General features: G+C 50.4%; 2 protein-coding genes across 2 annotated transcripts in view; both read right to left on the bottom strand.

Annotated features, from left to right (window-relative positions):
• Nucleotides 1–22,624, bottom strand: part of MX2 (MX dynamin like GTPase 2) — a 29,012-nt gene extending 6,388 nt beyond the window's left edge. Inside the window, exons 1-8 of the mRNA XM_045813543.2 lie at nucleotides 22,491–22,624; nucleotides 15,535–15,849; nucleotides 14,797–14,989; nucleotides 13,035–13,172; nucleotides 10,738–10,892; nucleotides 8,642–8,780; nucleotides 4,733–4,931; nucleotides 1,776–1,854 (exon numbers count right to left, since the gene is read on the bottom strand). Coding sequence (XP_045669499.1) covers nucleotides 1,776–1,854; nucleotides 4,733–4,931; nucleotides 8,642–8,780; nucleotides 10,738–10,892; nucleotides 13,035–13,172; nucleotides 14,797–14,989; nucleotides 15,535–15,783 — 1,152 coding nt within the window. The 5' untranslated portion in view covers nucleotides 15,784–15,849; nucleotides 22,491–22,624. The remainder of the gene's footprint in view (nucleotides 1–1,775; nucleotides 1,855–4,732; nucleotides 4,932–8,641; nucleotides 8,781–10,737; nucleotides 10,893–13,034; nucleotides 13,173–14,796; nucleotides 14,990–15,534; nucleotides 15,850–22,490) is intronic.
• A 2,658-nt stretch (nucleotides 22,625–25,282) lies between these two features.
• Nucleotides 25,283–62,211, bottom strand: FAM3B (FAM3 metabolism regulating signaling molecule B). Its single transcript, XM_045813536.2, has 8 exons — nucleotides 62,107–62,211; nucleotides 55,588–55,731; nucleotides 46,999–47,122; nucleotides 37,582–37,640; nucleotides 36,583–36,633; nucleotides 35,482–35,569; nucleotides 34,213–34,345; nucleotides 25,283–28,003 (listed from the first exon to the last, which is right to left on the bottom strand). The coding sequence occupies exons 1-8, from the start codon at nucleotides 62,123–62,125 to the stop codon at nucleotides 27,914–27,916; spliced, it is 708 nt and encodes a 235-aa protein (XP_045669492.1). The 5' UTR covers nucleotides 62,126–62,211; the 3' UTR covers nucleotides 25,283–27,913.
• Between the last annotated feature and the right edge of the window lie 8,494 nt (nucleotides 62,212–70,705).

The raw sequence follows: 70,705 nt of genomic DNA, 5'->3' as shown, positions 1-70,705 counted from the left end.
GCCTGAATGATCCAGTGTAGAAATTTGCCGTTTTGTTATGTCATTGGAGGGGGGAGGAATCCAGAGGTGGCCAGGTTTGGGTTTGGCTAGGTGCTCTGTATTTAGAGAACAAGTAATGGCACCTGGGTGGCCAACTCTTGGTTTTGGCTCGAGTTGTGATCTCAGGGTTGTGAGATCGAGCCCCAGGTCCGGCTCTGCGCTCGGAGGGGAATCTACTTGGAATTCTCTCTCTCCGTCTCCCTCTGCCCCTCCCCCCTGCATGCTCTCTCTCTAGCTCTCTCTAAAATAAATAAAAATCTTTTAAAAAATTTTTAGAGAACAAGTACACTTGCATATAATGGAAGCTTTCTTTAGTAAAATGTTGTGTTGGTGATCATTTGGGTGTTAGAAACTGATAAACGGTGCTGAATATCCGTGTCAGGCTGGGTATAGTCCTGACCGATCAACAGTGCCGATGCTAAGGGAGAGGGGAAGGAAGGACATAGAGAGGCACCACGAGGGCTGTCTTTGGGCCAAGCACCGTTCTGCACCCTCCACATCTCAGCTAAGCCCCCACTGCAGTACAAAGCATGTGGCTTTATTGCCTCTTTGATTTACAAGAGAGGGACCTAAGGCTCAGAGAGGCAAACTGCCTGATACTGTCACCAAGCGAGGAAGTGGCGGCATCCCAGCGCACATCCCGCTCCCTGCCTCCCCAGCGTGCACAGGCGACAGAGAAGCCTGAGGGGCCAGCGGCCCCAGTGTCTACTTGGTGAATGAGGTCACTGCAGCCAGCTGGGGGGCAGGAGGAGTACCTGGGGCGTTAGAGGCACTTTGTGGAACAGCATTCCAAAGCCGGTGAGATGCCGTTGAAGGTGATGGCACCGGAAGTAATAGAGTCTTACAGGTGCTTTTTTTGTTTTGTTTTGTTTCAGGCGGTTTGACTCTATAGTCAGAAATGTATTCAATTTTTTCCTGATGTTTCAAATTATCATGATCATAATTGTTACGAATTTTAAAAATTAACTTAAAATGTTACAAATGTAAAATGAAAGTTTTAATGTAAAATATTTAAATGTTGAGAAATATATCATCAAAAATAGTTATCAAAATGCAATGTCTTTTCACAAAAACAAAGTTTTTGTCAATGAGACGGGGGTACGTCTTTTGAAACCCTCTTTGGCAAATGAAGGGGTTTCCCCTGGAATCAGGGCTCCTCGAAGTATGTTCCCTGGATCACCTGGGAAATTAGAAGTGCAAATTCATTGCCTCTAGATTTACCGACTGAGAAACTTGGATTGGGACTCAGGAATCTGAATTTAAACAAGCTTTCCAGGTGACTCTTGTGAGCAGTTTGAGAACCGCTGGTCCCTTTCAACCAAATGTTCTTGGAGTATGTTTCCTGGCTCAGAAGAATTCATTGCTTTTGTCTGACAGCCTTTTAAAATAATTGACTGTTTCATTTTCAAGGTCGACAAAGTGTTAACCTCTCGCAAATGATGCATTTGCTAAGTCTGTGTCCCTTCCTTTCACCCTTCTAAACGGGCTTCTAGTGCTCCTCCTTCCCTTGTTGCTTCCCCCGAATTGACGGACGCGGCAATTTGCTTCAGCATTGCGCAGTTGTTGCTTAGTTTTGGAAGCTCTGCTGCGAACCTCTGACCAGGGTGATTTGGTTTTCAGAATGTGCTTGTCTGTTGGCTGGTGTGGGCAGCTCGGTGGGTGTCTCAGCCTCTCACGATGGAGGGACTTGGGTAGGCTGTAATTTTTACAACTCACAACCCAACCCGTTGACTCACATTAATGTGCAAGATGAGCTCGTTGGTCAGTCTTTCTGCCAGACAGGGCACCGTGGCCTTTCCTTCCTCCAGGAGAGCTCTGAGACGAGACAGAACACACGGGCATTCAGGAAGGACCCTGGTATTAATTCGGTCAAGGAAACCTGGCTGAAATGGAGGCGGGAGGCCAGAAGAGGGAGCTCCCACGCCATACCACGGTCCAGGAAGTGTCTGTTCCGGACCCAGCAGAGGACTCCTCACCAGGAGAGAATCATCAACTACCGGCCCCTGCAGGAAAGGATGTGCACTGTCTCTCCCACAAGTAATCGACCACCCCTGCAACTCAGCTGAGGAAAAAACGTCAGCACCCTGAACGCTTGCCTTTCTCCAAAGGACTGGGTTCAAAACAACCCAATTTCCTCCTTCTTCTCCATAAAATAAAAAAGAACTCAGTGTTTTATTTCTAAGGTCAATAACCTATATGATCATTTTTCCTATTCTGGGCTTTATAAGTGTCAGCTCCCTAGGGTGACACAGGCCATCAGAAAGCCAAGTAGCACATTAGAAAGACAACTGTTAATTATGGAGTGAGCCCAAACCCAAGTAAGTGGGGTGCTAGAAAGGTTACATATATTTTCTCTTTTTATCATCTCAATAACCTCATGAGGTAAGTCATCTTTTTACCTACAGGAAAACGAAACAAACTTAACTTCATAGAGGATAAGTGACTTGCCCAAACTAGTATTTTATTTCTTGTAACAAATAATTATTTTCAAATAGCCAAATCAGTCTTGATAAAGAAGAAAAACCTGGAGGCATTATAGTTCCTGATTTCAAGTATATATTACAAAGCTACCGTAATTAAAACAATATAGGCTCGCATAAACACAGACATATAGACCAATGGAACAGAACAGTGAGCCCAGAAATAAACCCACTCATGTGCAGTTAACTGGTCTTTGATGGAGGGTCAAGAATATACGATGGGGAAAGAATAGTCTGTCACCAAATCATGATGGGAAAACCGGACAACCACGTGCAAAATAACACAACTGGACCCTCTTACACTATTATACGGAAGTCTGATTAAAGGCTTGAATGTAAGAGGCGCCTGGGGGGCTCAGTCAGTTGAGCATCAGACTCTTGATTTTGGCTCAGGTCATGATCTCAGGGTCGTGGGATCGAGCCCTGTGCTCAGCGGGGACAGTGCTTATCCCTTTCCCTCTGCTTCCCCCCCTTCTCGTGCTCTCTCTCAATTAATTAATTAATTAATTAAATCTTGGTGGGGGGGAACTCCTAGAAGAAAACATTAGGAAAAATTTCATGATATTGGTCTTGGAAAGGATTTCACGGATATGACACCAAAAGCACAGGCAACCAAAGCAAAAACAGATAAATAGGATTCCATCAACTAGAAAGCTTCTCCAGAGCAATGGAGACAACCAGCAAAGGGAAAAGCAACCTACGGAGCGGGAAAAGATATGTGTGAACTGAATTGCTGATAACGGGCCAATTTCAAAACATACAAAGAACTCCTTAATTCAACAATGACTTTTCATTGTAGAAACCCCCAGTGAAACCCAATTCAAACAACAATGAAACCCCCAAAACCCAATTCAAAATGGGCCCAATATTTGAATAGAGATTTCTTCCGAGAAGACACACAAAGGGCCTGCAGGTACATGAGAAAATGCTCAACGCCACCAGTCATCAGGGGACTGCACGTCAGAAGTACGATGAGACACCACCTCACATCCGTCAGGATGAATGGTATCCAAAACCCCCACAAGTGTCGGCAGAGAGGCGGGAAAACATGAGCCCTCGTGCGCTGTTGGTGGGAATGCAGAATGGCGCAACCTCTATGGAAAGCAGCGTAGAAGTTCCTGAAAAAATTAAAATACGGAGCTGCCATATGATCCAGCAATCCCACTCCTGGGCATTTATCCCGAAGAACTGAAGGCAAGGTCACAAAGAGATATTAGCCCTCCCATGTGTATTGTGGCGCCATTCACAGACGTGGAAACAACCTAAGTGTCCATGGTGGATGAATGGGTAAAGAAAAGTCACACAAAGGAACAGGACTCGGCTTTAAAAAAGGCCATTCTGACACCAGCTACACTATGGAAGAATCTTGAGGACATTACGCGGAGTGAAAGAAGCCAGTCCCAGAAGGACAAACACTGTCCGATGACACTTACATGATCTGTCTACACTGGCCAAACTCATAGAACCAGAGAGTGGAGTGGTGGTTGTCAGGGGTCGGGGGACGGGAAACAGGGACTTGCTGATCAACAGGGGCAATGTTTCAGTTATACAAGATGAGTAAATTCTAGAGGTGGCTGGTCCACACTGTGCCTGTAGTTAACAGGATCGTATTGTGCGTTAAAAATCCGTTGAGAGGGTTGATCTCGTGTGGTGTTCTTACCCCAATAAAATTAAAATTAAACAACAAACTGCATGGTACTTACTAAGTGGCAGGCACGGTTCTAAGGGCTTTACAAAGACTAACGTATGAATCCGTGAACAACCGATTTTAAAGGCACAGAGAGGCTCAGTAGTTGGCCCAGGGCCACACACCGGGCTGCAGAGTGTTTGTTATTTACACGGATTCAGGAAGGAGCCCACAAGACCATTTTTCCAGCGCTGCTCTGAGTGTTTCTCATGCAACGGGTGAGTCCCTGCACATGGGCACTCAAGGATTTCCATGCGGAAGCAGGACGACAAAGCACGTCAATGCACTTTCTTGTCCAAGACTTCGCTTCCCCAAGGACCTTGAGTGGTGGTGTTCACAGCATGGTCCCTGTGCCGGTAACACTGGCCTCTACCAGGAACGTGATAGAAACACAAACACCTGGGCCCCGCCCCAGACCGGGGGTGAACACAGACATGGTCTACGTGGATGGCTATCACCTGGCCACCATCTTGGCCAGTTTCGGAAGGCAGGGGAGTAGTCCTGGGACGGTCCTCAAGCATCTCACCTGAAATGCGGATGTGTCTGGAAGAACGTCGTTTCTTTCATGGTCGCCTCGGCCAGGGTCATCTTGTTGGTGACCTCCTCCTGGCCCCGGCACCTCACGATCATGAAGCCCTTCTGGAGACGGTACGTGAGGTTCTGCGCCACTCTCACGACCACGGGTTCGGTGCCCTTGTCCACGAGATCTGGTTTGGTCAGGACTCCTGGGAGAGGAGTAGCCAAAGACAGCGGAGAAAGTCAGTTCTCCTCCCCACATACACTTGAATGCTGTTAGGCTCTGGGATCCGTCCTTGGATCTCAGGACGACCCGTGAGGCCTTCCGGAGCTCGGGTGGTGCAGGGCCCGAACCCCATTCATGCATTGCATCGCCACCCCTCTTATCTACATCTTTATTTGCTCTCCCACTTGCTCAATTCAGTCATTTCCTTGTGTAATTTACTGAACAAACGTGTCCGGGCCCTGCTGGGTTCCAGACACCAGGGCCGCGTGCATCGTCAGAACGGACAGGCTCCACTGTGCTCCCCGCAATGGCCCGTTCCCTGCTGGACGGAGGGTCTGGGTCCCCCTCTAGTGTTTCCTGTCACAGACTCACTCTGCCTTCTTCTTGTGGGTGGGAGCCTCCTTGGACAGCATCCTCCCTGCCTCCCTCTCTCCCTGCTGCCCCCACCACCCCCACTGAGATTGGCTGGAACACTTTGAATTCTGAGTATTGATTTCTACTCGTGTTCTTAGGGTGTCAAATAGCCACTGCATTTTTTTTTTGTCTGTTTAGGGCGGAAACCTAATGTCTACTTCTCTCTTTGTCCTTGGTTTTAATTTGTGGTTAAGTCTGGCCATCTGGCTTATCATTTCCTGAAACTTTCCTGGTACCTAAGCAGTTGAATTTCTCTCTGTTTTTACCTTCCTATTATCAAAGGCGGTCATCGAGAGCGTACCTTTATACTCACTAAAAGGCTTGTGTGCGCACAGACCTTCGTGTCACTAAGGGAGCTGACAGGTCTCTGAACCCACGCCCAGCACCTTCCACCAGTAAAGGACAGAACCCTCCCTGGGGAGGGGCCGCAGCAGCCATGAAGGCCCCTCCCTGGAGCCAGTGGTCATTCAGGAAAGCCTAGATCACTGTAGTCCGAGAGAAAGTAGGAAGATAAGAAGGAGTGAGGTTTGCCATGAGAACTCCCCCTCGCTGGGCAGAGAGGGCCTTCTCGCCCAGGGCCTCAGTGTGAAGCCAGGAGCTCGAGTAGGAAATTCTCATGACTCCAGCGACAGCCCCAGCGCACGAGCAACTACTGGGCCACTGAGAAGGGCACAGTCAACAGTGTTTCTTCTTCTTAAATTAACTCCTTCCTGAGTACATTACATATTCATATTGAATTTAAACCTGCTTATTAAGTCCACTGCTTTAGGTGTTGAGAAAGTGGCCGTGAACAAGACTGCCAAGTCCCTGATTTCGTGACTAGCCCCTCACCTTCTAGTGGGTGGAAGCCAGATAAATTAGTCTAGTATTATACGAGCAATAAAGAAAAAGTATCTGATATTGAGACGTGCGAGGCAGAGAGTGAAAATCCAGTCATGTGCAGGCAGGGGTGGATGGTCTGCTGTTGGCTTGGGGGGACAAAGAAGGCCTCTGGGAGGGTAGCGTTTGGCCAAGATCCAAATGAGAGGAAGGAGCCAGGCCTGCGAGGATGGAGGAAGAGCATTCCAGGCCCTGGGGTGACAGCTACGCTGGAGAGTAGTGGGCAAGGCAGAAACGATGGGAGCCAGGCTCAGACAGGCATAGGGAACCAGGTCACAGAAGGCTTTGTTGTCCAGGAAAGGGGTCTAGGATTTGTGTCTTGAGGTAGGAACGTTAGGTTAGAAGCAGAGGAGGGGCCTGACTTTATTTACCCGCTTAAAGCCAGTGGGGAGTGTGCTGCAGTGGGCAAGGTCAGTGCCTGGAGACCCAGTCTCCAGAATGATGTTGGAATCATCCAGGCAAGAGACGGTGGTGGTCTGGTCTAGCGGTGAGCGTGGAGATGGAGGGTAGTGGGCAGACTTGGTAGAGGTCTGGAGACAGAGTCGCTGGGACTCCAGATGAGTTAGACAGGGAAGCAGGGGAAGGAGGAGTCACGTGTGACTCTTAGATTTGGCTCTGGAACTGGACAGGCAGGTGCGGTGCTGTGAGGGAGGTGGAGAAGCCATGGGAAAAGGAAGAGTGGAGGTGCAGCAGGGTATCCGGAGCTGTGTTTGGGTCACATTACACTGGAGACGTTCATTAGACATCCGAGTGGAGGTGTCGAGTCTAGGGAAAGGCTAGGGTTACAAACTGAGATCCGGGAGTTGCCAGCACGTAGAGACTCAAAGCCACGGACGGCTAAGCTCACCTAAAGAACACACGTGGATAGAAGGGAGATCTCAGAACCAAGTTTTGGGTTTCCAACATTTAGAGGTCAGAGAATGGAAGAAAGACCCAGACAAGACTAAGCATGTGACCTCCAGTGGCCAGTGAAGGAGACGGAGTGTGAATGGCGACCCTGAAGCCAGCAGGCTGTGTTACCACAAAGGAAGGAGAGATTTCCAGAAGGAGGGAGTGGTCCGCCGTCGGACCGTGTCTGAGGTGGAGACAGATGGGGACAGAGAAGTGACTGGATGTGTGTCAGCACAGAGGGCATTGGCGACCTTAACAGATGCCATCTCTGTGCCATGGTGGCGACAGGAGTCCCTCTGGGGCTGGCTGAGTAGACACCGTGTGTCTAGCAGTGGGCGGATGAGGGGACCGGCCTCGAGGACAGCCTGCAAATACAGTGGCCCCCAGGTCTTTCTGAAACTTGGTACTACGGAAACCACTACTCTATTAGTCATTAACCTTGTTCTAGTCTCCCCTTTGCAAGTACTCTATAGAAAGGCATTCAGTTCTCTTTTTTAAAAATTGTGGCAAAGTGCACATAACTCATGTGTGCAAGAGAACAACTCAGCCAGTGACAACAGGGTGCTTCCTCCACCACTCTGTCTTCGGTTATCCTGTTTTTAAAAATCGCGTATCTTTAAAAATTGTGGCAAAATCTACATCGCATAGAAGTCACCGTCTTGGCCGTTTTAAAGTGGACAGCTCAGCAGTGTCCGGTCCTCATGGTTGTGAAACCCCAGGATTCGCTTCATCTTACAGAACTGAAGCTCTGTTCTCATCCACTAGCTCCCGGTCACCCCCGTTCTATAAACATATTAGTATCCAGAGAGCTGACCCTATGGACAGAGGATGTTACCTATGGCGGCTATCTGTGAGACATCCTTCCTGACCTAGGATCGAGAGGGGACAAAGGGCACGGAGCTACAATGACCCAGGACCCAAAGCCGGAGTGTTCTCTCTGGCTCGGTGTGTTTGCGATGCCTGCAGAAGTCGAAAGCTAACAGGGCACAAGCATGATCTAACACAGAGTGAAACGTTATGCTGGAGGTCTATGGCCCTCATATCCATTTCTATCCTTCCTGGAAAACCAGGCATTTATTTGGGAAGAAACGGGAGCCTGGGAGAATGTTCCCTGAGGCCTTATCGAAGGTCCTCTCCATGTGCCAGCAGGTCCCAAGAACTTTACCTGTGGAATGGCACAGCGGAAGCACCGGTCGCTTTCTCCCTTCCAGACCGTTGTGGGAGAGCAGATAAGGCAGTTCTTGTCCCCCCCGCGCCCAGAATGGTTTGGGAATGCAAATGAGGGCCAAGAGGAAGGAGGACGAAGAACCTCCAGATTCTGGCCACACCCCTCACCCTGACCATGAACGGAGATGGCCACGCGCAGCGTGGGACTGCGCCCTGAGCCCACCGAGCTTCTGTGGGGAATAGCTCGGGTCTCTAAGAGCGCTGCCTTCCGGGACCATCTAAACGTAGAAGAAGTCTCCCCCTTCCTCCCAGTCCTCTGGAAGCTTGGTTCTGTCTTCTCACCTATGGTTCTGTCTCCTTCGGGGTCCACTTCCTGAGCCATGCTCAGTGCCTCCGTGGTGGCGATGTCCACGTTGCAGGGGACCACCACCAAGTTAATGGTCTGCTGCCTCTGAATGTACTTCTTGATGAGTGCCTTGATCTGACGCAAAAAAAATCTCATGAAGGAAGAGCACGTCTCTGGTCAACCAACAGCACAGCTAGACAGGTGTGATTGCCAAAAGCCAGTTTCCAAGAGCGTGACCCAGTTCTCACTCTTCCGGGCGTTGACGTGGCCAATCCCCTTTCACGGGCATGCCTGCCCCATCTACCCTGACTAGGTTCTCTGCTGCTTTCCTCCTTCCCTTCAAACCCCACCACTGGGATTTCTTCTTTCCCGCAGACTCTCTGATTCCTGTAGCCAGACTAGGCCTCTCCTTCTTCTCCAAATCTCTCCTGAGATGCCTCCGAGAGTCCGCCTTTTCTTACAGTGTTTGCGTATGTGTCCTACTTGCCCTGGAAGCCCAGGGGTACCTTTGTGACCCCTCGTGCCAGCTCAGCATCCCCATGCCCCATGGGGCCCCAAGTGGCAGGTGCTCAGTGCCTGCTACGAGAGTATCTGATGTCAATAATATCTCTACACGTGTTCATGCCTACTATTAATGTCTTTTTCTGAAGTTTGTTCTTGGAAGGGGTCTAGCTCATTCAAATTAGAGAAAGCCAATAAAATTTCTTAGAATCTGTAAGCAGAAGAGAGATGTGGGCAGCATAAGCCTTATATATCAAATGTCAAAAATATGTTTCCTCATGGACAATACAAACCAACGTGGAAAAGCCTGACACCTAGGGACATTTTTTTTTTTTTAACATTTTGGTATAATTCACATGTAGTTTTGTGCTCATGATGCCCCATAAAATTATTTTAAGTTGCACACAGAAGATAATACTGCATAGCCACAAATAGGAAATTTGCATTACGTAAGCACAAGCTGGCACCATATAAACAGTTAAGTGCTGGGGTCAAATAAAAATGACAAATACAAACAGGCCCAGTTAGATCCTAGCCGTGGGAACTTTTCACTGAGTAAAGTTATAATCAACTTCTGCAACCGAGTTTATAGAATAAACTCATGTTCTAGAATAACATTAAAGAATAAATTCACGTTAAATGTGAATTGTCCTGAAGTTAAAAGTCGTCCTCTTGTCGGCCTTCATCCCTTCTGCTGCCCACGCCTAACACCTGTTCTGCTGACGTCTCTACGTGAACAGACCATCCAGGGTTCTCTACCTCAGCACCACGGACAGTTCGGGATGGATAGTTCTTTGCTGCGGGCACCAGCCGGCTCATTACAGAAAATTTAGCTGCCTCTCTGGTCTCTACCCACCGCATGCCGGTAGCAACCCCTCTTTCCCAAGTTGTGAGAACCATAAATGTCTCAGACATTGCGGATGTCCCTGGGGGGAAAATAGGCTTGGGGTAGGAACCACTATGGGAAACACGCTCTTTACCTTCTGTTCATGGAACAAACATTACGGGCACCCCCAGGTGCTAGGTCCATTCCAGGATCTAGGGATTCAGCCCTGAACACACAGGCGATGTCCCTCGGGGGTTTTCGTCCCAGGAAGGAACACAGACGCTCAACAAGGACGGTAAATAGAAGTGGAAGGACCAGGTGCAGGGTACTGGGCATCAGGGAGGGAATCCCGGACAAGGTGGCATTTGGGAGAACTCGGGAGGAAGTAAGGGAGTGTGGAAATCTGGGCAGAGAGAGGGATGGGAGAGAAGATGCAAGGCTGGTGTGCTCGGGGACTGTTGAGGACTCGAGTGTGGCTGGAACAGGTGAGGAATGGAGCCCAGGGAGAGATGTGGCCCATGAGCTCGTGGGGCCAGAGCACATTAGACATTGAAAGCTTTCATGCTGACGGACATGGAGCCACTGGAGAGTGCTGGGGAGTGACAGCCTCTGCCCTGTGCCCTAGGCACTGCTCCCCCAGTCCCCTCCCCAACCGCTCAGAGGGAGGGCGGGGGAGGCACTCCAGAGCCCCTGGGGCTACCCGTAGAGACCTAGAAGTCCCCCTATCTTCAGCGTGGTCCATTCCCAAGTTCCAGGAAAGCTCACCTGCAATCCGATGTCCTGGGGCTGGTTTCCCACAGGCACCCTGGTGATGCCGGGGAGGTCAATGAGGGTCAGATCCGGGACCTCAGGGGAGGTGATCTCCAGACTGATGAGCTCATGGCTGATGCTAAGTCCGTTCCCAGCTATGGTGTTCTGGGCTGTAGAGGGCGAGAGAGGGGAAACCCAGAGTCCAGATTAATGACCCATCCAAGGAAAAGCAGTTGTAAGAGCCTCTGAGAGCCCCTGTGTTTAGGAAACACATCACAGAGGCCTGATGAGTGGTCTCTGGGGCCACTCAGGGTTCTGTTGAACACACAGACCTTCCGAAAGCCTGGAGGGAAACACCACATGCTCACAATGGGGTTACGATGGGTTCTGTTCTTTTTATGCTTTTTTAACATTTTCTAGTGAGTGTTGTAGTGTCTTCAAATACCTCCCCAAATTCTTCCACACTCTTCCCTCCAAAAGGTGAACCCCTGCGCCGGGGCTGGACATAGGGACTTCTGTCTAAAGACAGACATGGTGGAAGTGACACTGTGTGACCAGCAATAATGACACAGTGACCGCCACATGCTCTCTTTCGCGTGACTCACTCTGGGGGACACGCCGGCCTGTCCCAAGAACACCAAGTACCCCCACCCAAGTGACAGGTTCAAAGACAGAAGAAATGTTTCTTTTTGAGCTGGACTCGAGCTCTGCTGGTGCGGCAGGACGGTTTCCGTCCTCCTGGAGGGTGGCCAAAGGACTGACAGGCTCTGGGTCAGAAGTCGGAAGGTGCACACAGTTGTCACGAAAACCAAGTGTCAATAAAGACAGCCCCTCCGTGCCACAGACGGGAGCTCCCATCACATCCGCAAGCTAAGACTGGCGTGGGGAGGGAGGACAGGCATGGGGATGTGGGCACGAGAGCTCCACAGAGCAAATCTCCCGGCCAGACGGAGGTCGTGCGGCAGAGCTGAGAGAGTACCCCCCCACACCCCCACTTCCACCATCATGCCCAGCTCCCTGCTGCACGTGCTCCTGGCTTGCCTGTCACCCACAGTGATGTCCAGATGCCCTCGGGCAGGCAGGGGCCACCACACATGCCAAGGGGATCTCGCCCCTTCCTGGGAGCACCCCTGTAGGCAAGCTGGAAAAAAACAGTCCTCCCACAGGCTGTTCATGTCACAACCAGAACACGGACCAACTAAGATGTCTCATGCCTATGTGCACGTGGGGCCCGAGCTGTCACAGGGAGCCCCATGTTCGGAGGCCCCCCCTACTCCGGTTTACTAATCTGCTTTCACAGTCTTGAAATTCTGAGTCATTCTGAATGGGGGGTGGAGTCTGGGAGCCTGACTTTGCGCTGAGCCCCCGAGTCACGTAGCTGGCCCTGCTCGGCACGTGGTGTCTTGCACTCTGAGCGCAGAGGACCCATCGTGGAGCCTGGTTCAAGCCCGAATGCCGACTGCGCAGGTCTGGGGTGTCTCCCTGAGACTCTGCAGGGCCAACGAGCCCCCAGACAGAGTCGCTGCTGCAGACCAGGTGCCACCCTGAGGGGCCAGGGGCCGGATGGCCTAGGGAACCCGAAAAGGAGAGGAAGCTTGGATGGTCTGGGGGAGGGGGAGGGGGAGGGGGAGGGGGAGGGGAGGTACCGACGGCAAACATCGTGGGACACACATGCCAAGGACAAGGACACAGAGGCCGCTGGTCACCGGCTCAAGGGGAAGCATGGAGACATAAGGACGATGCTCCCCTATCACCTGGCCTTGTCCCCAAGGGTGGCCTCTCCCCTCAACACCTCCCTTCCTCCTCCTCCTCCTTCTCTTGGAATTAGCCACGGAGCCACCATGGAACAGAAAGCGAGTCCTGGAGCATCAGGGCTGGAGGACCCTTCTCTCTCCAGCAGCCTGCTGGGGTGGTCATCAGGGGTGAGCACAAGAACTGGGGGCGAGACTTCTCCATTCTGGAAGAGACCCCTCTGCTGATCCATTTGAGGCCTGCAGACACGGGGTTCTCAGGGAGCTGCACCCGGGAAGTCACAGAGAGAGGCTGTGTTTGTTATCAGTCACATGGAGCCCCCCACGTCCCAAATCTGCTTTAATAATCTGCAGAGCAGGGGCTCAGGACAGCGGTGACCGGGACGGCAGGGGGTCCTGCGAGGGGCACTTCCCGGAGGAGGGGACAGTGTGCGAGCAGGAGGACAGGCACACGAAGAGCCTGGGAGGAAGAGGCCCGACGAGCAGGAGGCAGAGAAGGAGCCAGGATGGGGAGGGGAGCGGCCCCCCGAGCCGCACCGGCAGGAACCCGGGGCCTCTTACCTTTGAGGATCTCCTTCTCCACCTGGGAGGGGTCCTGGAGCGGGAGGTCCGTCTTGCGGTAGCTGAGCCGCCCCCTCCACGCGCACTCGTGCCGCTGCCTCTTCAGCTTCAACACCAGCGGGCACCTGGTCACGATTCCTGAGACAGCGCCCCAAACATCCTAAGTTCCCTTGAAAAGGAGGGTTCGCAGGTGCCTTTCCCCTCGCCCCTCTATGGAGCTGCCCCAGAGTCCCCAGAGTCCTTGTCTGAAATTTCGGTCCCTCTCCAGGACCGGGTAGCGATGAAGGCCTGGACTGGGCGGGCACAAACGGGCACAGGTCCGAGGACAGAGGCTTTGGCAGCTTCCCCCGCCCAGGGCCCTGTGCTTTGTGGTCACTGAGCCTCCAGGCCGACCATGGCCACTGTCCCCTCCGTGCTGCTCTGGAAGCCACACCAGCCCGAACTGAGGCTCTGCGTGTCTGAGGGCTCCCCGGGACACCTGGGCTGGAGTCCCACCTCCGGCTTTGGCCGTGGGACTGGCCTTTGTCCAGGTGGCCGCAGACGGCAGAGGTCAGATGGACGTGTGGAGCGGTGAGATCTGTCCCACCCCCTCCCAGCCCCTCACACTTGGGGGTGGAGGGTGTGGGGAGAAGGCAGCTAGAGGCAGGGCAAGAGTCGGGACATCCTAGGGAGGGGGTTCAAGGGCATTCTTTCGGTGCGGTTTGCGTAGCCAGAGCTCAGAAAGCCTGGAACTGCCCTGAGCTTCTTGGGGCTGGGCGCTCCTGTTTCGAAGCCCCGAGCACTACAAGTGTCCTCTCTATTGCTGGCCCTATGAGGGCAGCATCATCTCCTTGCCCAGCCTGGGGACAGGCCCAGAGTCACAAGTACGCCACTGGCACCCAGACCCTCCACCATGCTGCACCTCTCCCCAGAACGCAGGGCCCAGGGCAGAGCAGACAAGCGACTGCTCCAGACCCTTCCTCCCTCCTGCGCCAGGTGCCCGGCAGGGCTGACCGGGACTTCACAGGACACCCTGGAGTCTAGGACTGGGCTGCCAGGGGCCGGGATAGGGTGCAGGCCGAGGTGCCTGGTGTGGCAGCTGCTGGCGGGGGCTGTGCAGGACCTGGGCAGCCCTCTGGGGTCCCCATAACCTCCTCTGTGCCTGGGGGCAGCCCAGCTGAGCCGGTATGGGTAGCCCCCAACCCCTGGGGTGCAGTCGGGTCTGGGCTACGGAAGCACTGGCAGGACAAGGAGCAGGGGGAGGGACCCAGACGCAGCCTCCCCCAACCTGGCCTGGAGGGCGCCCCGTCTCTTCCCTTCCCCCTTTCCTTTATTTTATTCAATCACAAACGTATAGCAGCCTCTTAACTCTACACACATTTAATATATATTTTTTAAAGGAAAACAGTGTGTCTTATCACACTATGATCCTGGCTAATCACTTTTCCAAACATTGAGAAAATTTTCCACACGTCCCCTGAGACTTAGAAATTCAATGTGATTAAAGAAAGGTTTCTGCGCTCTTAACAGAGACTGCTAGAAAAACATGCAAGGTCCTCTGGCCTCAACTGACCCAGGCCCAACGAGAGCTACTGATGTGAAAGGGGGTCAGAAACCTGAGGGCCGTGGGGGACCCTCCCCCCCGCCACCTGCCAGCCCAGGCCACACACGGCAGACTTAAGCCTTCTAGGGCCTGCCTCTGAAGCCCTGGCCCCCCAGGGATGCTTTGCGGCCCACGGGCAGCCCAGCTGGTTGTGCAGCGAAGCTGGGCCAGGGTCCTTACCGCTGCCTCTGGGGAGGGCGACGCCTGACAGAGCCTCCAGCACCGAGCTCTTGCCCGAGCTCTGGTCCCCAATGACGGCGATGGCGGGCAGGGCCAGGTCCTGCTCCACGCCCAGTGCCCGCAGGGAGTCGATGAGGTCGAGGCAGGGGCGCACCTTCTCCTCGTACTGGCTAGCCAGGCTGAGCTCGAGGCCCTGGAAGAGGCAGGATTCCCATCATCATCGGGAATTTGGGGCAGAACGTGTGACGCCACTGATGTTGGGGCGCAGACAGGAGGTGGGAGGGCCTCAGGGAGGTCCTCACGCTCTCTTCCTTCAGAGGCTTTGCTTCTGCTGATGTGGGGCTAGGTGGCTGGGGAGGCGCCTCACTGAGCAGGGAGAAAGCACGCAGGGGTAGGAGTTCCCGGCCAGAGGGAGGAAAGGAGCCAGGCCCTGAGCACCGAGGAGGGGTGGTATGGGGAGTGGGGTGGGTTACCAATGGCGGCAGTGACCATAGCAGCTGCAGGAAATCTCCCCCGGGAGGGAGGGAGACCCCAGCACGTGGAAGAGAAGTCCCAGGCTTGCTGCCCCCAAGATCGGGTGCGTCCCAGGGGCTTGCTGGAGGTGCCTGGGAAACCATAGGGCACCGGCTTTGCTGGTGGGATTGGACCAGACTTGTGGGTTTATGGCCGTGATTGGGGAGCTCACCTCTGGCCAGCAGCTGGAACGCACCCTTCCTGAAATCCCTCTGCATGACTTACCTTTGCCCTCTGTTGGCCCCTGCTTCCTTCTGGCTGCTGAGGGTTCAGTGCCAGTGAGAAGAACTCCTTGGTGAGGGAAACGGTATCCAGCCCTCTGACCTGATGGTTTGGGGGATACATCATGTGTCCTGCTCCCTCACCAGATGGCGGTGGCTGTTGCTGGAAGAAATTCAGTTCTTTTTTTGGTTGCTGTTGAGGAAGAAACATTTTCCGCTTCTGGTATGGCCAAGACCCTTGTGGCTTCGACATTAGTCACTGAGTCAGAACTGGTGGCAGTGCTCTCCGATGCTCAGCACGTCGTCTTCTTAACAAGCTCTGCAAAGACACAGGATGGCAGAGTGGCCCACTGTCCCTGGGCAGTCCCCTCCCAGGCCGGACCTTTGCCAGCCCCTCCTTGCCCAACCCCACACCATTCACCCCTGCATGCAGACCTGGGGGAGACCTCGAGAACAAATCTGCTGGCTTATTTAATCTCCTTAAATAAGGAAATTGTGTTAGTTACATTAACCTCCATGATAGAAACACACAATAAATTACTTCTCAGAGCGCCGAGCTGGAGGAGTTTGCTCTCCCGGTGAGTCAAGGGCTCCCTTTTGTCAAAGAGCAAAGGGCACAATCAGTCTGTGCACCCTTCCTCCTTGGCGGCAAGGAGGCTTGCAAGAGAATCATGGGGAGTCGTAGGGTCATGGGCCTTGCCATGCTCCTTGGCTCCCATCCCCAGAGTCTTATCAGGCCTTATTCTTGTTTTAAGATTTTGCAAGCAAAGGGGGTGCCTGGGTGGCTCAGTCGTTAAGCGTCTGCCTTTGGCCCGGGGCCTGATCCCAGGGTCCTGGGATCGAGCCCTGCTTTGGGCTCCCTACTCTGCTGGGAGCCTGCTTCTTCCTCTCCCACTCCTCCTGCTTGTGTTCCCTCTCTCATTGGCTGTGTTTCTTTCTGTCAAATAAATAAATAAAATCTTCAAAAAAAAAAGATTTTGCAAGCAGAATTAGGGGTCCCCAGGAAAAGAACGATGAGATACAGCTTTCTTGACATAAGAAGGGTCATTGTGGGACCTGGCCATCCGGGGATCTGTGCCTGACCAGCACTACTTGCCCAAAGCACATTTCTTGCAGAACCTCCTGGGATATGTCAAAATTGCAGAAGAACAGAGCCCCGTAGTTAAGGACTTTAGGGGAAGAAAAGAATGTAAGAACGAACAGCCACCATCGGGCCAGGAGATAGCCTGATGGTATCAGGGACAATCAATCAGTGATGAAACTCCCAGGGCTGGTTCAAAAGTAAAGATTGGCCTAACACTTTTTTTTTAATATTTTATTTTTAAGTAATCTCTACACCCAGCGTGGGGCTCGAACTCACAACACTGAGACCAGGAGTCTCATGCTCCAACTACAGAGCCCCCCAGGCACCCCGGGCCAACACGCTCTTGAGTTATCATTGCAAGATCTAAACCCTGTGAGCTCGCAGATTCCAGACCAACTGGACCCAGAGAACTGATGGTGTCGCCCTGGCCAGCCCTGTGGCTTCCATCACCGGGGACCTGGACTCTGTCACTTAAGATGGCTTTTGCCCCAAGCCCACGCTGTGATTGCCACTGCACAAGCCCCGTCATGAATGTGCACGCGCCCTTAGCATAAACCTTTCCCGGTTCTGTGGTTTGAGGAGGCCCAACTTTGGGAAATACCCCCGGTGTTCTTCTTTGGTTGTTCCAAGTACCACCTTCCCTGTCCTATTCCTGGGCTTGGTTGGTTATGCCCTTTGGCTCGCGACCGCCAACAAGAGGCGAACCCAATTTCGGGTAACTGTTTTACAAGCAATTTACAGCAGTGCATGAGAGGGATGGTCTTTAGGGGTCCACACATTCTCTGCCTTTCCTGATGGGAGCTCACGGACCCTGGGAGGAGGGGTTGCAGCCGCAGACATGGAGGTGCCACAGAGGCGCCCCGGGAAGTGAGCGTAGAGAAACACCTGCTCTTGGGATTCGCACACGGCAGGATGGGGCAGCAGGATCCAATCAAGTCAGGAGCACAGAACTGTCTTTGAAAAGATGGGGACCATAAAGGGTGGCGCACAGGACAGGAGCAGACAGGAGGGACAGGAGGAGCGTGTCGGGGGAGAAGCACGGGCAGGGGAAAGATGGCTGGTCCTGCGCCGGGATCACCGGGGCTGCCCCCAGAAAAGGTTTCCTTCCTTCCTTCCTTCCCTCTCATCGGGACTGAAAGCACCAGAGAGGGACCCTGCCGGGCCCCACTCCCAACTAGACCCTGCAGGGGCAACAGGCTGGAATCCGCTTACAGGGGCTGAGCCAGCAACCAGAGGAAGAAGGAGCCCCAAGGGTACGTAAAGGGCGGGACGCAGGGAAGACCGCGGCCGCGCACAGAAGGAGGCAGACCAGAGGTGAGGGCCCCCTGCCCCGAAGGAGGTGTCTTCTGGACTGAGGGACAGTGGATGGGGAAGGGAGGGAGTTGTTTTGCATCGTCCCTGGGCCTCTGCCTGCATCCTTGATCACTTCCAGGGAATCCTCATTGGATGGACGATTTTGCTTGTCTCCTTCTCAGCACAGGACAGAGCAGGGGTGTGGCTGGACCCGAGGACGAGTCAGAAAGCCCAGGCCACAGACAGCACAAGCTCAGAAGGGTAGCCTGAGCTCAGTCCCCAAACCGCCCCCCACAGCCTCTGTCCACCGTCCACCCAGTCCTAGAGCAGCCGGGGGAGAGGGACCCGAGAAACTGACCTCATCCCATCAGGACTGCCTTGCTGCTGGGTTCACGGAGACAGTGCCCCCCCTGTTGAAGGCACCCTGAAGTTGCGACGAGGCTACCTACATCACAGGTAAGCCTCTGAGTGACATGCAGGTGAAGAAAAGGCATTACCCAGAATCGTCAGGCGATGGTTCCCAAACTGTGTGTCAGGGCACCCTGAGGAACCTCAGCAAACTTGCAGGGGGATTTGTGGTGTATTTAAAATTTCTCAGGGGTTCACAGAGACACCTGTTGGACACCACACAACCTCCTGTTGCTGAGTTTTTGGACCTCACAGCAACAATTGATGGATAGGCTATTGGTCAGGGGTGAAGGGGTTAGACTCCCCCTTCCCCCCAAGAATGCACCACTTTGGCTCGCGGATTATCTTGGGCTGAAGGCAACTGAGACCCTGCGGCTCAGAAGAAACTGTGCCCCTCCCTGCACTCCATAGAAGAATCCAAACTGGGGTCTTTCCAGAATAAGGGTGCTCAGCAGAGATACGTTTTATCTATATGTTGGGGCAACCATCTAATCAGCAAACAGCTGCTCTTGTCGCCCCGTGAAGTGCGTCCCTTCCCTCCGAAGTCCCCGACCCCCCGCCCTTCTCCTTTGTTCAGGATGCCATGTGTGCCCGCTGTCGCCTGACCTTCTGGAACGTCCATGCCTGTGGATTCCTTGTACACACGCTGTTAAATTAGATTTTCTCCTATTGATCTGTCTCACGGAGACATGATTCTTAGTCCAGCTACAAGGACATTAAAGGGGCAGGAGTTCTTGCTCCCCCAAAAGGGGGCACCACCAATGAATCACGGAGACACTCAGGGCACCCCAGACATAGAAAGTTTGGGAATCTCCACTATGAGATTGAACCCAGACCGGGGGATACCGAAGCAGGGTGAGGCTACGTGTGCCCAGAGAGGCGAGGAAGGAGTAGGGAGGGGGTGGTGGGAGAGATGGACAGACAGATGGGCTGGGCGGGAAAGGGTCCCTGATGCTGTTCGTGTGCCCTGCGGTCCCGGGAGCCATATGATCTCATTTACAGCATCCTGTGTTTATCGGACATGGGAAGCAAAATTCAGACAGGCTGAACAGCTGGGGTACCATCCCTGCCTCGAAAGCAACAGACTCGGGATTCCAACAGTGGATTATTTTGAGGGGATTATTATTTGAGTGGATTATTATTTGAGGGAACAGTGAAGTTATTCACATTTTGAAAACATGTCACAGGGGCACCTGGGGGGCTCGATTAAGCGTCTGCCTTCGGCTCAGGTCATAATCCGGGGGTCCTGGGATTGAGCGCTGTGGCAGGCTTCCTGCTGGGTGAGGAGCCTACTTCTCCCTCTGCCCCTTTCCTCCCCCTACTGCCTCTCCACCCCCCATTCCCCCCACAACCCCCCCAATGGCCCCTGCCCCCTCCCCATCTCCCCCTCCCCGCCCCCCGTGTCCCCCTCTGCCCCCTGCTCCCCGCCCTCTGCCCCTTACTCATGCTCTCTCTCTGAAATAAATAAAATAAAATAAATCTTAAAAAAAAAAGAAAAGAAAGCACTTCACAGAGGGCTGATGGATTTGGGATCTCAATCTTGAACACCAGCCCCTTGCTCCCCCAGGATCTGTTCCTCCTGCTTTTGATTCTACTGTGTTTGGACTTTCCTCCCTCTCTCTCTCTCTCTCTCTCTCTCTGCCATGCCCCAGGGGAGGCTCAGTAGGTGGGAGGGCCTGGCCCCCAGCGCCCTGCGCCCATCGCCCCTCCCCCCCCCCCCCCCGCTCCCCCCACCTCGCCTCCTGCCCCTGCCCAGGGCCGGTTCTGCGAGGAGCTCCACAGCCACACAGGCTCCGCCTGCAGAGGGGAGAACGCTTCAGTCCCTTTATAATTTGTCCTCCTTGGACCTGGCATCTTGCTGTGCCTTCAAGGTTATTCTAAAATTGCAGCGATCGGGCCAAGTCTGCACGACCACGCAGACAGACCTGTGGGGATAGTTTGCTTCTTTTCATGCTAATCAAGACATTGTGTTCTCCTGAAAGCAGACTCCAATGACAAAAATCCAGTTCACTGAGATTTCATCACAGTTTCCAGGAAAGAGAAAAGAAGGTGTTATTACTCACAGATGCACATCTAAACTTCCCCTCCGTCCTTGGCCGAACCCCAGGGCTCTGTGTGAGCAGGGAGGAGCCCAACCTCCACCCTGGAAAACCTGCTGGAATTTCTTCTGTGTCGTGGGTGACCCTGTGGCCGGGATTCCTTCTTCCTACTGCTGGCACGACCCAGGGAACCACCACAGCTCCCTGAGATGTTCCCCAAATAATGCCAGGTTTGCTGGCAACGACCAGAAGCTGGAAAAGGCGAGGAAGCACCCCCCCTCCACAGTCGGGGAAGGACCCAGCGCTGCTGACACCTGGATCTCAGACCTCCCGCCTCCAGCGCTCCGAGAAGACGAGCTTCCACTGTTTAAGGCGCTGAGCGCGTGGTACTTTGTGTCGGTGGCCGTGAGACACAAACACTCCGTGGTTCATACTAATCTGTTCCCTGAAAAAGCCGCTCTGCTGGGAGGACCTGGCCTCAGTGTCTCTCTCCAAGTAACACTTCGAAGGCGCCATACTACCCTGTGGGCTACAGCAGGGAGTGGCAAATCCTGGCAGGTGCCCTATCCTTCGAGCGCGCTGCTGAGGTGGCCCTGTGCCACCAAAGCCACAAACAGGAAGGCGCCTGAAGCCCAGAGACCAGGCTTTGGGGCTCGACGTCTGACAGCAGTTCCAATGTGTGGGTTTTCTTCCACACCACCCGGCAATTAACAGTTCTTTCACAATCTACCCCAACATAGCGTCCGATGCCGCAGGCTAAGGGCTGGGTCCTGGCAGACCGCTCCGTGCGCACCGCCACCTGCTTCTGACCTGCTGGCTACAGATCGGAGGTCCCAACCACCGGCTGGGGTTCGAATAATTTGCTTGAGCGGCTCCTGGATCTCAGAGAACTCATTAGATTACTGGTTCATTATAAAACAATCTAACTCAGGGGGGCGCCTGGGTGGCACAGCGGTTAAGCCTCTGCCTTCGGCTCAGGGCATGATCCCAGCATTCTGGGATCGAGCCCCACATCAGGCTCCTCCGCTATGAGCCTGCTTCTTCCTCTCCCACTCCCCCTGCTGGTGTTCCCTCTCTCGCTGGCTGTTTTTCTGTCAAATAAATAAATAAAATCTTAAAAAGAAAAAAAAAAAAAGAATCTAACTCAGGAACAGCCAGACGGAAGAGATGCCCAGGGCGAGGTCTGGGGAAGGGGGTGGAGTGCCCGTGCCCTCCAGGGTCCACTCTCCCCACAGTCCCCTGTGCTCACCAGCCTGGAAGCCCTCCAGACCCTCTCCTTCTGGGTTTTTATGGTGGTTTCATCGCACAGACACAATGGATGAAGTAAAGGCCAGTGGAGATTGCTTCAACCTCCAGCTGCTTTCCCTCCCTGGACGTCAGGGGGGCAGGAAAGTTCCAACACTAATCATTGGCCAGCCCTACCCCAGGATGCTTTCCAAAGTCACCTTATTAACATAACAAAAGACAATGCTCTCTCCGTTTGGGAAATCCCAACGGTTTTAGGAGCTTGGAGCCAGGAACAGGATGAAGATCAAATTTTAGATATATATATTTTTTCCTGCTGTTTGTATGGATTGCAAAATGATCAGTGCAATAAATCTAGTCAACATCTGTCTTGATACATGGTTACATTTTTCTTCTGATAAGGGCTTTTAAAATCTACTTTCTAAACAAATTTTAAACATGCAATACAGCGTTATTAACTACATTACTAACCATGGCCATGATGTAATATACAGCAGGTGACGACAGTTGATGTATCCTGTTATAATTCACAAGATCACGGGGGCGCAAAGCTCCCACCCCACCCCCAGACATGTGTGCACCACGGATGCTGAGCGAGGCGTCCCAGAAGCCACCCCTTTTTGGGCACAGGGCTTTTGGTCAGCTTCAGAATGGGGGGGCTGCCCTGTGCTCCAGACCAGCCACCCCCTCTAGAATGCACCCTGGGCGTGCAGGGGACCGGTGCCAACCCAGGGCTTCCCAACTCTAACAGGGAGTAGCTTCAGAAACTTGTCTGTCTCCTGCCTTCTGGCACAAGCCAGTTTCCAAGGAAATCCTTTGAAAAGGCACGTCTGCTGCAGAGAGAAGCGGTGACGCATCCCCTCCCCCACGGCTGCCTGGGGCCACTCTTACCTCTGTGCCTTGGCAGTGCGCACCAGGAGACTCATCCCATCCTTCTTCGCGTCCCTCTTATATGCTGTGGGACTCACTTCCCCTGAGCGGCACTGACAGAAATGAAACCAAATAACCGGCCACGGAAATGAAAGTGAAGCAGCAGCACTCTCCTCCCTCCTCCCGTGACTGACACAGGGGTCCTCAGCCTCCAGCTGCAGCCAGATTGTCCTGGAGGGCTGGGGCACACACGGGGGCTGCTGCCCGAGGCCCGGGTGGGGCCCGAGAATCTGCATTGCAGAGGATGACTTCTCAGGGGGGGCTGGTGGCCACACTTGGAGATCCAGTGACTTAGAGCAGCACGGTCCTAGAGGAAACTCCTCGATGATGGGAATGTTCTGTTCTTTTCTGTCCAATACAGAGGGGCGCCAACGTGGCTCCGGAGCCTCTGGAATGAGGCTAGTGAGCCTGAGGACGTGACCGTCTTACTCGGTTTCATTCTGATTAACTTAGCCCCTCACGGGTGGCTCCCACACCGCCATGCCCGCAGGTCTGTGATTCGAACGCTCTGAGATGTCCCGCTGCAGCATGCCTGAACCACACCTGACCATTGTCATGCTCTCCCCATGTCAAGCACTGCAGACCCAAAGGAGGGAAGTCCGCAGCTTCCCTCAATAACCCATTTGTTGAGTGCACACCCTCGCGCTCCTGGTGGGTCCCGGCCCTGGGAGAGCTCTCCTCCAGGATAGGAAGGGGGCAGAGGCCAGACTGCAGGGCCTCCCAGCTGGGAGCTCAGCCCGGAACCGGCTGACCTTCTGGTCCTCGGTTATGTCCCCTGTAAAGGTGCAGCCATGTGCCCAGAAGTCCTGCAGGTCCCCTGTTCTGTGACTCAGTGGAAGAGTCAGCTATGCCTATCACCAGAGCACAGCTATCGGGGAACCCCAGGAGCCCCCAGGCTGCCAGGGCTGCACAAGAAAAAGGAAGCAGGCCTCAGGCTGATCCTCCCCAAAATCGAAACTAACATTGTATATGACTCATGGAAAAAAAAAATCCCAAGCACTTCTTTGCTCATTCATTTTACTTACTGCCCCTGTGGGCAGGTTTTCCTTTAAAGAAAGAATTTAAAGGCTTAAAAAATGTTTTTAGAACCCTGGCCTTGGCAGGTCTTGGGGAGATAGTCTTCAAGATGTGTGCGCTGAGCCCTTTCCTCCAGAGCGGCAGGCAGGGAGCTGGGCAGCTCATTCGCAGTACGATGCTTTTCTGCTTCACCACCCATGTCTTTTCGAATAGTCCCGGGCCGTGTCTACAGCTGCAGGAAAGGCTCAGTGAAGGCCCTGGAAAAGCCGGACAGAGTGGCTCTATCTTACGTGGGGGCAGCAAGAGCAGCTGGGGGCCTCCATCTGCCATCCAGAGAGCATCCCCTCCAACATGACCCTCATCCCAGTGGCCTCTCCAGGAGGGAGCTGCCGGGATGGGGTCACCACCCACCAGCGGGCCGGGGGGGGGGGCATGCTCATCAAAGTGCAGGGCCAGCTGTCATGTTGCTCTCTGCTCAGCTCCAGGGGGGTGAAGGGATAAGGCTGCACCCCTACCTGGCCTGCCAAGCCTCTGTGGAATGGCAGCCAGTGTGTTCAAAGGGTCGCAGCCCCTGGAGCCAACGTGCACCCACCCTCCAATGGCCCTGTCCTTCCAAGGTGGCATTCTCAACTGTGCCAGTGAGACCATGCAAACTACTCAGATAAATGAGACGGAGGGATCCGTGGAGTCCCGAGGACCGGCAGGGGTTCGAGGGATGTGTGTCTCAGTGGGGCACATAGTAGGACGCACTGTGAGGTCAGAGCCCACTACCTCTTCACTCTCGGGGCCCCATCTCTCCAGCAGGGGTAACAATGGTGCCCTCATCCCAGGATGGGCGCAAGGAGTAGCAGAGGGCCCACAGCAGGTGGGCTGGGCACATGGGACGTCCTGTCAGCCCTCAAGCATGGTGCTGTCCCCAGGGCACCGGCCCCAGGCTGGCCAGTGCCAGTGTGTGAGCTGGGTGGGACAGAGTCTTCTAAGGCGCTGGAGCATCCCAGCTGGCGACACCTGTTCTCCGTCAGGAACAAGCTCCGTTCTCAGTTTTGTGGTGTTCCAAGTCCGAGGGATCTTGGTAATGGAAGGTGGGAGTGGGGGGTGGGAGGGAAGCTCCCCCCTTCAGGGAGGCAGAGGCTTGAGGCCCTGGTGTCCTCCCTGGAAGGGGCAGCTACTTCTAGACTCCGCTGCTGCTGTTGAACCTGCCACAGGGAGGGGCAGGGTCTGCCCTCCTCCGGGGAGGGCCCACCCCTGCTCTGCCCTGGGGATGGGGGCTGGGCCACTAGGATGCTCAGGGCTAGTTGCCCACCTCTGTGTCATTGGCAGCCTTTCCTTTTTTTTTTTTTTTTTTACTAAACTATTTTTTACAGCAGTTGTAGGTTCAAAGCAAAATGGAGAGGAAGTTACAGACATTTCCCATTTCCTGCAGCCCCCGCACGCGCACAGCCTCCCCCACGATGGCCATCCCCACCGGAGTGGTACCTTTGTCCCAGTCCACAAACCTACACTGACGCGTCATCACCCAGAGTCCCCAGTTCGCGTCAAGCACACTCCCGGTGACGTGCGTTCAGAGGGTCTGGACAGGTGCGGGAGGACATGCACCTGCCTTACAGCATGTACGGGTCCTCTGAGCTCCAGCCATCCCCCCTCCTGCCGCCCCCGGTCTGCCCACCACCCCACTGACCACCCTTACACTCTCCAGCTGCCTCGTCCCCATGTCTCCTGGTCAGTCCAGAACCCAGGACCCCTGAACCCCCGCCCCCCCGCACAGGAGGCCAGAGGGGCCTCCCAGTAAGGGAGGACACAGCGAGGCGGCTGGTGGGGGACCCGGGGCTCTGCGGGGTGGCAGCACAGCTGTCCCACTGCTGGTATTGCTCCCGGCCGGGAACTCGCCCTTGCAGGCTGCGGAGCGGATGCCTTCAGGACCCTTCAGCAAGAGCTGCCGAACGAAAATGCGGCAGTGGGGCCTAACCCACAGCAGTGACCCGGGCCTGATTCTCTAATGCGCTAATGTTCTGGAAGCCATTCCGGTGACAGCCACACTATTTAATGGAATAAAATGAGAGTTTGGGGAGAAGACATAAGCCTGATGAAGGGAATATGGCCAAAGTCGCGGCTGAGAAGGGCGTTCTCAGGAAGCTCTGTGTTTGGCGGGCGATCAGCCTGGCAGCTGAGCGTCGGCAGGTGGCACCGTGAGAACAGACATGGGGCTGTCCCCAGAGCTGGCGCCTGGGAGCCTGGGACACGTCCACGCTCAGTGGCCCCTGGAGGCAGCAAACACGACACGGATGATCCAGGGGTCTGTGCCTCAGGTGGGGACGTACCTGTGAGGGCCGCCGCAGGCGCCAGCAGAGGCCGAGGGGTCCCAGCGCTGTGGCGGTGGCGGGGGCAGGGGCAGGAGCCTCCCATCCCGGGACAGGATTCTGGGACGTGCTTGGCCAGGAGGCCCTGAGGCTTCATCCCTGACAGTGAACTAAGATCCACGGGGCTCTGAAAATGGAGTCACTCCAGCCAGAGCACAAACACGCTCCCTTCCCCTTCCTTCAGTACAGAAATGTCTGTGGGTGCCAGAGTTCAGAACCCAAAGGGAACTGTACCCATATCCCTGGGGCGGCCATACAGACCCCGCAGACCGGGCGGCTTACACAGCAGACACTGACTCCCCTCACTCCAGAGGCCAGAAGTCCAAGGCGCTGGCCGGCCTGCGCTTCCTTCACGGGCGCAAGGGGGCTCTGTTCTAGCCTCTTCCCAGGCTTCTAGGGGTTTGCTGGTGTCTTTGGGGCCTCCTGGCTTGTGGAAGCATCCCCCGGACCTCTGCCTCTATGCTCTGTGTCCATGTCCCCCTTTGCATAAGGACACGGTGACCCTGGCTCACAGTCCACCCTACTCCTCCTAACATGCTACACCCATAGTGACCCTATTTTCAAATACGGTCACATTCCGAGGTCCCAGGGGTTAGGATCTAATTTTGCGGGGACATAATTTAGTCCATAACGGGGCGTGAACCACAGTCCTACCCAGGGGTTTGCAGACTCCTCTGCAGAGAGGGGCCCTGGCTCCCCGAGGGGCTACTGCGCGAGGCAGCGGGCCGGCAGGTGCCAGCTCTTCCCAGGGCCAGAGCCCTGCCTGGCCTGCAGGGTCGGTGTATGCCCGCTCACAACTACTCACCCCTGCCTGTCCCTGCACGGCTGATACCCCGATACCTCCGGGCAACAGGATGCAAGGACGTGGGGCTCACATGTGTCCTGCCAGGTGCTCTGGGGGCATCTGGGATTTCTGCTCCTTCTGGCTTCCATGCCTACGGGGACCCTCCTCTGGCCTGGCTCCCAGCACCCGGCGGCCAAGCCCTGGCCAACCTGCGACTCACATGTGATACGAGGAGAAATTGGTACCATTGTCAGCCACGAAGACTGGGGTGGTTTGACACTTTGAGGGTGCTGAAACTCAAGGGGCCAGGGGCTGCTGGGTGTTTGATAGGAGTCCTACTGATACAGATACTTGAATGCGTTCACCCATCCCAACTCCTCCACCTTCCACATGAAACGCTAGACGCTCTGGGAGGCAAGACTCCAACCTGACTTCGGAGCCAGGCTCGGGAAGGGTGTCAGAATGGGCGCTTGGCCATGGCGTGACTTCCTGAACCCCAAATCAGATGCGTGGTCAGACATCCTTCACCAAGCGTGGGTATCGTGGACACTTGGATCTAACGATGTGTCTCCTGGCAAGTGGGGTAACTAGCTGTCCTCCCAAGAGCAGAGCCTACTGGACCTGCCGGGGCTCCTCCAGCCTGCCCCATGGTGTGACACCCCCACGTCTGCCTGGGCCTCCTCCACTACCGTGATGCCAGTGCCAGAAGGCAGGTGCGCCCAGATTTGTGGGGTGAATGAGTAAGTTCACGGACCCCCAGGGCTCAGTGGGAGTGGACCGAGGCAGCGTTGCCAAGCCCTCCTACCGTGCTCAGTGTCCTAGGAGAGGACGGCCTGAAAGGAGGGTGTGCTTGGTGCTAACACAAGAGAGGCTGTGTCTCTGCAGAGCTGCCTGGGCCACACAGGGCTCATGCGTAGGTACCATCCTACGGCAGCTCCGCGCCCCGACAAGCAGAGTTTGCTTCCCCCAGCCTCTCCGTTCCAGGCCGCATCCCTTCCTTCCCTCACCATTCCCATCCATTCCAGTCTTCCAGCTCACGAATGCCTTCACTTAGAGAAATTCCGGCATAAACGGTCTGTGTACCAAGATTGGATACAACCAGCAAATGCTGCTCACTTGAAGACAAACCTCAAATAGTCATCAAATAGTAACTGTTGGCTAAGAGTCTTGGGCCAGTCCACACCGCAACGGTCTACACATCACACGTTTATTAAGGCCGTGCGACGTTAGCTTGGTTGCTTCGGTATGCAGCCTTCTATCTGCACCTCGGCAGGCCAGCCGGAGTACCTGTTCCTTGCACTCTCAGAGTGGTTGATCTGTGTGAAGAAAAGAAAAGAATTTTATTTATCCACTAATCTACTCAACAAGTAACTAATGTGTCAGTTACGAGCAAAGTCATAGAAAGAGAATCGCTTCCTAGAACGGGATTTGCTCTAACTTACTCTGGGCACCTGATTTTTTTTCTCAGCGCGTTTCTTAATAATATTTGAACCAGGTGTTAATGAAGCTCTAGCACTTTCTGCAATGACGCCGATGTTCTGTCATCTATGCCGTCCAGTAGCCACTAGCCACGTCGGATTCGTGCGTACTTAAAATGTGGCTACTGTGACGGATGAACTGAATTTTAAAATCTACTTTATTAAATAAATGTCAATGTCAATGTCAATGCAGATTTGGCTAGCAGCCGCCATACTGGATGGCAGAGCTCACATGTTTAATTTTCAATTTTCTGGGCGCAGGGCTGTATTGTTTTTCAGGGAAACTGTAGAGTCTCTTCCTCAGCAAACGTGTGTTCATACTGGTTGGGCTTTAGTCCCTCGTACCTTTGATTCTTTCACAGATAACAGAGCATCTTAACCTGGCACAGAAGAAGGATGACTTACTTGCTATGGACTGCGGAATTCTAGTTTTCATTCCTTTTTCTATAACAGCTTTATGAAGATGTAATCCACATACTAGAACATTTACCCATTTAAAGCACACAACTCAATGGTTTTTAGTGTTTTCACAAAGATATGCCACCATCACCACAGTTTTAGAACATTCTCACCACCTGAACAAGCAGCACACACGTCAGCAGTCACTCCCCACTGTCCACAGCCCTAGGCAGCCACTCATCTACTTTCTGTCTCCAGGGGTTTTGCCTGTTCTGGAAATTTCATATAAACGGAATCATACAATATGTGTTTTCTGTGTGTTTGGTTTTCTTCACTTAGCCCATTTTGAAGGTTCACGGTGCTGTAGCGTGGGTCGGCATGTCATCTCTTCACGTAGCTGCATAATATCCAGCCAATGGCGATACCATATTTGATTATACATTTTTAATCCATTAATCAGACATTTGGGTTGTTTTCTATTTTTTGGCTCTTATGGATAATATTGCTATGCACATTCAGGTACAAGTGTTTGGGTGAACATACGTTTTCATTCTCTCAGGTAGACATTTATGAGTAGGACTGCTGGGTTATCTGGTAACTGTATGTCTAACTTTTTGAGGAATTGCCAGAGTGCTTCCCAAAGCAGCTGTATATCACATCTCCTCCAGCAGTGTATGAGGGTTCTAATTTCTCCATTTCCTCGTCCACACTTCTAACTATGTCTTGTGTATTACAGCCGCCCTAGTTAGTGTGAGGTGGTATCTCGCTGGGGTTTTTATTTGCATTTTCCTAATGGCTAATGATAAGCATATTTTCATGTGCTTATTGGCCATCTGTATATCTTTGAAAAACTGCCTAGTCAGATCCTTTGCCCATGTTAAAATTGGGTTATCTTTTTATTATTGAGTTGTAAGAGTTCTTTATATATTCTGGATACAAGTCCTTCATTTGCATACATTTTCTCCCATTCTGTGGGTTACCTTTTCACTTTCTGGATGGTATTTGTGCTTTCTTCTGTTGTTTGTGCTTTTGGTGTCATATCAAAGAAACCACTGTCTAACCCAAGGTCACAAAGACATGCCTCTGTTTTCTTCTGCGAGTTTAGTAGTTCTAGCTCTTATATCTAGTTATTTGACCCCAATTTGACTGAATTTTTGTATATGGTGTGAGGTAGGGGTCCATATTTATTCTTCAGCATGTGGATATCCAGTTGTCTCAGTGACACTTGTTGAAAACATGACTCATTCCCCAAAGGCCCCGCATGGGAAAGCTCTGTGATGTGTGGAGGAGAGCAGAGTGCAGTGGGAGTGGCTTCGCCACCATGTGGAGCCTATGCAGCTTGGAAATAAGAGTAGGAGGGACTGGCTCGGCTGCAAAGACAAGGGTCTTAGGTCTGGTTCCAGATCACCAGGGACCAAGACGGAGACCATGCTGGAGGTGATACTAATGATGACCCTGTGCTGAGTACACCAAGCACGGCAGGCTGACCACCCACAGTTCAGCGTGAAGACAAGGAGGCTCAGGCACTTGACATCAGAGTCCTCGGGTCGCAAACTCAGGGTGACAGTGTCCAAGTCCAAACCTAGGTTACGCTGTGTCTGACTTCTATCCTTAATTTCTTCGTTTGTGGATCTCAGATTCCTCCTCCTTTATAAAACTGGAATCAGTCTTAAAGTCTCTTACATTTTATTTTTACTTATTATTTTTTTTAGAAACTGTTTATTTTCCATCAACCTTATCTCCATTCTGTTTGCCTTTGTGGAAGAGCAGCTTAAGACCACTCAGTGGTTGCTCCTACCCATTCAGTGGCCCAAGCAGTGGGAGCTGCAGACCAGTCTTCCGTGGCCGGCCGCGTCTTCAGGAGGGAGGCACAGAGCGCACCTGCTTGCCTTCAATGAGTCTGTGGCTTCAGGCTGAGCAGCAGTGAACTCAGTCAGGAGCTGGAGCAGTCCACTGTGAAATTCCTCCCTGGTCACGGCCTCTTCCGCAGTGGCCTGCTCGTCCTCTGCAATCTCGTCACAATCTCTGTGGAAGCAGAGACCAGGCACGACCTCCCGTGGGTGCTCCCAGGAAATGGTGCCATGCACGCACAGAACATCCCGGGCCAGCAGCCCTCACATCAGACCCCCTGAGTGAGCTCTGTTGTTGTTGCAAGGGATGGCGATGTCCACGCAGTGCAGGGGAGAGTCTGTGCTGCCCAGAGGGAGGGTGGGCAGGTGAACGTAAGACGTCTCTGTGACAGGCTGGTGGTCAGCCCTGGGATCGGTAACCACCAGAGTCTGGGCTCCCGGAAGGCTGCCTGGACCTGGTTAGTGAGGGCTCCGGGAGGGAGGCGGCCAGGAATAGCACACTCGGCCCCGCGCGCTAGCCGGGATTCCTGGATGACAGGGCGCTGACATCAGCCGGGTTTTCAAAGACAGCAATGACACGAGCTGCCAACCGAAGCTTCTCCCAGGTTCTCTTCAGATTCATGATGTAGACACCATCACTTTTCCTTCTGTAGATGTATTGCTCCGTTTGGAAGCCCAGGCTGGTGCCACCCAAGTGGGTTCCTGCTGCAAGGACTCGAGGACACCCCCCCTTCACTTGCAGGCATCAGGGGCTCCGGACATGGTGACCGTCTCCCTTTAAGTTAGGAGGGGAACACGGAGCAACGCCGTATGGACCCCTCCCTGGGGAGTGTGGAAAAAAGCAAGTCTCTTACATCTTACAATTCAGTTTGGTGGGTGAGTGGGGCTGGTGAAGGCTTCTGAACGTGGGAATGACCTGTGGGCTGTGCCTGGGAAGCCAGCTCTGGGAACAGCAGTGGGATGAAGGTGATAGTGGCTAGGGACCAGCCGGGGCCCAGGAGGCCCGCCCCACGTGGCCGCACACCACCCCTGGGGAAGTCCACACAGCAAGTCTGCATACCCAGAATGGGAAGGCATAATGATTCCTCCCATAGTACTTGACTCGAGCTCTGGGTGAGACCGTCCTGAGGCGCTGGCCCCCTCCAGATCAGGCCTCACCAGCATCTGAGCAAACCCCCTTTCGTGCCCCCAAGCCACTGAAAGCTTCCACTGAAACCGCTCCCTGCATTCAGGTCTTGTCCTTGTGCTCTTGTAGCAACTGGGATGACAGCCTTCAACCCACAGGTGTAGGCGAGACAGGCATTTTCCTGAAATGCCCTCAGAGCCCCTGCTCCAAAACACACTGGTTCTCTAAACTCAGGGCAGTGTTCAGACACCCACTCTGTCCTTGATTCCTCTCCTCCCAGAAACTCTCTCTTATAAAGAAGATAGGGAAGCAAGGGCCACGGCTACTTTGCAATTCAACCGAGGTTTTATTTTAAATGTCTTAGCTGAACATTAATAGGGAACCTGTTTGTTGAGATGTTAACACTGAGTAAAAAGGGATTCAAGCCTCACTCCAGGCTTTTTTGATACCGTGGACACACTAGGGCACCAGAGGGCACGGTGGGATGAGGGCAGCACTTGTACAGGGCCCGGCCTGCACTCTGGCTGGGTCCCTGACCTGGGGCAGATGGGGGGACGCTGAGGGAGCTGGGGGAGGGGACGGGGGATGAGGGCACAGGGTAACACAGCTGGAGAAGGGGCAGGCCGGAAGGTGATCCTGGGGGAAGCTGAGATGTGCACAAGGCATTGGGACCTCCCTCAGGGCACTGGGTCCAACCCTTCCTGTGCGGCAGAATCACCAGCCAGGCCCCACCCTGCGATGTTGGCTCAGGTGGCCTGTGTACGGCCAGCATCAGTGTGTTTTAAGGAGACTCTCGGGCTGGGAATGGCAAGCTGGGTGTGGACTGTTGGGAAGGGGTAGGCGAAGCTTCAGGAAGTTGCTCTGGATTCCAGAACCCTGCTCAGTTCCCTGCTGGGCCCTGCGTGCTACTCTCATTTCATCTTCAGGGACCCTCTGTGATAGGTATGGTCTTTATTCCTTCCTTGCGAGAGAGGATTCTGAGGCACAGAGAGGTTGAGTAACTTTCCGAGACCACAGCGCTGAATGGATAAAGCCTGGAGATCCTTCAGAGGCCAGACTGCTACTGATCGTACAAGGGTGGAGGAGAGGTGATGCCGCATTACTACGCGGAGTCAGCCTGATGAAGGCCCTGGGTGGGGGGGGTGCACCTCTACATCAGAGCGCTGGGCCCTGGAGCTATCTAGCTTTCATGTCATTGCCCAGAGCAGCAGACTGAGGCCCACAGGGGTCAAGTGGTTTGCATGGGATCACACGTGGCCCCTGGCAAATCTGACACTGGACGTCCAGCCCCCTCCCCCAGCTGTGCCTGGCTTACCACACTACACCGTGCGGCCCGGACAGTGCCACCACGCAGAGCCCGGGGAATGCCTCTCGTTAGGACAAGTCCCTGAGACCTCAACTGTACACTGGGTGTCCAGACTGAATCATTAGTACTGAGAAGTCTATGCTAGGGCACTGGGTAAATGCTCCGAACATGTTCCGCATGACTGGCTTCCTATCCGCAAAAGCACATGAGAGTTACAAGGGGAAATGGGTTTTTTCAGATGCATGCTAAAATAACCCTCATTTCTGAGCCTCCAGGGTGCTGCAGTGGGGGGGGGGCATCAGAGAAGCCATGAGGCCTCCCCTGGGAGCTGGTTGCGGGTTACCTGCTTGTGTGGCCACACTGACGTCCCACCTCCCCCAGCTCCCTTCCCCAGCAAGGGTGGTCCTGCCAATAAGGCCCAGCTGTTGTCTGTTTCTGTCTGTCTCCCTTCCCAGACCCATAACCACACCACACGGCACCAGGAGGGGACCTGGACCAGGTGTCCCAGCCTGAAGTCCGAAGCAGCCTCTTGCATGGACTGGAGACATCCAGTCTCTGCGTCCTTTGAGTTTCTGGCTCCTGGAGAGGAAGCCCTTCTCCTGGGAAGAGTGGGTGACTTCTCTCCATGGCTGTGCTGCTGATCTTTCCTCTCTGGGAGCTGTCCTGTCCCCTAAAGAGCCGTGTCTCCGCCCCAGAGGGGCCAGCCTGTGACTCCGATATTTGCCAATGCTCAGCTGGAATTTCACAGGCGACCAAGTTAATTCGTCTCTTGCTCTTTCCCATTCTTCCATGAAGAGGACAGGACGGGGGGACTTGTAATGGATCATGCACCAAGCTGCGGCAACAGCGCGGGCTGTGTTAATCTGGTGTGTGTCTGGCGGCTGCACGCACAGGCCGGGTGAGCCCCGTTACCCAGCACTGTTACCAGTCTCAGAACAGAGGCAAGGTACCGAGAGGCTTGCCACAGCCTGTGTTGGTTGCCCCACGATGGAAAGGCAGCACCAAGAGCCCATTAAGAATCTTCTACTTTTAGAGATTTGGGAAATGTGAACTTCAGTCGAGTGACTTTTCCTGATGTAATGGGCAAGGTCTACAAGCCCCTTGTGATGGACTAGTTTCCTTATAATGACGTAACAGGCACCTACTGTGATCCGCCCGGGACTCAGGAATGCAGAATCCCAGGCACATTACCATGAGAGAAGTGAGGGCTCAAACCCGAGCAGCTGGCTCCGCGGGGCCCTGGGTGGTGCGCACTTCACGCAGGAATGTCTTGGAGGCAGGGAGCCATCACCGACACACAACCTTTCAAATCACAGGGCGTCCTACACTAACCCCTTGTGGGAAGCCACGTTTAAAAAGCACTCACATTTTCTCTCTGAATTTCTGCCGGAAGTTCGAAGCCTTTTGCTGTAAGAAATACCCAGCTGGATCTGAACCGAATGTTCCTGATTTGTTTACTTCCAAGTGCTTCTATGACCTTCTTGGCGTCCTCCTTCAGCCTGGGGGGAGAGGGGGAGGGCGTGTGAATGTCGCAGGTAGGCAGGGGCTCCGGTGTGTCACACCCACGGCGGTCCTAGGAAAGAGGCTTCTAAAGCAACCACATCCTCCTGGGGTGACAGCGGGAGGCTGTCAAATTCCTAGTTAAACACCTGATGACATCAGGGACTCTAAGCCTCAGGTCTGGGCACAGTTCTAATTCTCAATTCTCAAAAGCCCTGTGTCTTGGGATCCAATGACATCCTCACATTCAGCCAACATAATTTTTGGGCTTTACTGCCCCTCCTGTTCACTGACCACAAAGAAGACAGACAGAAGTTGCTTGAAGATGACACGCTGAAATGGTCCCCTTCATTTTCAGAAAGGTCAGTATCAAAAGAGAAAACAAAAATCTAGAACAATGCTACCATTGTAAAAGCGGGCAATATAGAGTAAGGAAAGGAAGGAGGGCAGAAAGGAAAAGAAAAAACAAGGAGCTCAGATTTTCCTGAGTTAAATCAGAATTTTTCCAAGTGTGTATCAAATAACTTCGTCTGGTAAGATGTGCTATTAAAAATAGGATCTGAGGCCAAATAAATTTGGGGAATGCCATGGTCAGGAGCCACCTTAAAACGTAAGGGCACAGAAGCACTCTGAGGTTCTTGGAAGTTTGGCCACGAACACACACGTGTTTACTCAGAAGGGCAAACTTTCAAGCAGCACAGGAGTGAGATCAACTTCTCCCTACAGGAAGTTGTGTGTGTGTGTGTGTGTGTGTGTGTGTGTGTGTGTGTGTGTGTGTGTATCCTTTTCATTCGATTGCTATTCATACAGAGAATTTTTCTCAGTTTCCTCTCCTATTTCTTTAAGTCCCACGCTGGGTTTAGCTTCTCTGTCCTGATTATGGTCAGTGGCGGCTGTCTTGCTACCTGAGAAAGTTCTTAGCTGCTAGGACCTATGCACTCCGCTGGCTACTCGGGTTTTTAGAAACACAGTCTGCTTTGTCCTGGGCTCCTGTTTCTTCTCCTTAAGAGAGCATCTTGCTCCTTGGATTTGCATTCTTCCCTAGAGGATGGTCCTTAAGGCCCTGACAGGCCTGGCGCTCCCCCCAGCTGGCTTCCCCCTGTCCCCCCGCGGTGACAAATCCGTCCACGCTCACCTGCTCGCGCCGTCATCTTGGGTCACCATGAAGAGCAGGGACTTTGGAGGTGCGCTCTGAATAAACTTCGTCATCGGTCCAGAGTTATCTGTGGGTCAAGGCAAATCGGTGTTAGGGTCTTCTTGTTCACTTGCCCTGGATGCTGCCTCCTCTGCGCTTAGCTGCTGTGTCCGCTCTCAATCCTCTGATTTCTGGAGTTCATCTCCAGTAGCGAACGGCCGCTGGGCTCCGCGGTGGGGCCAGCAGAGGTGAGGGACACGAGCAGATCATGACGATTCTGTGAACCTAACTCAAGGCCAGCGACAATGTGGCCAGCACAGGCGGGGCATTCTCTGCAATGACCACAGCAGAGTGGTCCCAGGACACTAACGTGTGGAATGGGGGCGAGAAATCAGACACGCAGAGCGGACTGAGCACGCCAAGTCTTTGCTAAGAGACGTGCCTGTGGCTCACGGCAACAAAAGGGAGGCTAACCTCAACCCCCGTTATTTCCCACTGGGGCATTTATAGCGATGCTTACCTTTATTACAGACTAAAAATGCACAGTTCCCGTCAAGCACGTCCAGACATGTATTATTCTGTTATCTTTATAAAGCCCTGTTTTTAATAATTCTCACTGTTCCATAAAAATAAAAGGAGCTGCTATATCCTGACTGACCTGTGCGTGCAAGCCCAGCGCCCAGACTGGAGAGACCACGGAAGGAGGACATGCTCCGTGCGTCCAGGGACGTGTGCGCTGAGCACAGGGGGCACCATGAACGGGACGGGAACAATGATGATGTTCAGGGCTGGATGTTGATCACATTATTTTACGTATATTTGATTTAAAAAATGTTTTCTCTTTCTCATTATCTGATGAAGGAACAAAGAGAAAAGGTCCAGGACAAGTGTGACCAGAGAAGACATTCTCTAGATAACGCCTTCAAACTTGATCACATGAACTCAATTAGAGATAAGGAGGGCTTGTGTAAGACTGTTCTAGAATACTCCTATGAGCTTCTGGCAACTTTTTTAGTAGACAAAATAATATTTGACACTTTTTTATGTGTCTTTTTATCTTCATGCTTCTAATTTATTTTCATAGGAGAAGAGTTTTCTTACCACCTTCGAACATATCAAAATGCCGTGTTGCTATCACTTTCCCAGTCATATCTGAAAATAAAAGAAATGGATTTTGAAGGAAGGTTCACTGGACCCAGGGTACATCTGTGGCACCCTGGTGCTCAAAAGAGCGTGCTCCTCTGTCGGGGAAGCCCGCTGGTCAGCTGCTCAGAACTTCCCTCCCGCCGGCTTCCAGCTAGTTGGACCCTCTGCTCTTTCCTGCTGCCCCTGCGTCTCCCACAGGAATACCGGCGTGCCCACCTCGGCCCCTTCTGCTTCATACTTTAGGTTTTCCAGCGGGATTCTCGGAGTGGGTGCGTCCTGTCTCTGGTTCCCACAGCCCCGCGGTCAGGGGACAGCGCGCTACGCGTGCTCTGAGGCGTGGCGCACAGAACCCTTTCCCCAAACCTCTGACAGGTCTCATGGTCATGGGTCCCCAGTGGCAACTGTGACAGGATGTCTTCGCCAGGTCTAAGAGGAGGCCAAGCTTTGCTCTCCCTGAGGCATAGTGGCCTTTTCTCACAGAGGTGGGACCTGGCTGCTGGTGTCGCCCTCTGCAGGGTCACCAGGAATCCGAGAGCGACCCCAGGATGGTCTGTGCCCCCACAGCCTGCTCATCTGATTTGAACCCTGCCTTTTGCTGGTACTTTTTTGTTTTTTTTAAAAGCCTATTTATATTTGACTTTTTTTGTTTTTAACGTTTATTTGTTTTTAGTAATCTGTACACCCAATGTAGGGCTCGAACTCACAACCCTAAGATCAAGAGTTGCATGTGCCTCTGAGACAGCCAGGAGTCCCCTGACCTTTTTTTTTTTTTTTCAGGGACCACAAATAATCTGTAAAGTGAGATATTATAAAATAATCAAATAATTTTAAAATACATTAAAATATAAGCCTAGACTAGATCATTTGCAAAAATCATCAAACGCCCAAGATATCTTTGAAAATCCAATCGTGGAACTTTTAGAGAAGTTTGAAAGAAAACATTCAATAACTCACAATTGACAATGGCAATATTTATTCCTCTTCCAACATTTCTAGTCTTTTCTCCCATGAGCCTGAAATGTAAATAAGAGTCAGTCAAAGAACCCCTTTCTTACTAAGCAATGAGTAGGGCTCCCTGTTCCATAAGCTCTTCTCTTCGCAGAACCACTGCCCCAACCACTGGCGCTTACCATTTCCTCGAAGATACGCACGGAACTTAGCTCAGCTCCCTTGAAAGTCACCCCGATCCCCGCTCCACACACACCCACCCCCAAGGTTCTATACGATCAGTCCCTCAGGGAACCTGGAAATTACCCTTAATCCTACAATCCAGACAAATGGCCAGGGAGAGGAAAATTAGGATTTGCTGAGCACAGGCTTTTTACACACACTTTCTCACTGAACCCTCAACCACCTCCTGAGCACTCATTTTTCCATCTTACAGACAGGAAGTCGTAAGAGGTGGATCAGCTGGTGACCCGAGTCCGCTAACCACGTATACACCCTCTTTCCTTGTACTGACGGAGGCTTTGCTAGACTCTTGGCCACCCTTTTATGCAGCCACAAAATGTAACCCAGCTTACCTCCTCAAATAAATACTTTCTACTACTTCACTTAATTTTCACTTTAAAATTGAAGAATGGGAAATGCCAACTTCAAATGAATTGTGCCCTAAAACCAGTAAGGAGACTGACTTTCCTGGAGATGGTATTTATTACTGAAGATCCTAGAATTGTGTGTGTGTGTGTGTGTGTGTGTGTGCACCCTCTTCCAAGTTTTTTTTTTTTTAAGATTTTATTTACTTATTTGAGAGAGAGAGAAGAAGAGAGAGAGATCACGAGTAGGGGGGAAGGGCAGAGGGAAAAACAGACTCCCCACTGAACAGGGAGCCTGATGTGGGGCTCAATCCCAGGATGCCAGGATCATGACCTGAGTCAAAGGCAGACGCTTAAGCTACTGAGCCACCCAGGTGTCCCCGTTCTGTCAAGTTTCAGAGTCAGCGATATGCTAGCATCACAAAAAGAATTTGAAAGTTTTCCTCCTTTTCCCATGCTTGGGAATAGTGAATACAGCACTGTAATATTCTGCTCCTGACAAGTTTATCTAAACTCCCCTGGGGGCTTTCTAGTCTAAGTCCTTTTTGGAAGAGTAGCTTTTTGACAATTTTAGAGAATATTCTATAATATCTCGAAAGAAAATAAGAAACTTCCATTTATAATAATGGAAATTTGGGGAAATCTGAACCTAACCTCTCATAGAGAAAAATCTAAAAATGGGATTTAAAGAGTATCTACTTCACTATACTGGAGAAGGAAATAAAGAGCTCTGAAGCCAGGATGTGGGGGAACACTAAGTTTCAAGTGGGTGAGCCCAGCAAGTAAAGCGACTTTGCCTCAGGAGCATTTGCTAATTCCAGAAAAAGTGTCAAAGAAGATGAGTAGCACTTTTAACAAGCACAAGAGGTGAGGCGAGGGAGCAAAAGTTGGAAGCCAATACCCACCAAAGGGAAGGCCATGTTAAATCCTCCAATCTTATTTGCGTTGGGGTCAAAAATGGTTGAATCTTAAAAATAAGAATGAACCAGAAATAGATCATATCTTGAAAAACCGCAGCCAAATTTTAAGTCAACTGGGTGGGTCCCCCAAAATCTCAGTTCTTAACATTTATTCAGATCATTCTATTCTGTTAATGATTCCAAGTCCATGGTATAAGCAAGCAAAAATCCTCAGAAAAAGAAGATACCATCTAATACTTCAATTTAAAAAAATGCACCTGGGTGGCTCGTTGGTTAAGCATCTGCCTTTGGCTCAGGTCAGGATTCCAGGGTCCTGGGATGGAGCCCCGCGTCAGGCTCCCTGCTCGGTGGGGAGTCTGCTTCTCCCTCTGCCGCTACCCCTGCTCGTGCTCTATGTCTCCCGCAAGTAAATAAAATCTTTTACAAAACCCCACAATTTCTCAAATGCATGGTCTATCACACTATCAAATGTCACCTGGCACCTAAGGAGAGATGCCAACACAAACAAGTGTCAGTGAAACCAGCAGAAAATAATAGATAAGAGTGACAGACTCATAAGGGCTCCAAATAGATTATCCAAAAGATTTCAAAATAACTATACTTACTATGCTAATGAAAGCAATAAATAAAAACTAAACATTTCAAACTAGAAACTACCCAAAAAATGAAGACTAGGAGAAGTAGAAAATGAAGCTGTAAATCTAAATTAATGTAACCACCACAGTCGGTAGGTAATGGAGGGGTTTTGCAGCAGATCTGGCACAGATCTGGTGAACTGAGCGACAGCTCAGAGGAAAACAGCTGTCTACAATGAAAGACAGAAAGATACAAAGATGGAAAATGCAAAACAGACTGAAAGCTATAGAGAATATAATGATAAGATCTGACATTTATTTGTTAGGGGTCTCAGATGATCAGGAGACGGTAAATGGGGCAGAAGATGCAATGGCAGAGAATCTGTTCAATGTAATGAAGGACTTTGATTTGTACGTATTTAAGAAGCACAATGAACCCCAAAGAAGATAAAGCAATAAACAGACACAGCAGGGTACAAGTGCTGAAAACCAAAGACAAGGGAAAAATCTTAAAGAGAATTGGAAAGGGGGAAAAAGGCAGTTATACTTTCATCCTACCAGCAATTCAGTGGTTGGCTGACTCTCAAGAGAAACAATGGACGCCAGAGACAATGGAACAGTATCTGAATGGGCTGAAACACAACCTGGAAAAATATCTTTCAGCAATGACGATGAAATAAAGGTATTTCAGAGAAACGTAAACGGAGACAATTCACCACCAGCAGACCATACAGAAGCTCTTGTACTGTATCTTTTGCTGTAATAAACTTTATCTGTAAATATTAGCATTACTGAGTCTTATAAGTCCCTCTAGGAGATAACGGAAGTTGAGGGTAGTTGTGTAATCCCCAAAACAATACCTAACTGAAATATATGCACATGCACGTCAACGATCATGGGATTAAATTACACGTTTGATGTATGGGTGGACTTCTTTCAGCTTGTTGTCAATTCTAGAGTTCCTTTGTTTTTCTTTGCATTTTATTTCATTTTTGAATATGCAATACATTCACATGATTCAAAAATTACCATTATGTGTACAGAATAAAGTCATACCCAAAGAAATCTTCTGTATACATTCCACTTTGTTCTTCTCATCCCCTGTTCCCATCTCCATTAATTTATTTTAGTTTCTGATTTATCCTTCCAGTGTTCGTTTTTACATCAAAAATAAGCAAATTGTGTATGTATAATTAATATATTCATGGTATGTGTTATATATATATATATGAGTACACTTACATGTGAGTATAGTTATGTATATATCTGTATCCCTTACCATATTCTTTTGATAACAAACTGGTAAATGTGTTGCTCTGAGTTCTGTGAGCCATTCTAGCAAAAAACCAAACCCAAGGAGGGGGGCATGGGAACTCTGATTTATAAGCAGTCCATCAGAAGTATAGTGACAATCTGGGACTTGTGATTGGCATCTGAAGTTGGGGTGGTGGGGGGAATGTCTTGTGAGACTAAGCCCTTAACCAGTGGGGTCTGAGGCCATCTTCAAGTAGATATATCAGAATTGAATTAAAATGTAGATTTACCGCCCCCCCCCCACAGCTGGTGTTGCAGATAATTGCTTGATGTGGGGAAAAACTACCACACATTTGATGACCAGAGTACAAATGCACTCAGAGTACTGTGTGTAGCATAAAGGAAAATTGCCTTTATGCACCCCAAAATAATGTGGCTCACTCAAGAAGAAACAGATAACTTGAGTAGCTCTGTATTTATAAAAGAAAGTGGAATTCGTAGTTAAAAATCTTCTAACAAAGAAAAATTTAGGCCAGAAGACTTCACTGGGGAATTGCACCAAAGCCTTAAATAAATAATACCAATTCTTTACAAACTCTCCCAGAGTACTGAAGAGAATACTCACCAACACATTCCACCCTGATACTGAAACCAGAGAAAAAAATAACAAGAAAACCACAGACCAATATCCCTCATGAACATGGATACAAAAATTCTTGACAAAATTTTAGCAAATTGGATTCAATAATACATAAAAAGGATAATATATCACAAGCAAATGGAATCTATCTCAAAAATGCAAGGTTGGTTTAACATTCAAAAATGTAATTCACCATATTAGCAGACTAAAAAAGACAAACCATATAATCACCTCAAGAGATGCAGAAAAAAATCTGACAAAATCCAATATCCATCATTGATTAAAAACTCTCAGAAACCTTGAAATAGAAGGAATTTCTTCAACCTGATAAAGGGCTTCTATGGAAAATCCCTAGTTAACATATTTAGTGATGAATGATGGAATGCTTTCTCTCCAAGACAAGGAAAAAGGCAATGATGTCTACTCTCATCACTCCATTCAGCATTGTAACGGAGGTTCCATCCAGTGCAATCAGGCAAGAAAAAGAAATCAAAAGCATGCAGATTAGAAAGTGGTAAAACTGCCTTTTATTGGGGATGGGGGGCAGTTAGCTGACATTATCATCTATGTAGAAAATAAAACTACTAGAACAAATAAGTGAGTTTAGCAAGGCTGTGGGATATAAGGTCATTATAAAAAATCAATTCTATTTCTATATACTAGCAATGAACAGGTGGAAATTAAAATTAAAATTAATTAATTTAAAATTAAAATTTTAAAAAATACACTACAGCATCAAAAATTAAATACTTAGAGATAAATACAGAAAAAGAGATGTAAGATGTGTACACTGAATACCATAAAAACATCTCTGAATCAAGTTAGAGAAAATTTAAGTAAATGGAGAGCTAACTGTGTTTGTTGAGTAAAAGATTCCATATCGCTAAGATGTCAATTTTCCCCAAATTGATCTACAGTTCCAGTGCAATCCCAATCAAAAGCCAACAGGTTTTTGTGTTGAAATTTATAAGCTGACTCTAAAATTCATATGGAGCTACATTTATCAAGACATTGTAGATAGTGAAAAGACAGATAAATGGAAGAAAACAGAGAATCCAGAATTAGATACACACATGTATGGTCACTGGATTTTTGCCAATGGTGCAAAGAAAATTCACTAGAGTAAGACAGTATTTTGAATAAATGGTGCTAGAACAATTGGATATCCATATTAAAAAATGACTTCAATCCATATTTCACACCATATACAAAAATTAACCCCAAATGGGTATCTCACAGTATATGAAATGAAAAATCTAAAACTATTTCAAATTTCTGGAAGAAAACATAGAAGAAAATTTCTGTGACCTTGGGCTGGACAAAAAAGATCTAGATATGACACAAAAAATATGATCCTAAAACAAAAAACTGGTAAACTGGACTGTGTTAAAACTAGGAATTTCTGCTCTTTGATAAACACAGTTAAGGGAAGAAAAAGACAAGCCACAAACTGGTAGAAAATATTTGCAAATCATGTATTTGATGAAGGATGTTATGCAGCATATATAAAGAAATCGCAAAGTCAGTAGTAAGAAAACAACCAAATGAAAAGTGGACCACAGATTTAAATAGGTACTTTATCAAGTAGGAGATACAGATAGCAAATAAACACATAAAAAGAGGTGTACCATCATTAGTTATTAGAAAAATGCAAATTAAAACCTCAGTCAGATACCACTGCACCCCTATTAGGATGCCCAAGATTATAAAGACTGACCATACAAGTGTTGGTGAGTATGATGGTGGATCAATTCTCATACACTGATGGGAATGTAACAGGTACAACCCTTTGCTTTCAATACTGTAAATATTTCATCCCATTTTCTTCTTGTTTGTATGGTTTCCGGAGAAAAGCCCATTGCAATTCTTATCCTTCCTCCTTTAGAGGTAAGGTGGGGTTTTTTTGTTTGTTTGTTTGTTTTGTTTTTTGGTTTGTTTGCCTCTGGCTTCTTAAAGATTTTCTCCTTGCCTTTGATCCTCTGATCATAACATACTTAGGTGTAGATTTTGGGGTATTTATCTTACTTAGTAGCATTAAGCTCCCTGGATCTGTGGTTTGGTGTCTGTCAATAATTTTGGAAAAATTTCAGCAACACTACTTCAAATATTGTCTCACTTTTCTTGGATATTCTGTTCTGTTTTTTTGTTTTGTTTTTTGTCTTTTTTCCCCTTTTCTTCCTCTTCTGGTTTGGGAATTTCTATTGACATATCCTCAAGCTCACTGATCCTTTCCTTGGTTGTATCTGGTCTACTGATGAGCCCATGAAAGGTGTTCTCCATTTCTGTTAGTCTTTTCAATTTCCACTATTTCCTTTTGATTCTTTCTGAGGGTTTTCATCTCTCTGCTTGCATTACTCATCTGTTCTTGTATTCTGCCCACCTTTTCTAGGCATATTAATCATTATTGTTTCAAATTCCTGGTCTGCTAATTGCAAAATCTCTGCCATATTTGAGTTAAGTTCTAATGTTTGCCCTATCTCTTCAAACTATGCTGTTTGCCTTTAATATGCCTTGTTATTTTTGTTGAAAGCCAAACATGGTATGCCAGTTAAAAGGAACAGAGGTAAATAAAACTTCACATTGAATCTTTATGTTTACCTGGCTAGGAGTGAGCTGTGTTTGTTATTTGCTGTGGTTGTAGGTGTCAAAGACTACAATTTCTCCCTTGTGCCTTGAGTATCCTAGAGACTCTTTTTAAAATTGCGTTTAGCCTTGTGGTTCTTTTGAGCTGTAACCCCCTGTTATTTTTAAGGAGCTTTATGTATTGTGGTGGTTAGTTGTGGGGGAAGGCATAGTTAGTACGATAACTGAATCAGGACCATGGTGAGGAAGAAGACAGGAGTGTCAATGGTGGAAGACTGCTCACCTACCAAGTGACCAGTCCACAGGTAATGCCTAACACGGGAAAACCAAGAAGTGTGAGCATAAGCCTGGTACATGGAGATGGGGAAGGAAGGAAAGAGAGTCAGAGATGGCTGTCCCCAGGGTGGGCTGGTTGTACAAAGGAAACAAGTGGCCGAAAACTTCTTGTCTTACTACATAAACATATCTTTTTTTTTATAAGATGATGAGGTCACCACAACCCATCATTTCTTGTTCCGTGAGTTGATTACAACAAAACACAATGCTAAGCCAAGCGAGTGACTCTCCTTGGGTCTCTGCTCATGTTCACTCCTCTGTTCCTTTTAACCTGCTTTTACTTGAGTCTATCCTGCTTTATACCACACTGTACTCTGAAAACCATCCTGCAATACTGTTTGAAAGCAGGCAAGCTACACTTGGGTCCCACATATTCCTACAGTTAGCTGTTCCATTGGACAACCCGATTCAAGTCGGTCTACCCAGCACATACATGGATGCCAGGGCGGAATCCTGGCTCTGCCACTAACTAGCTGTGTGAAGAGGGGCGAGTTCCTGAATCTGTCTGTGAATCCATTTGCTTGTCTGTATTGCGGGGATGACAAATGGTATACCTCGCAGGAAGTCACACAAAGCTGACGTATATGTGTGTTAGTCTGCACTAGGTAAGCATGAAGCTGTTGCTCTGACATGGTCAGGGGAAGGCTTTGGGCACTGTGGAGCAGTGGAAACCCTGGGCTCTGGGGTCTGACTTAGAGCAACTCCCTTTCTGGTCACGTAATTCTCAATGAGCACCCCCATCCCACTGTCCCCACCTGCTCCCAGGTCTCCCCGCTTTTTTACCTTGGGATCCTACTCAGTTTTCAAGCCAAATCCCCACCTCATCTCATCCACGGACCTCACTGACAATCCCATTCAATGGTACACTCACCTCTGAAACTCCATGGCCCCACACAAAATTACCTATAGCATTCACCACAGATGTCTGGAAAATCTGTTTGTTTTCTCCAAGTGTTACAGTTCTTGGTGGCGAAGGGAGTGATTTGGCTACCCAGGAGATACGTGGCAGTGTCCAGAGACATGTGTGGTTGTCACAGCTGGACGGGGTGGCCCATGGTATCCAGCGGGAGGACGCCCGGGACACGGCTACACCCACATTGTCCAGCATGCCCCCACGACACAGAGTCGCCAGTGCACAACATCAGTGGGGCTGAGGTGGAGAACCCCGAACTGTGATGTAAGCTCCTGCAGCACCAGAGCCATGCTTCTTGTCATTCCTGGCCCACTGAGTGCCCCACCCAGGGGTTCGTGTGGAGGAAAGTCTATCGATAAACTCCCTGGCTGAGTGAAGTAGGCCTTTGGTAAGCAATGGACCTGCAGAGAGGAGTGTGGTTTCCATTCAGCCCCCAATACGGACTGGGGTTGTGTTGGGACCATGCAAGGAGGGGAAGCTGAGCCCAACGCGGCTCGTGCCCCCATGTGCCTGCCGCACGCTCCTTGGGAGGACAAGGTAAGCACAGGGACAAACGAACTAACAGTGGCAGAGAGGGACAGGCAGCAAGGGCCGAGGGCTACCGCAGTGACCCAGCCGACAACAAGAAAGGAAGGTGCACCCAGTTTGGGGAAAGACTTCCTCCCAGTGTCCAGTGTTGGGAACAGCCCACACTCTCTCTCCTTTGTAGTAATTACTATATGGCCTAAGCATCCTCAGGCCAGGTGGTACGGATTGAACTATGGTCTCTCAAAATCCGTATGTGAAGTCCTAACCCCTAGTTCCCCAGAACGTGGCCTTATTTGGAGGCAGGGCCTTTAAAGAGGTGACTAAGTGAAAATGAGGTCCTTAGGGTCGGCTCTAATCCTTATGACTGGTGTCCTTTTTAAAGGGGGAATTAGAACACAGACACGCACAGAGGGAAGACCATGTGAGCACACAGGGAGAAGACAGCCCTTTACAAGCGCAGGAGAGGGCCTGGGACAGACTCTCCCTCACGGCCCTCAGAGGGAACCAACCCCACCCAATCTTGACCTTGGGCAGCCAGCCTCCAGACTGAGAGAATAAACGTCTGTTGTTTGAGTATCCGGTCTGCGGCGCTTTGGCACGGCCGCCCAAGCAGACGCAAACACTAGGCCAGGGCAGTTCCAGGAGCCGGGATTTATTTAGGCTATCGTGGGTCAGGCAGTCACACAGACCTGGAACAAGGAGGTGTGGGCTGCCAAGAGGAACAGCACCTGCTCTAATCCCTGACGGTGAGGCTCATAAAATAAAATGGAAGCAAAACTGCGTCTGCTGAATTTTGGTGTTTCCGTGACTTGGAAGGGCCATGCCACATGTTCAAAGAAAAGCACAAAATACTTGTTCCACCTGCAGTCAAAGGAAAGTTCCACACAGGGACACACCCAGTCACGGGAGGCAGCTTGTCCTCCCCCAGGGAAGGTGGAGGGGCACGCTCAGTCCTACCTGAGGCTCCCAGCCTGTGCCTGGAGGCAGGGCCCTGCCTTTCCCTCCTGAGGGCAGACTGGTGCCTGGCCAACCCCAGAGAAGGGAAAGAACCGAGCGGGACAGCTATGCTTTTATTATGGGTACTTACAGCTCATCTTCAAAGCAGATTTTGGCATACTTGTCCTTGCCACCCCCGCTGAGCAAGCGGTAGGCATAGGTGTTCAAGGGGCACGGGGTCCAGTGGTCACATTTCTGCCTTTTAGGGGCTGGGGCTGCAGCAAACAAGAGGATAAGAGTTATCATCATGCGAGGATTTATCAGATGAGCCGTGGCCTGACCGTGAACGACAGGCCTTCTATCCCGGGACTTCACACTGGCAAGTCCCTCATGGAGCAGAGAAGGGGTCACCAACTTCTCGGCAGCAAGGTCAGAAATTCCCCTACAGATACAGTTGATTTCATCTGCGTTTGTCTTACAATAACAAATATGCAAAAGAGAGGGGATGTGGAGTGGCCATCACCACTTCAGAAGGGGTGGGAGCCCCTGCCCAGGGCTGGTCACCTCCCTGTCGTTCTCAGGATGCAATGTGCGTTTTGTATCACAACTAAAGAAAGCTCCCTTGGGTCTGAGACTGCTGGCGAACAAAGAAACAGCCATGTGTGGAACATCTATCCGGCTTCTGCATTTATACACCTTGAAACACACACACACACACACACACACCCCAGACCCCCACTCTGGCCATGGCTGACCCCTTTCCTCTCACTTGAGCCTGACGCACTGGGCTTTTCTGTGGGGGTGCTATGCGGTCAGTGCCGGCAGACCAGGGAGAGGTCTCCCCAGCATCCCTCCACTACAGGGCTCAGCAACCGGGGAGGACTGGGGACCTGCCCGAGGCTCCCCCTCTGTCTGCTGGGTGCTTTGTGGCCATCGCCACCACGTGCGCGTCCTTGCTCACCTCAAGCTAGGGTGGCTGTCTGTCGCTGTCCACACAACCCGCCATGGGGGCTCAGTTCAGGTTTAAATCCCAAGTCCCCCGTGCGAAAACTCAGGCAGTGTTCTCACCTGTCCAGTCTGATGGAGACGTGAGCTGCACTTCTCTGCTGTAGGACACACGGCTGTGACATACAGCTGGCCGAGTGGTGAGGCCTGGAAGGCCCTGCTGGGGGGAGCCGGGGTGCGTACAAGCACCGTGAAGGCCCAGCGTGCCGCCCCGCTGAGCAGAATGGGGCAGAGCTTCTAGGTGAGCTCGGGGAAGCCAGTGTGCACCCAGCTTCGGGGCCCCAGGTAGGGGTACGGAACACAGAGCTCTCCGGGAGCACACAGAGCTCTCCGGGAGCATGCACCCCTTCACACCCTTCACCTCACCCCTTTCCTCCTCACCTGCCCCGCCCCCAAGGCTGACCTCCCGTGCTGCCGTTTTCTTTTTCTTGGCACTCAGCTCTCTACTATCCTATGGTTCCCTTGCCCCAAGAAGGCAGGGATGGTGGCTGCTTCCTCTCCACTCTACTCCCAGCCCCAAGGTGGTGTGTGGTACACGCAGCTGCCCCAGTGTTTGTTGACCAACTAAGTGGACATCTGCCCCCCAAAGGAAGAGCAATCTCCCGATGTCAGAGACTCTGAACCCTGTCCCCAGCTTGAGCCCCATGCAAAAGCTGTGAGGGACGGTGAGGCTTTCTGAACCCCTATGGCTGCAGCTCTGGTCCACCTTTACCAATTTTTCTTCCTATTAGTCTATTTTTTTAAACAAGAAAGGCCCATGGGATTTTCCTTTTCTTTATTTAATTTCTGCAGAAGAAAATTAGAAGTAATAGAAAAGCAAAAAAAGGAAAAAATCCTACATATTTTCACTCTAAAGAATCTTAACTGTTTTACTTTTTGGCATATTTTCTTCCAGACTTTTCTATGCATACAGAGGGCATCTGCAAAGTTGGCAAACATAGATTAAACATATTTAAGCAGTATGTTACTTACATAAATTTTCAAGTAATATATTCAGTATGTTTTTTCTCAATCTCCAGATACCTAAATTTAAAGCGAGGGGTCCAACCATGAACATGAAAAAGTGCTACATACACAGCATATTCTCAGTGTCTCTGGATTTGGAGCCCTATAATATATTTATTTCATCTCTTTTTAAAAAAGACTTAATAATAATACCCATTACTTTAAATGTAGAGGTAATTTACCTAAAAACACGTCGAGCATAATATTTGAAAATGTAACATACTGTTTAAAAGTAGATATGTCCTGGGGTGCCTGGGTGGCTCAGTTGGTTGGGCGTCTGCCTTTGGCTGAGGTCATGCTCCCGGGGTCCTGGGATTGAGCCCCGCATTGGGCTCCCTGCTTGGCGGGGGGGAGCCTGCTTCTCCCTCTGCCTCTACCTGCAGCTCTCCCTACTTGTGCACATGTTCTCTCTCTCAAATAAAATTAAAAAAAAAAAGTAGATATGCCCTGCTTCCTGACTTGCAGGTATCCTGTGTATACAGCTAATCTACAGTGAATACTTTTTTTTTTTAATTGACTCATTATTTGAGAGAGGGCTGGAGCATGTGTGTGCAAACAAGGGGAGGAGCAGAGGAAGAGGAAGAGAAGCAGTCTCTGAGCCTGATGCGGGGCTCACTCCCAGGACCCTGAGGTCATGACCTGAGCTGAAATCAAGAGTCAGTCGCTTAACTGACTGAGTCACCGAGGTGCCCCCAGAGTGAATACTCCTAGAGTGGGATGGATCCACATTTATTCTACCTGCCACCTTCATTGCCTTAGTGTAGGTAACACTGTCCCTTTAACAAGCACACAGACTTGCTCTCTTCTGCATGGACCCTGTTGTTTCCCGCACAAATGGAACACGAGTCCCGGAACCCACCCTCCGCTCTCGGAGGAGGACATTGTTGGCAGGTCCTTTTGCCATCATCACAGACTGTAGGGCTGCACTGGCTACACGATCCTCTCAACCTAATGATGAAAAGGACCTACGTCTGTCCTGAATGTGCTGGGCATGCTGACAGGGGTGACGCGTTGACTGGCAGAGGCGGATGGCCCGCCATGTACCCAATGGATCTTAAGAGATAAGGCCGTGAGGGCGCACTGTACCTCCTGACCCCCACATGATATGGTAATTTAGAGACAGACGACTGCAGATTAATACAAAGTGGCGAGGGTAACAGGAAAAGGTATTTTGTTTTGTTTTAAAGCCAGGAGCGAGGACTCTACGTGGGAGAGGGACCTGGGTGAAGCAGGTTGGGAGGAAACAAAGGGAGTAGTGGGGCAGTGTGGGCTGGGTCCCAGCCTGAGTTATTTCCTATTCTCCCTCCTGCTGGTGGCCCCTCTGCTCCACCGGCTGGGTCTCAGGGACAGGAACAAGGTGACCAGCCCAGCAGAGCAAGCACAGTACTGGACAAGACTCGGCCTGCCCATCCCTCCCACCTTCTTACCTCCAGACATCCACCCGAAGGCCTGATGCTGGAGTTTCCCAGTGTGGCCATCCCTGGGGTGAGGCCCAGGGAGGCCCATATGGATGATCTCCCCTCACCTCCTCATCCCGTGGGGTCAGCAGCATGACCAGGCAAGGGCCTTGCTGTCCACATGGCAGCCAGCATCCCTGGGCGCTGGGGTGGGCTGGAAGCAGGACCCCATGACTCGCCAGTAGAGCCAAGGGCAGGTCTTCTAAACCTGCGGCCCTGCCACTCAGAGGCCCCGGCAAAATGCGGGTGCCGTTCATGTGGGTATGCACAGGTGCATTTTCCACGAGGGAGGCACCTGATTTTTTTTTTTAAAGATTTTATTTATTTATTCGACAGAGAGAGAGACAGCCAGCGAGAGAGGGATCACAAGCAGGGGGAGTGGGAGAGGAGGAAGTGGGCTCCCAGCGGAGGAGCCTGATGTGGGGCTCGATCCCATAATGCCGGGATCACGCCCTGAGCCGAAGGCAGATGCTTAACAACTGTGCCACCCAGGCGCCCCTGGAGGCACTTGATTTTCATCCGATTCTCTAAGGACAATGTGGCTCTAGTGACCAGGGATGACATGGAGGCGGTATTTTCTCACAGCACCTGGGAACGGCTGGGTAGTCTGTGTGGCATTTCAAAAAGGCTTACTTAACTTCTACCCATTCCCTGGAAGCACAAAATGTCATTATGGGAACAAAGAAAGATGATCATATTCTTTATTCGGGGTTGGGGTGTGGAGGTGTAGACACATCTTCTCAGAAGACAGAACTCTTTCCAAACCCCACCTCTTCCCCACCATGTTCCCCACCAGATTCACTCCCTAATTCATAGATATTTGTTCCCAAAATACGTGTTAAGTACCAGATACCGTGCTACATCAAGGTCCTCGGCGCTTTTTCTGAAATTCCTTCCCCAAAGATTGAATGGTAGAGCCCACGTGAATACGGGGGAGCTGATGCCCAGCCAGGAGGAAGCGCGGGCCTGCTGGTCAGCAGCCTGCTTCCCTGTCTCCTGAAAAGCCTGCCTGTTGGTTTAAGTAAGACCCGGTGCCCTGATCCTCAACATCCAACACGGCGGGCATCCTGCTGTGAATTTCAGTCTCAGAAATCATTCTCTTGCTGAGGGAAGTCTTACCTTATTTCTTATCCTTACATTCATTAAAACAAACAAATATAGGTTCTTAGGCTCCACATTGAACCCATAGATTTTTAATTTCCTGGACCGAGGTCCAGGAATCTGTCTTTCTGAAATACTTCCTGATTTGGGAACCATGACTACACTCACCCCTTTAAATGAGGAAGGTGATTCCAGAAATGTGGTCCTGCTGCATATGCCAGGCAAATAAGAAGGGTGCTACCGGGCCGAGCGTTTGACCACATTTTAGCCATGTCAACTCGCCTTATTGTTCTAGATGAGATTAAAGTCCAGTTCACAGATATAAGAGCCCGGAAGGCACTTGAAGAGTCTCTCCGACAGTCAGTGATGATTCTGTGGGTGCCCTGAGGGCGGCGAAGTGGGACAGATTATCAGCGTGCCACTTCGCCCGGCTCGGGGGTGCGGACGTGGAAGGATGCTGAGCCCCACGGAGAGACTGTGTGGGGGTGGCGCCGTGTCACCTTCCCTGGACCTCTGTCCCCATATCTCCCCAGAGACAGTGGCATTGCTTCTTCTGTGCCCTTGCTGTGGGGGCGTGGAAATGGGAGCCAGGTGAGATCGCTAAGGCCCTACCAGCTACTGTGGTTCTCCAGAGGACGCAGCGCCCTGCCAGGGACGGTTCATACTGGAACCAGAAAGAGCCTCAGCCATAGCGACACTGGCAATGGCCCTTCCATGACAGAGGAGGGATCTTGAAGGCAATGACACCTTGTTAGTGGCAGAATTAGAATTTAAAGAAGTTTTTCCGGGTTTTTCTTGCGACAGCAGCCATTTAGCGGTTGTCAGCTAATTCCATCTTGGCTAAGAATCTAGGAAGGTGGCTCAGCAAGGCTGATTTGGTTAGCTTGGTTCCGTCTCACCAGAGTGTCTAAGAAAATGATTCGATGACCTCACATCTGAAGTACACGGGAGAAAATTTCAACAGGATTCTCCTTCTACTTACTCTCTCCTGAAACCCACCTTTGAGGCCTGGGGTTGCAAGCTGTGTATGGGGGCGTATGTGGCTTCCAACCAGACGCACCTGTCCACGAACGCACAAATTCTCATTACACAGACACTAATCGACACAGCACTTGCTCAACACCACATGCCATCCTCAGCTCTACAGGGACAGCAGTGAATAGAGTAGCTCTCAGATGGTGAGTGCAAGAGACAGAAAGTACACTAGGACAGATCATCGCCGACTGTGATGTGTGCCATGTGGGGAACAGGCATTGACGGCTTCAGACGTATATAAAAAACTCCTTGGAAATCAACGAGAAGAACAGAACCACCCCACAGAAAATGGGCAAGGCACAAATGGCAGATCTACAGAAGAGGGAGTGGGGCACGGGGACAAAGGTCTGGTGTTCACAGTTGCAGCCTGCCCTGAAATGGTCACTGGCCCCCAGCTGAGAGGTTAGCACCTTTTGGCACCAAACTATATGTCCGCAAAATAGGACAGCTGGTTCTGCGATGAGGTATTCAAACAGAAGGATGTCATTAAACACCTCAGACGGGTTGGGGGGATTGGTGTGGAAAATGGGGAGAAGGGGCAGGAGAAAATAAAACCAGAGCAGTCTTAGAGCATGCTGGTGGGGAGGAAGGGTGGAGGGACACTGAGGCCTACGGGGAGAGAGGGAGCCATGGGGTGCTCTGTCCTTCTGGGTGAGCAAGCCTCTTTCACAAAGGAGCCAGACTGATGTGAAGTCCTCTCATTCAGTATGAGGAATAGGGCCACCCAGAGTGGTGGGAGCATGGACTCCCAACAACAGCTAAGTGTCCAGAGAAGGAAGAGAGGGGCCAGGTCTAGAAAACCAGTGAAATTCGGGAGGACTTGGGATGAGCTCAGATTTATGATTTCATCAGCATGGGGGGGGTGCAGCATGCAACACGAGAATGGTATGAACCCAGGGGAGCATGGACTCACGGGGTAAGAATTAACTTCAGAAAACCCAAAGCCAGGATTGCAGGGCCTCAAAGCTTCACAGGGAGTTGGGTCATTTTAAGGGAATAGTGTAGCGACCCCTGGGTGGCTCAGTTGGTTAGGCGTCTGCCTTCGGCTCAGGTCATGATCCCAGAGTTCTGGTATCAAGTCGCTGCTCAGCGGAGAGTCCGCTTCTCCCTCTGCCTGCCGCTCCCCCGCTTGTGCTCTCTCTCTCTCTCTGACAAATAAATAAATAAATAAAATCTTTAAAAAAAAAAAAACATATAAGAGAATAGTTTATGAAGTGGAAAAGCAACCCATGGATTAGGGTGAAAGCCCAAGATGGCGGGAGGGGGGTGCGACAGGGCCGAGTGCTGGTGAGCTCAGTGCAGGCGGCCTCGGCCACAGGAGGAGGTGCTCGGTATGTGCCTCTGGTTTCTCAGACCCTTTCTCTCCATGCCCAGCACTGATCTCACACGTCAACATGCTCCTTCCTTTGCTTCAGATCGGACCAGACATGAGGGGTCACTGAGGATGTTTAGAACAAACACTCCCGGGAGGGTGTCAGAGTCACTCCACTGAGCCAAGAGTAACAGGTTCCCATGTTGATGGCAGGAGCTACGCTCATCCTTAAACACGGTCCAAAGCCAGGATCACCACCTCCCTGGGTACCCCACGAGCACGGAGGAATGCAGGTGTGCAGAGGGGCCCAGGCACTTGCTGAGGCAGCATCAGGCCAAACCAAAGGGCACCTGTGCTTGCGCTGAGACCACCCCTTGGGGGCCTGATAATGTCACAGAGTGAGCCGTGCCACAAAGCCCGCCGAGCCCCAAGGCCGATGCAGTCCCTTCCACCCTCTCATCCACATGACCACCGGCCTGCCCGTCAGTCACCGGGCTCAACCCCCAAACTCGGAGCCTACCAGATGCCCAGGACACCCTGTATCCCTCCAACGTGGGGCCCAAGCCAGCGGGAGCCAGGACGCAGCCCTCATGCCAGCTGCAGCAACCCCTCTACCCCACTCCTGCGTTTTGTGGGTTTCCAATAATCAATAGTGCTTCAGAAGGGGGAAATGAGCCCGTCTGAAAGGACTGGCACCAGAGGCAGGTCCTAGAAGCAAACCCATGTCCTGGGCAGACTTTGCATTTCATGTGACAACAGGGAAAATGAGAAAGCCTTGAGGGTGTCCCCCACACCCTCACATGCAGAGCTCTGCCTCAGCACTGGGCCTCCTCCCCGTCCACCCGAAGGCAAGCATATGCACTGCGGAAACTTTATTAAAAATTAAACACCAACGGGACCCTTGGTAGAACAGTTGGTTCAGCGCCCCACTCGGTTTTGGCTCAGTTCAAGGTCTCAGGATCGTGAGATCAAGCCCCACGTCAGGCTCCATGCACAGTGCTGAGTCTGCTTGAGATTCTCTCTTTCCCTCTGCCCCTCCCCCCGCTCAAGCTCTCTCTCCAGATAAATAAATAAATTCTTTTAAAAAAATTGAAAAATAAAAAGTCAGTCAGAGTTGATTCCTAGAAATTGTCGGGTTTTGGGGGGTCATAAAAGGTAATTAATCTGAAAAGGAATCACTTTTGTAAATTTTTTAAGTGTTTAATTTTTTTAAAGATTTTCTCTGTAAGTCATCTCTATACCCAACGTGGGGCTCGAACTTTCAACCCCAAGATCAAGAGTCACATGCTCTACCGACCGAGCCAGCCAGGCGCCCTCCTCCCCCAGCTTTTACAAATTTTTAAAATCGTCACTCAGTTCTCTATATTCGTGCAAACGAATTTTCTAGAATTTATTTCTGGATTAAAAATATGCCAGCATGCCTATTTATAACAAGACTTCCAAAAAGGGTACAGATTACTCCTTGAGTGTCCCCCCTGTTTTCCAATGGAGAGTCTGATGAAGATTTTGTGATTTCACTTCATTCCCAAACTAAGTTGTATTCCAAATGCATATTTTTATTTAACACATCTTGGAAATGAAGTTTCTTTGCTTTCCTAACATCATAATTTGCCTTGGGGTCTCACACGGGGATGAGCAGGGGTATCTACCTTGGAAAGGTGTGGGAACTGAAGGGGCAGGTATTGCCCCCCCCCCGGTCCCCCCCCCCCCCACTTTCGTGATCACCACCACCATCATCAACATCATCATCAACAAAAAATGGCCAGCGGAGGCAGAGCTGAGGCCAGACCCGGCCCTCCCCAGCGCACTGAGCTGTGGTACTCACCCTTGAGGAGGGGCTTCTCGGAGATGCTCCGGATGCTGTAAACAGCACTGGTCAGGGATACCTCTGGAATGAGCTCTGCGAGCAGGTACCCGGAATACCAGGCGCATATGGAGGCGAAGAAGAAGAACGCGGTCTTCAAAGTGCCTGGGGACAGACAAGTCACCACTGTGGATGCCCAGGGTACAGGCGCCATCCTAACCCCACTTCCCACATCAGCGTCTGCAGGGCACTCTGAGAAGTTCGTCCTGGGGAAGTGGCAGGTGGGTAAAGGCCCACAGCTGCTGTAATGAAGCCACGATGACTTAGTTGACGTTGCTAAGACTAAGCATCTGAGGCTACAGTGCAGATAATAGAAACAGGAGATGAATGTTTTCTATGCCAAGTTTTTTTTTTTTAAGATTTTATTTATTTATTTGACAGAGAGAGAGATAGCCAGCGAGAGAGGGAACACAAGCAGGGGGAGTGGGAGAGGAAGAAGCAGGCTCCACGCAGAAGAGCCTGATGTGGGGCTCGATCCCAGATCGCCGGGATCACACCCTGAGCCGAAGGCAGCCACTTAACGACTGCGCTACCTAGGCGCCCCTATGCCAAGTTTTTATATTTGCTGTTGGTCTGAGTTTTAGAGCTTGCTCAGATGCTAACATCAGTGATTCATGAGTGGCCTCATGACCCAACATGCCTGACAAAGGCCTAAAAAGACCAAAGTGGCTCATTCCTTTGTGAGGAGGCTTTCAGAAGCAGACTGCAGTCTAGAGGGCAGGGACTGTTTTGTTTATGCTGAGAATAGCACCTGTCGCCCTGTGAACATGCAAAGGGGCCCTGTGACCCTGGGAAAAGCCACCAAACCTGTCATTATCATCACAGACCAGCTTGCAGGGAAACCCAAGTTTTGCAGGGAAACCCAAGTTTTGCAGAAGTAATCTTTCTGGTTGATTGGCTCTGGCATCTTCCTTCCAATTTTTAAGGAAAAGCCATTACCCATTCCTAGGTCACAGGAGGCCTAGGGGACAGCGGGACAGGGAGTCCCTTCACAGACAACCTGCCACCAGCCCTTTCTGATTTTACCCCCTAAATATCTCAAAGATCGGGACTCTGTTCAGGATCACCAAAAGTGCCACAATGCAGGAACTTCTCTGTCACCATTTAAATGTGTTAATAGGTCCAGTCCTAAGAACTAAGAAAAGGAAAGAAAGGAGGGAGGAGGAGAGGAGAAAGGAGAGGGAGAAAAGAGAAGGGAGGGGAGGAGAGGGATCTCCCACCTGACTGCACAATGTCCTGTGGCTGCCTCACTCCTGTACCCACTTGGGCCGAGCACCTGGAAATAACCATCCCCTCCCACAGCCTCCAGGCCTCCCCTCCCACCCCATGGCTCAGTGCAGCTGTGCTGGTCAAGGCCTCCAAGTCCTCCATGCTGCCAGCGCCCCGCCCCCGGATGACAGGCACCCCTGTGCATGTCCTCCCTGGATGACACCCACACGCCTGATGGGGCTCCCACTTTGTGGGCACGTCCTGACCTTCTCTGCTGGCTTTCCCTCCCAGGGCACAGCCTGGGCCTCTCCTCCAGATCCCAGGATTAGCCCGCCCAGACAATCCTCTGAGGTCCCGACAGGGGTGCCCAATTGCCAACCTGCTGTCAGCACCCTGAGATGTCCCAGAGGAAAACCCTTCATTCTCCCCAGATCTGCTCCTGACCCACATCTGGCCCATCTCAGTGGATGGATGGGGTCAGGTGCCAGATACCCGGGATTCTTCCTTTATCTCATACTTCCCCTCCCAGCCCTGACAGAATCCATTGGCCAGTCCTGTTGGGTTTACTAACACCATAAATCTCACCTCCATAGACTTTTCTTCATCTCTCCTGCCTCCCCCTCTCCAGGCCACCATCAGCATCACTCTTCCCTCTCGTTGGCAGTGAGTAAAAACTCCACACCCCCCTTTGCCCCAGACACCATGTGGACTTATCAGAGGGGATGTAATAAAGACTGTGTCTTAGCTTTGTTCCAATTCCTGGCATGGAGAGCCTAAAACCCTTGGTATCTCCTATATGTTAGGAGTGTCTGCTGTTATTCATAAGGGACTCCTTTCGACCACATCGGAGTCTATGCTCATGAGGTGTTGGGGGTGGTGGAGTGTCCTCAGGTCCATAGGTAGCTTTAAGGGAGGGGCTGGCCATGTGATCGGAGGGCCCGCACTTTCGGCCCTGCCTGGGACCTCCAGGAGGAAGATGAAGGGGAGCCTGAGCCGATTGTGTAACCAATGACATAATAAGACCCAAGAACTCTGGACTCTAGAAGCTTGAGGCAGGGTGCCTTCCCGGTAGTGAACACACGGATGTGGGAGCACGGTGATGCACTGTGACCCCAAGGGCAGAGGCCCAGGACTCCCAGGCTGGGGCCCTCCCAGTCTTCCACCCAGAAGCTTCCTCGCTGGGCCTGTGCTCTGGATCTGTGGACGGTCCTCAGGGCATGTGTCCTTGGGCCTGTGCGCTGGTGCCTGGCGGCGGCTCGTGAGCTCAGGGGGTGGCACTGATGGAATGAGGTGGGACTCGTGGGTTTCACTGCAACAAGTTGGTCTTTTTCAAGTGTGCGCTTCCACATCCATGATGTTCTTCTGTTTTCCAAACCATCTGGTCCCTAAAGTTATTAGGTTATGCAGGGGTGGAACAGGGTGGCCACTGCAGTTTGCAAGGCTGAAAAGACACCTCAAAACTGAGAAAACCAGCCACAGGAAACAAACTGAGAGCCACAGGCGTGGCTGACTCTGTTCCTGTTAACTCCTGTTTGCTCTGTGCTGGGTCACACCAATCTACCAGACCCTTGGCCCTGTCCTGCCACGTACATTTGTGTGAGTCTGTCCCTCTGCCTATGCGGCACTCTCCTCCGTGACCTCCGGCCTTCTTGTTCTCCCTCCACAGCTCTCCCTACCTCAGTGCAGCCTGCCATGCACCCTCACATCAGCCCTTCACATGCCTTGTTGGCATTGCACACCGAGGCTCTTCCCCCTCCAGGGCTGTGCCCACACACCAAGACAGAACATGGGTCACAGAGGTTCCAGAAAATCCTGTTGGATGCACACCAAGTGTGGAATGACTGCTGGAAACGGAGTCAGCATGAAGTGTCAGGTTCAAAGGCAACAGTAGTCCACTGTGTCCTGTGTGTATCAGATCACAGCTGACTATTTTGTCCAAGTGTCATATTTAAAGAAGACAGTTGGCAAACCAGAGACTCTTCACGGGACCTTCTAGTCACCACGTCTCGTGTGAGGTCTTTGAGCAGAGGTGCTGTTTAGCTTGGAGGACACTGAAACAGAACACAATGCTACCTCCCACAGGTGTAAGGGGCAGCTACACAGAAGGGAGACATGATTCTGTCCCCAGCTGAACAAGGACATATGAACGGAAGTGACAGGGAGGACAATGAGGACTGACTGAACAGCCCAAGCGCTTGGAGGCACAACTCTAAACTGTGGCAGTAAGCTCCCAACCCTGGACACTTTCCAGCGCTCCCGGGAAGGCTATAAAGTATCCATGTTTCAGGGGAGGGGTGAGCCAGTGACGTTCTGGCTGGGGGCAGCTGGTCCCTGGGGTTGGCGGAGAGAAGCCAAGACCTAGAGCCAGAACCACCTCCAGGCGAGAGGGCAGATCAGGCAGCACAGACTGGGACCAGTCCACCACGAGAGTTTGGTGGCCCACGCCAGTGGTGAACTAGTCCAACAGCCAATGTACAGGCCTTACAGTCACCAAAATACCCGGCCGCCAGGGGACAGCAGGCCTGGGAGCCTGGACAACACCCAGACAAGCTGGGGCCCAGCCAGGCTTGGGGCTGGATACCTGCATCAGTGCGCACCAGGTGGTGCAAGAAGCAGTTTGCCCCAATAGGCTCAGACCCTGGGCGGCAGAGAAGAAGCCCGCGCCCCAGCGGGGCACAGGTGAGGACTCATTTGGGAAAGGTGGGAGCCAGACCTCAGCTAAGACGGCTCGCTGGCCTGAGTGGGAGGGGGTCCAGCAGCTTCCAAGGGGAGGTAAGGATGGGGAAGAAATATACTGAGTTCAGGAACCTTCTGTGATCCAGAAGGACAGATCCTGTAACCAGGATCTGGCCTTTTCTTGTAAAGGAATAAAGCCACCAGTGGCAGCTGACGGACGTATCCTCCTACGTGCTTCCGACCAGCAGGTGTCACATGTGAGGGTTGGAGCAAAGGCCAGCTCCAAGCACAGCTGGGGAGGCAGTGAAATCCCTCTTCAGGGACCCCACTCGTCTTGTGTGCCGTGGTGTGTGTGTCCTACCCTCATCCCCACCCTCAGATTCTTGGGGTCAGGTTGGTCCCAGACCCTTCACTTATGCTAGAGAAGACAGCAGTCCTAAAACCAACATGCACTACCAGGCTACAGGTAAGCGGCTCTCAGGGTACCACCTACCCCTCCAACCCAGGGACCCTGAAGAAGGCAACTCTGAACCCCTACGAACATGCTTTGTTTGGTGGGATCTCCTTCAAAAGGAAGTAGGAGGAGGAAGCTGTTTGTCACTAGCAGTCCTGCCAGCATGAACCAAATCCCCTCGCCCTGGAGGAGGCCACACCTGTCCCTCTTGTCTTGGGGAGGGGGGAGTGAGAGAGGGCTGAGGGGGGCTGAGCCCTATCCATCCTCCTTGGGACTCGGCTGCTTTATGGCTGCAGGTTCTGCCGGCCTCAGTGTCCACTGTTGTCACTGTCCTGTTGACCAAGGCTTTTTGGCAGAAAGACTGGGAGACGTCACACCCGAACCTCACAGTAGGCTGGGAAGGTAACCTGCCTCGGAAGTGTCACACACCAGCACCTTGGAGGAGTTAGGACGACCGCTACCAGGTGAAGCGTGGTGGCAGCTTAACTTACATCATCCATTCCATCCGAATGTCCCGCCTGTGAACTTTCTACCTGGGACAGACCCAGGGCTTGACTGAAGTATCCAGGAAAATGTTGCTTCCGAGAATATTGCCAAATCCCAAGCTCGCAAAATCCAAAGTAACATGGTTCTGAGCTTCTGCAGGTGACTCTCTCTTAACCACACACGTCCTCATAAATACAGATCTGACGTTATGTCAAAGTTTTATGCAAAAGGACCACATGGGCCATGAACCACTCACAAGGGCCAAGTGTGAGATAGGTGTCGGTAGGGGAAAGCAGTCTAAGAATATGCAGCATTTTCCACCAAGTAACCAGCAAAATGTTAGAAGAATATAGAAACATGGGGGAAAAAATCTTCCAAAATAGCTATCATGAAAGTAGTGCCCCAAGGGAGATGTTTTCTCCCCAAAAAAGAGAGATATATTTCCACCCATTTACCCTATAATCCACACAAGTTACCAAAAACACTGCTGTTCATAAACAGTTTTGTAGAGAACATGACTATTTCACACAATAAAGAAAAATCTTAAAATCTGTCTTTCCAAACGTTGGGAATGAAGCTGCAAAGTTGGTGTTGAGAACTTTCTGGAGTGTGACCACACAAGTGGAATGGTGTGCCCCAACAAAAGAGAATGGTTTAGTCTACGATCCCCAGGGCCGCTGGGCAGCCAAGCCGCCCTCCAGGGAGGGGGAGGGGCCACTAAAGGAGCCTAGAGAACTTTCCATTTCTGTACTTCCCATTTTTGCGCAAGGTATACTGCCTTGCTCCAGGAAGGATCCAGATTTCTCAGATTATAGGGAGGGAACAGCAAACCCAATCAGGAAGAACAAAGGTGGGGAGGTTAACCCGGAACCCCAGAGCACCCTATAAAGCGAGGCAGGCATCAGGAAGGCAGACATGACTGGTGGGATCACTTTTGTTTCTTCTTCCCTTTTTCCTATTTTTTTCCAAGCCTTCTGCAGTCTCAAGTAATTTGATATTTGGAAAACATAAAAACAGCCTTATAAAGAGACGCTAGCAGAAATTTTATAGTCAGCATCAATGGGGCATTCCACATTAATCCGTCCCCACCTCCCATCCACTCACAACCCCCCGCCCCCCGACTTAAAAAGGCTGCCTCACTGTCCCTCACTTTTCATAACTTCCTGGGCTGGTCAGTTGGACCTGTGGTTAGTGACCCCTGACTTCTGCCAGAGCAGCCCCAGGTGGAGCCCACAAGCGCATGCACTCCGCAGCTCGCAGCCCTTTGCGGACAGCTGACAGCGCAGGAGGTCAGGGCCATCCCAGCAGGCTCATGTCCTACCCCCGCCCCGCACGGAGGCCCCCTCCTCCCAGAGCTCGTCGGGTCCAGCGCTGCCTGCGCTCACCTGGAACCTACTTTCCAGGCAAAGCATCAGACTCACGGAGCCGGGAGATGGTGTAGGACTACCTGCTTGGCAGACCCAGCGAATTGGCCCCTGCCCGAGCTGCTTTCCGCATTTCTGATCGCAGGGCTATGGGAAGACCCGGCCCCAGCACCCGCCCCGCCCTCGGGCTCGCGGGGCGCGGGGGGGGGGGTGCTCCCAGGAAGGGCGAGGGGGTGGCTCTCCCCCTCCCGAGTCCCCTATCCCTCCTCCTGCAGTGAGAGTCGCACTCACCCGCAGTCCCCGGGCGCATCTTCCAGGTGCAGCTCTCGGGCCACCCGAGCGAGCCTCGCAGGGGCCGGGCGGCGACAGAGACGCACCCTCGAAGGGGCCGCGGCAGGGAAGGAGAGCAAAGGGCGGGCAGACGGGGCCTGACGGGAAGTGCGGGCCGCTGCGGCCCCGGCGGGTGCTGGCCGGGCAGGTGCCTTCAACTCTGTCAGGTGTGGGCCAGGCAGGTGCGCGGGGCGGCGCCCACGAGCTCTGGGCCTGCAGCCCAGGAGGGATGCTCCTTCGGCCCCGCCAACAGGGGGCCAAGAGTAATGAGCACTACACCGTGTAGCCCCCCCCCCCTTTTTAAAGATTTATTTGAGAGAGAGAGCACAAGCAGGGGGAGCGGCAGAGAGGGAGAAAGCTCCCCGCTTAGCAGGAATCCCAGGACCCTGAGATCATGACCTGAGCGGAAGGCAGATGCTTACAACTGACTGAGCCACCCAGGCACCAGGGACACTGTGTCCCTTAACAGTTTGCAGCTTCAGCCACCAATTTAATGTCTCATAAGAGGAAAAATGGCTACAAAGATAAGCATGCCCTGAGCCTTTTAAACATCAAAGCGGAGTCCTAGCAAGCTCCAAGTTGGAGGTCAATGCCCCTGGGCCAAGGTCATAGGGCTCCTTGCTTCCTTCAGGACAGTCCTGCTGCCAGCTGTGGTTTGCACAGCCCAGCAAGGTCCTGACCTCTTGTTTCCTCCTTTATTTCAGGGCTTGATTTGGGGAAAAGGGGCAAGGACAGTGCCCCCAATCCTATGGTCAGGGTCACAGGTCTGCAGGTCCTTTTGTTCACACGGAGGCCAGGGCTGCTAGGGTGGGAGTCTGGCAGGTGTTTGAAGAAAGCTTCCCGGAAGACGCCCCAGCTGCTCTCTGTAGACTTAATCCCACACATCCATCAGGTTTTTATAGCTCTTTGGAATACAAAGTAGTCATAGCCACCTCAGGCTGCCAAGGGCAAGTTAAGGCTCCAAGGGCAGTTGGTCACCTTTGTAGAAATAGTGTTCCAGGTTGGCAGGGTTCTACAGAAGACCCACTCCCACTCCCAGAACCGCGGGCTCCACAGTTCTGCTCTGTTCCTGTTTCTCCTCTCCTGAAAAGCCCAGAAGCCTCAACAATGTAACACGGAGTCCCCTCCCCTAGTCCCACGGTACCCAGCATCCTGTGGGTTGTCAGAAGGAGCTTTACCATGACCCTCCTCCACCATCGTCTTTGCCTCCTAAGGAGCTCCTGTGTGGCCCCATCCAGGGAGCCTGGGGACACATGCCCTGTGGACAGTTCGGCTTTACTCTTCCAGGTCACTCCTCCCCCGACTGTCTCTGAATCAGGGAGATCAGAAGACAGGGTCTCCACAGTTCCCAGGACTTGAGAACTGTACCCATAGCCTGAGCAGGGCACACTTCAGTCTGGACGCCCCCTTGCTCTACAGCAGCCCTCCGAAGCCACTCTCCAGCTGTTCCTCACAGTTACACTAAGCAAGTACATCAGTGCATTGAAGTGGATCTTGGTTTCATTGACCAAGAGTCTCACCTTTGTCTAGCTCACCTGATTTTCGAGAGTGAGCTTTTATGTCCTGTTCTGTTTTCATTTTCTTTTCGATTGTGGTAAAAAAAAAAAATGCATAACATAAAATTTACTATCTTGTCCAAATTTAAAAATTTACATTTAAAAAAATTACATTTAAGTCCACAGTTCAGTAGTGTTAAGTATATTCACATTGTTGTGCAACGGAACTTAAGACCTTTTGTCTTACAAAACTGAAACTCTGTCCTCATTAATAGCAACTCCCCTCCCCCCAGCCCCAGCTCTTGGAAACCACCATCCTACTTTGTTTCTATGACTTTAGATACTTTAGAAGCTTCTCCCAAGGGGCGCCTGAGTGGCTCAGTTGCTTGAGTGTCCGACTCTTGATTTCGGCTCAGGTCATGATCCCAGGGTGCTGGGAAGAGCCCCACATTTGGCTCCCTGCTCAGCAAGGAGTCTGCTTCTTCTCCCTCTGCCCCTGCTCATGCTCTCTCCCGCTCACTGTCTCTCAAATAAATATACCTAGAAAGAAAGAAAGAAAGAAAGAAAGAAAGAAAGAAAGAAAGAAAGAAAGAGAGAGAAAGAGAGAGAGAGAAAGAAAGAAAGAAAGAAAGAGAGAGAGAGAAAGAAAGAGAGAGAGAGAGAGAGAGAGAAAGAAAGAAAGAAAGAAAGAAAGAAAGAAAGAAAGAAAGGAAGGAAGGAAGGAAGGAAGGGAGAGAGAAAGAAAGGAAAAGAAAGAACCTTCACTGAAGTGGAACATACACTATTTGTCTTTTTATCACTAGCTTATTTCACTGAGTATCACGTCTCCAGGGTGTATCCATGTTGTAGCATATGACAGATTTCATTCTTTTTAAAGGCTGTATAATATTCCATCATATGTTTATTCCACATTTTGTTTATCCATTTATTTGTTGATGAACACTTGGGTTATTTCCACCTCTTGACTAGTGTGAATAATGCTACTATGAACATGGATGTACATCTCTTCAAGACCCTGTTTTCAATTATTTTGGGTACATACCCAGAAATGAGATGGCTGGATCATATGGGCATTCTATTTTGAAGTTTTTAAGGAAACACCATGCAGTTCCCCACAGTGGCTGCCCCATTTTATATTCCTAATAACAGTGTACAAGTATCCCAGTTTCTCCACATCCTCACCAACACGTTTTGTTTTGCTCTTTAAATTTTTAAGTAGTGGCCGTCCCAGTGGGTACCTCACTGTGGTCTGATTTGCATTTCTCTAATGCTTAATGATGTTGAGAATTACCTGTGCTTGTCGGGCATCTGTATATCATCTCTGGAGAAATGTCTGTTCCAGTTCTTTGCACATTTCATAGTCTGGTTTCATTGTTGTTGCTTTGTTTGGGCTCTTTAAATATTCTGGATATTAATCCCTTATCAGACATATCATTTGCAAATATATTCCCTGATTCCATACGTTGTTTTTTCACTCTGTTATTGTGTCCTACGATGCACAGTTTTTAATTTGATATGGTATGATTTATCTATTTTTGTTGTTGTTGTTGCTTGTGCTTTTGGTATCATATCTAAGAAATCATTACCAAATCCAGTGTTATGAGGTTTTCCTCCCGTTTCCTGTTAGTTTTACAGTTTTTAGGACCTACATTAAGGTCCTTGACCCGTTTTGAGTTAGTTTTTGTAGATGGTGTTAGGGAAGAACCTAACTACCTTCTTTTGATGTGAATGTCCAGTTTTCCCAACACCATATGTTGAAGAGACCACCTGTTCCCCATTGAATGGTCTCGGCACCCATGTTAAAGATCATTTGACCATCTATGCAAGGGTTTCTTTTTGCACTCTCTGGTATATTTCATGGATATATACAGAATCTGTCTTTATGCCAGTACCACTTGATCACTGTAGCTTTATGAGAAGTTTCAAAATCAGGAAATTTGAGCCTTCCAATTTTTTCAAGATTAGTTTGGTGTTCAGAGTCCCTTTGGATTCCACAGGAATTTTAGGTTGGATTTTTCTTTTCTATTCTTTTTTTAAAAGATTCTATTTATTTGAGAGAGAGAGAGAAAATGAGTGGGGGGAGGGGCAGGGGGTGAGAGAGAAGCAGACTCCCTGCTCAGCAGGGAGCCTGACATGGGGCTCGATCCCAGGACCCTGAGATCATGACTTGAACTGAAGGCAGATGCTTAACCGACTGAGCCACCCAGGTGCCCCTAGGTTGGATTTTTCTATTTGTCCAATAAAACATCATTGAGATTTTGATAGGGTTTGCGTTGAATCTGTAGATTGCTTTCGGTGGTATTGATAGCTTAACAATATTAAACCTCACAATCCACAAACATCAGATGTCTTTTCATTTATTGGTCACTTTCTTAATTTCTTTCAGCAATGTTTTATAGTTTTCAGTGTATAAAGTTTTTACTTCCTTGGTTAAGTTAGGGTTTGTTTTGATTTTGTTCTCATCGCCTGCATCCCAACCCCATTTCCCATTCTCAGCAGGTTTATAACAAACATGGCTACTCAAATTCCCCCTAGCAGCTCCCATTATTTAAAAATAAAAAAAGACAGGGCAGCTGGGTGGCTCAGTCAGTTAAGCGGCTGCCTTTGGCTCAGTCATGATCCCTGAGTCCTGGGATAGGGATGGAGCCGGGATTGGGCTCCCTGCTCAGCGGGGAGTCTGCTTCTCCCTCTCTCTTTGCCCCTCTCCCTACTCCCTCTCCCTCTCTCCCTCTCTCTCAAACAAATAAATAAATAAAATCTTAAAAAAAAAAAAGACATGGGGCACCTGGGTGGCACAGCGGTTAAGCGCCTGCCTTCGGCTCAGGGCGTGATCCCGGCGTTACGGGATTGAGCCCCACATCAGGCTCTTCCGCTGTGAGCCTGCTTCTTCCTCTCCCGCTCCCCCTGCTTGTGTTCCCTCTCTCACTGGCTGTCTCTCTCTGTCAAATAAATAAATAAAATCTTTAAAAAAAAAAAGACATAATTTCCACTTCTGATCTATACTAGGGAATATTATTTTTCTAAAGAGGAAATGTTATGTATATTAATAGTGAAGAATGTAAAGCCATCTATGAGGTTAATAAAAGGCAGAATAACTACTTAAATGGATTACTGTTCAAACACTTGAACCTCTACTCAGGAACTTAAAATGATTGTTATCAAGATGATACATTACTGGGGCGCCTGGGTGGCTCAGTTCGTTGAGTGTCCGACTCTTGATTTCAGCTCAGGTCACGACCTCAGGGTCCCGGGATCAAGCTGAGCAGGGAGCCTGCTTGAGGATTCTCTCTCTCTCTCCCTCTGCCCTTGCACTTGTGCTCGCTCATGCACACACACTCTCTCTCCCTCTAAAATAAATAAATAAATAAATAAATAAATAAATAAATAAATAAATCTTTTTAAAAAGATTATATATTGCTTATAATATACACGGGAAACATACATGAAATGCATGTTAAGTGAAAAAGCAGGGAAAAAGTGGACACTTATGCATATAAGAAGGCTAGAAGGAAACACATAAAAGCAAAAACACTGCTGCATTTGACTGAGCATACTACAAAGCCACATTACTTTAAACGTTTTTTAAGTAAATACGCACTACGAGATACGGAAGCAACCTAAGCGTTGATGGGTAGAGGAATGGATAAAGAAGATGTGGTGTAAGTGTGTACAATAGAATACACTCAGCTATAACGAAGATTGAGATCTCGACATCTGTGACAACACGGATGGACTTAGAAAGTATTTATGCTCTGTGAAGTTAGAGAAAACCAAATCCCATATGATTTCACATCTACATGGAATCTAAAAAACAAAATGAACAAAAACAGAAACGGACTCATAAATACAGAGAACAAACTGGTGGTTGCCAGAGGGGCTTGGGGGTGGAGGGATGGGGGAATTAGGTGAAGGGGACGAAGAGGCACAAATTTCTACTTGTAAAATAGGTAAGTCGCAGGGATGAAAGGTACAGTTTAATACTGTAATAACTTGCTTCGTGACAGATGGTAACTAGCTGTGGTGAGCACTAACGGTAACGCATAGAATTGTTGAATCTCTACTAAACACACCCAGGCTTTTACTGTTGGATGAACATATTTTTAAGATAGGCGTAGAGGGAATTTTTGGTTGTCATCTTTTGCACTAAAAATGCTGCAATGAATACCTTCGTGCATCCACCTTGACATAAATATTGAGATGGATTTATAATAAACACCTGGAAGTGAATTACTGAGTCAGAGGATTTGCGAACTCTGGATTTAATAGGTATTTCCAGAGAAATTACAGCGGTTCGCACAGCCGCCAGCAGCACAGGAGAACGCCTATGTGTCCATACAATTCCTAACGCATCATGTCATCCAACAGCTTGATCTATGCTTATCTGTGGCTGGGGGAAAGTCTTAGTATTATTCTAACTGCTTCTTTCGTTAAAGTGATTGCTTGGGCGTATTTTCATTGGTTTAAAGGCCATTTGTGGTTTCTGCGTATTTCTTTTTCAGGAACTATAGTCTAGTCATATAAATTGCCCATTTTTCTCTTAAGTTGTTAGTCTTTTTCTTTTTAATTTGTAGTAGCCGTAAGAAATAATTTGTTGACTAGATAATACATTTATATAGTCCAATTTTTAAAAAAGTTTACTAAAAGGTATATTGCAATAATCACCTTCTTATCCCCATATCCTCTTTACCTAATAGAAAACCAGAATTACTGATTTCTTGGGTGTCTTTCCAGAATTTCTTCATACATACCCAACCAAATGAGACTAGCCCCTGCGACACATGCATGCTTTAACAAATTGGCCCATACTCTCACCCTGCCCCACATCTTGCTTGTCAAGGTATCCTGGAGAGTCTGTCACTTGCGTAGACAGAGCACTTCCATATTCTTTCAACAGCTGCAGAGGATCTGACAGTGTTCATGGACCATGATTTATCTAGCAAGCTCCTTACTACAGACATTTGATTCTTTTCCACTTCTTGTTAGGACTAACACTGTGACAGGTATCTTTCACATAGAACGTTTCACTTATGTGAAATGAATTAAAACAACAACAACACATACTCAGTGTTGGGGTGCTTGGCTGGCTCAGTCGGTGGAGCACATGACTCTTGATCTCGGGGTTGTGAGTTCAAGCCCCACACGGGGCACAGAGCCTACTTTAAAATAATAAATAGGGGCGCCTGGGTGGCTCAGTCATTTGGCGTTTGCCTTTGGCTCAGGGCGTGATCCTGGTGTTCTGGGATCGAGTCCCACATCGGGCTCCTCTGCTGGGAGCCTGCTTCTTCCTCTCCCGCTCCCCCTGCTTGTGGTACCTCTCTTGCTAGCTGTCTCTCTCTCTGTCAAATAAATAAATAAAATCTTTAAAAAAAATAATAAATGGAACAAATTCCTGGAAGTGGAACTGCTGAGATTTCATTATCTGTAATTTTGAAAGAAGTTTGCCAAAACACACCTGGATGGCTCTTGCACTCACTGACATGCTCTAGCAACGCTTGTGCATGCTCGTGTCATCTTAAGGGCTTTCTAGGATAATGTTTATTCCTCTTGATTTTCACCTGACTTATTTACTTGGGAAAGCAGGGCCATTTAAAATGGGTCTCCCCTTAAAACATACTCAAATGCAAAGCAACCAAAATAACAAGGAGCTGAGGATGGAGGAGACACTCCTACACACCTAAATATGGCATAAAGCCCCCCCCCTTTACACTATACGGACACTATACACATTGTTATGCAGTTCTAAATTGTATATGACAGCTGTTACGATTCTGTATTAATTAGTCCTTTATCATAGGTAATAACAAATTTTTCCCGTTTTTGAGTATGGGTTTTTTCCCCTTGTGCAATTAAAAAAATTATGATTTTTCTTTTTGCAGCTTGAGTTTTGTCTTGCTTAGAAAGGCCTTACTCCCCTTCTCTAAAGGTTCATTTCTCTCTTTTTAAGTTATCTTTTAAAGATTTTGTTTATTTATTTGACACTGAGAGAGAGCACGTGTGCATGCACAAGCAAGGGGAGGGGCAGGCAGAGGGAGAGGGAGAAGAAGGCTCCCCACTGAGCAGGGTGTCCAACGTGGGGCTCAATCCCGGATCATGACCTGAGCCAAAGACAGATGCTTAACTGACTGAGCCACCCACAAGCTCTTAGGTTCTCATTTCTTACTTAAAACTTTTGATCCCTCAATACAAGATTTTGATGGAGATCCAAACTTAGTTTCTTCAGCTGGCTAGCCAGTGGCTCACCATTTGTGGAAGGATCACTTCCCAGCATTGACTGAATTGCCCCTTTGTCATATGAAAGCCCATGTGTACTTGTTTTGATGTCTGGATTTTATACTCTGTTTTCTCTCCCTCATCTCCTGCTCAGATATTTCTTAGTGATCTTTGCATTTACACCTTACACACGAACTTGGGATTCTGCTGTCATGGCTCATGGCCACAGAGTGCCCAGCATGGGACATGCTCTGTTCTGGAGGCCATACTGAGAGATCTTTTTCTGCCCTCACAACAGCCTAAAGGGAAGCCATTAACTGTCTTACAGATGGTGAGGTGAAGCATCGACTGTCACAAAGGCCATCAGTTAGCAAGCAAGGATTCCAAAGGATTCCACGGGAGTCCAAGCAGATGTTCTCCTTGAGTGTATCTGCTCACTGAAATCACAGCGACAGGACAACTGGGGACTCCTAATGGCCATATTCTACAGTCATGACTCCTAAGTTCGGTCTACTTGGATCTGCAGAATGACCTGGCTGCTAACTTGAATTCTCCATCCACTTATCTGACATCTATATATCTTCTTTGGTGAAGTGTCTGTTAAAGCCTTTGGTCCATCTTAAAATTAGTTGTTTGTTTTCTTATTGTTGTTTTAAGAGTTCTTTGTTTATTGTGGGCAACAGTTCCTTATCAATATGTCTTGTCTTTTCATTCTCTTGACACTTTCTTTTGGAGAACAGCCATTTTTAACTTTAAATGAAGCCCAGCTTATCAATGATTTCTTTTAGGACCATACCTTTCATGTTGTATTTAAAAGGTCATCACCACACCCAAGGTCATGTAGGTCTTCTCTT

The sequence above is a fragment of the Ursus americanus genome, chromosome 4 (genome assembly GCF_024610735.1).
Source record: "Ursus americanus isolate L20-20 chromosome 4, mUrsAme1.1.p, whole genome shotgun sequence".
Taxonomy (NCBI): Eukaryota; Metazoa; Chordata; class Mammalia; order Carnivora; family Ursidae; genus Ursus; species Ursus americanus.
Note: the sequence above shows the minus strand (reverse complement) of the source record. Positions and strands in the feature narration are given on the sequence as shown.

Coding starts and splice junctions, on each gene's coding strand:
- FAM3B (XM_045813536.2), bottom strand. Junction 47,123..55,587: donor CGAGAAGCCCCTCCTCAAGG/GTGAGTACCACA, acceptor TGTTTGCTGCAG/CCCCAGCCCCTAAAAGGCAG. Junction 36,634..37,581: donor AAATATTGCCATTGTCAATT/GTGAGTTATTGA, acceptor TTTTATTTTCAG/ATATGACTGGGAAAGTGATA.